The sequence below is a fragment of the Eretmochelys imbricata genome, chromosome 9 (genome assembly GCF_965152235.1).
Source record: "Eretmochelys imbricata isolate rEreImb1 chromosome 9, rEreImb1.hap1, whole genome shotgun sequence".
Classification (NCBI taxonomy): domain Eukaryota; kingdom Metazoa; phylum Chordata; order Testudines; family Cheloniidae; genus Eretmochelys; species Eretmochelys imbricata.
This window is the reverse complement of record NC_135580.1, coordinates 26,924,506-26,996,594: the sequence shown is the minus strand read 5'-3', so window position 1 is coordinate 26,996,594 and position 72,089 is coordinate 26,924,506. Positions and strand designations below refer to the sequence as shown.

At 40.8% G+C, this 72,089-nt stretch overlaps 1 protein-coding gene across 1 annotated transcript; it reads left to right on the top strand.

The window, feature by feature from the left end:
* Positions 1-21,477: 21,477 nt before the first annotated feature.
* LOC144270147 (arylacetamide deacetylase-like) lies at positions 21,478-54,810 on the top strand. The gene is made up of 5 exons (XM_077826404.1): positions 21,478-21,615; positions 43,888-44,110; positions 46,235-46,304; positions 51,424-51,595; positions 52,860-54,810. Exons 1-5 carry the CDS (start codon positions 21,478-21,480, stop codon positions 53,466-53,468), a joined length of 1,212 nt encoding a protein of 403 aa, XP_077682530.1. The 3' UTR covers positions 53,469-54,810.
* Positions 54,811-72,089: the final 17,279 nt, after the last annotated feature.

Here is a 72,089-nt window from a genome sequence, read left to right as displayed (position 1 = left end):
ATATTTTTGCAAGTTGGGTCATTCCATTTCCCCCCAGTACATGCTTCTCTGTCCCGCAGCTATTGATTGTAAACATAGAATAAAAACATGCAACAGGGCTCAATGCCATCAGTCAAATCTTGAGCTTCGAGCCAAAGGTGCTATATTACTAAAATTGGACACAGGGTTTTTTTGTTTTGTTTTTGTTTTTTTGAACGTGTAGAAAAATAGAAAAGCACATGCTGGCTACCTGCAGAGAGAGTGCCTTGAACGTGAACCTTATCTTTCTGTTTTGTATGGGGTACTTTGTGCTATAGTCATATGCAATCTATCACATGTGCAATATGTATGGATCTCTCTGTTAGTATGTATATGTATAAATAGCATGTGTGATGTGCCAGGGGGAAATCACACAAAGAAATGTAATAGACATTTTCCTGTGCCTTTTCCTGTATTGAATATGTCTCTCTCATTTATTTCACTCTATAAAGTTTAAAAATATAGTGAAAGAGTAAGATACAAGAACCATGTCTTACAGTGAGAAACTTAAGGAGATCCTTCTGTTTAATTTATTTAGAGAATATTCAGAGTTGACTTGGTCAGGGTCCATGGGGCTGTTTAATATATCAGACTGAGGCATAAATGTATCTAATGGCTGGAAGCTGAAGCTAGACAAATTAAAAATCAAGTGCACATTTTTAACAGTGAAGGTAATTAACCATTGGAACCTGTTTAGCAAAGGATGTGTTGAAATCTCCATCACTTGAAGTATTAATGTTAAACCCAATCTGTTGTCTTATTTTGCATTCAAAAGATGCCTCCTTGTCAACTAGTTAGAATAGCTACTGCACACTGTACATATTGTACCAAGAACTAGCTATGAAAGATAGATATTACCTTCTTTCAGGCTCCATAGTGTTCTATTTACACTTGTCCTGTGGCTGATCTATTTGCAGACTTCTTCTTGTCTTTTAAGAGCCTGATGTTGCATGTCTTACTCACGTAATCAGTCTGGCTAAGTCAAACTGTACAAGCTGCGTTAGTCCAGGCATTCCTTTTTCACTTCTGCCTGGCTCTTTAACGATTGAGTTTTAACTATATGTGTGGTCCTTGCTTTTCTTGAAACTTTTGAGACAACTGTATCCCTACAACAAACATTTCTTGGCAGCTTTTGAGAACCCTGAAACATGGATTTCAATGGAGAGGAGTGGTTTGGGCTTTTATGATACTGTACTGCCTCTTGGTGGCTTGTTAAGTTATTTCTTATAATATAATAACTTTAAATATGAATCAAACATGTTACATATCACATACTGATGTGAACATTCAATTCTGATATTTTAATGGTTTGTTGGCTAAATAAATCAGATGATGGGACTATCACACTGGTAGCTAAATATTCAATTTACTGAGATTTGACTCTGGAGATGTCAGGTTTTTTGTCATATCTTACGTAGACATTGTGCCTGTGAATTGCATTGAATCAGACAGTGGTTCCAATCTGGTAAGTGCTGTGTACCTGTAACAACTGTTGTTCCAGTTTCTAGTCTCTAGGAGTTCTGCATTTGGAGGGTCAGGCCAGCATAATTTGGAGGCTTGCTGGTTGGTGGATGGTTTATATTTAATCTAGAATATGATTGAATTCTGGTTTGAATTCACTTATAAAATATATACATGATTCCCTCCATGTTTTATTCTGATTGGTTATGAAGCCTCATCATATTATTGGACTACAGTATCTTCTATATAAGGTAACATTTGTTTAAGTATTTCCTCCATTTGCCAAGTCTTTCATTAAAACTTTGATTCCAGCTATTAGCTTTAGGTGCATGTCAGTAGTAAAAGAGCTTAGTGCTCTTACCTAAATTGGTAGGATCTCAGATCCTGACTTTATCCCCTATAATTATGAAGGGTGGATGAGTGGGACAGACAACAAATTAAGAACAGCAACATTCTTAAAGCAATGCCATTATTATTATTTTACATTAACTTAATCTGGTGTATTATTTTGTAACATTAATTGAGGTACTAAGATGTTCCATATAAGATTATTATTCCAACATGAAAGCCTAAAAGACAAGCCTATTAAAATGTTTGCCATGAGTAGTTCACACACCCATGTTTTGCCTCTGTTCAATCAGTTATATTTTGCCTATTTCTTTACAGTTCAATTCCCTAGCCAGTCCATGACTCACGGAGAATAAGCACATTTTATTCCTTTATTCTCACCATACATTGGAATCCTGTTCCTTCCACCCAATCAACGTCCTCTCTGCTGCTTTCAGTTTATCCAGGACTGATGGAAACAATGTGCCCAATTCTGCTTCCACTGAAGGTAATGGTACTTTTGTTATTCCTGTGATTGGGAGCAAGATCAGGCCCAATGTTGGGAAACCACTCTCACACCCCAGAAATACAGAGCTCTCACACCCCAGAAATACTGCCAGGTCTTAACAGCCTGGGACTTGGACACAGTCAAATCAGTTCCCTCTGAAATATAGGAATATAACAATAGCCATACTGGATCAGACTAGTGGCCTGTCTTGGACAGTTGCCAATGCCAGATGCTTCAGAGTTGGGCAAGAGGCAGCTCTGGAACAACCCGCCCGGAAGGAAGATTTTCTTACTCCATTAGTTATTGGTGGGTTCATATCTCTCTCTCTCTCTCTCTCTCTCTCACACACACACACAGAGAGAAAGAGTTTAGGAATGCTTTTTGCAGCCACTAGACTGCCAGGTATCTTTGCAGTTCTAAGCATGTTAATTACTAGCTTATTCCCTTTCTGTTCCTTGAATACTAATGAACATGTTGCTTTTACACTAGCTATGACACACTATGTTATCCCTTTGCTGTTTCACAACCTACGTCAAATGTGTTGGTTGCCAGTGCTGCTATCACAGAAAATCACCTTTTATACCTGATACTCTTCGGCTTGCCCCTGGTTTCACAGAAGTCAGTGGAAAAAAATCCTACTGAATTCAATGGGAGCAGAATCTGTCCTGGGGTCAGAGAGATTAATGGTCGAATCAGCATGGAGACTGAAATGCCTGTTGTATCTAAAGTTAGTCCACCCAAAACAGCACAAATACATTGGCAGGGAAATGTGGAGAAGCTCACATGGTGACTACCTTGGCCCGTTCTGTAGACAGAGGATCTTGCTCTCCACAGCTGTCAATCTGGCACATCTTACAAGGACAATGATAAATTCACTTAATATAAGAAGACCGTAAAGAAATTGGCTCATACCAAAATCAAGTGTCCTTTTCAGTGCAAATTTAATTTTCTTTACAGCAGAGACGTTGCTACAAACCAGAACTTATTCACATTATGCACCACTCTAATGCCTCAAAATAGAGTAGTGAGTGGAGGGACCATGCTGCTCTCCTTCATGCAACCACTGGTCATTTGAGTTGATGGGACAAAGAGGGCCCAGGTATACTTCAAGAGGAATCATTGTACCTTTTTAAGGGACAAGACTTCCTGGAATTCCACAAAGATGGTGGTGGTGTAACAATTGAGCCTACAAATTTACCCTAATTATGAGTGCAAATGTAAAAAGTGACAGCTTAGGTCACAATTTATAAGAATACATCTTGATGGGAAAAGGTATGAAGGGAAGATCAACAAATTGAATTAGTCCACACAAAAAAGGCCTATTGATATAACTCACACTGTGTGAAGATCATGCCTGGTAAGACAAGTGTGGGATCAGAAATCAATGAACCAAAATTAGTGGACAAAATAATGATGGAGTGGGCTATTCCACCCATTACTCCATTTTGGGGTCCTTAAAGACTTTAGGGAGAATAATTGACTACTGAAGTGAGCTTCACCACCACAGCTTCCACCCCCACCATCTCCTGGGCCTTTGTCATCCTATTCCTGAGAGATCCTCATCTTATTATGTTCTGGGGTCTCTCCATATGGTTTCCCTTTGACTTTTTTTCTGCTGAGTGAAAGGTCCCAGTAGGACAGTCTCAGATAAGAAGTTAGTGCAGGAGGCTGATGGCAACAATGCCATTTGAACTTTTAACATCTAATTCATACATTTCTTTGTCTTTCTGTCTCTTCTATAACAATTATCTGTCACTGAAATTAATGTTTTTCTCTTTCAACATGACTCCAAGGAACTGGGATATTATGACACTCAGGACCAGGAGAAATCCTATCATATTAGAAGCTTTTTAAAAAACAGATTTTAGCTCTAAATCCTTCCTTTTGGGAACCCAAATTCTGCTTAGGGCACAAGAGAAGATGAGCTGGGTAGTTTTATTCTCGTCCATCTTCGCTAAAGCAATATCAGTTTGGTATATTTCAGCACAATTGACAATTTCTGATCAGGAGAGACTCTGAAATTAAATAGCAAGAATAGTTTTAAATTGGAATTGAGGTGCATTGGCAAAGCTGTGTGGGAAACAGAATACCTGATGATACCAGGAGGGCACAATATAAAGTTGGGGGTGGGGGATGTGTCCCATGTGTCCCATGTGTCGCCTCTGGGAGGAAGCTTCCAGCCCCATCTCCCTGGGCCAGGGCAGCCAATCCTGCTAGTTCCTGGGGGCAGAAGCAGCAGAAGCACCCTTTCTGGCTCACTGGGCTCCCTTCCCTGGCAGCTGGGCCCAGGCAGGGGTGGAGGGGTGGGCTGCCTCCACCTCCCCAGCCAGGCTTTCCCAGGCAGCCGCCTCGCTACACAGAGGCAGTGACTCAGAATGGCCACCCTCACCTGGCAGGAGAAGTGGCTCTATCCCAAGCCCTCCACTCCCTGCCTGGCGCTCAGCTGCCAGGGAGAGGGGCTGAGCAAGCCTGAAATGTGCTGGGAGGGGGAGGCGCAGCAGAAGGACAGAACCCCCACCCCTGGTGGCAGGCTGAGCAGAGCAAACCCTGCAAGGGCAGCTCAGTGCTTGCAGAAATCAGGGTGGGGCGGGGGGATGTGATCCTACGTGCCCCCCTCCCACCCCCGCATTGCCTCTTCCTATATAGCATCTTCCTGTTCTATAGCTAGCTCTAGCCTGTGATATGATCAGAGGTTCAGCCACATACAAACAGTTGAGGTGGTGAGAACAGCTGTGAAAATGCCTGAGCCCAGAAGCCATAATAAGGGAGAAATAAGCAGGCCGGTAAAAGCTAAGGTGAAGAGAATATGTCCTTTCTGTTCATCCCCACTGGAGGTGCAGATAGTATTGGTCTCACTTTAATGAGAGCCAGGTTCCTATAAAATCCATTGAAGGGGGGAAATCTGATACTATTTTGAAAGTCATGTTAAACTAACCTAAATTTTGCTAATTAAAAATACCATACATCTTACTGGTAAGAAACGCACAGCTTTCCATGGCTACTTTTCCATTTTAATCTTTTTACAGGAAATAAGTCTGATGCAGCAAAACTGGCTATTTCCAGCAAATGTAAACTGAGTTGAGTCACCCAACAGTAGGTGGTGTACGTGAGCTTTTCACAGCTTGGTATAGTTCATGGAAAATCAGAAAGAATTAAGGAAATGTATGCTTTGACGCTTGTTTACATGTTCCTGTAAGTGGCTTGGTGATGTAACAGTAGGACTTTTGATTTGAAGGTACATTAGCAAACACTTTAAAGGTCGGCTGAGCGGAAGGTTGGAGCATTAAGTAGGTAGCTTGTTGTTCTAGCTCTTCCCTCTGCATCTGATTTATAATGTTGTATGCTGGCAATGAGGCTCTCAGATTTGTGCAGCCCCTGGGAACCCTGTTCCCACTGACTCAATGGCATGATATTTTCTATTTGCCTGTCTGCTACCAGCCTGCATCAGACAGTCAATATAATAAAGCTGTATGCTTGCTGCCTTCACTCACTAAAGATAAAGGGTCTTTTTATAAAGATGGAGCTTTGTGTATAAAGGATTTACATACTTAATACCTCTTCAAACTCATTGTACCCCTTTGCTCCCAAATATTAAACTGTGGTAACACAACATGGTTCCCTGATTTCATGGTTCCCTAACTATGCAAAAACTTAGGTTCATTTAGGCAGAATCTGTGATGAAATAACAAATAGAAGGGGCAGAGTATTTTAAAGATAGTAAGGGGGCAAATGAATTCACTCAGTGCAGTTTAGGGCTGGAGTAAAATAGTAATAGGAAAAAATAAAATAAAACTGTAGCTGCAATTAGTTAGGAGTAGTGGGCTTAAGTGTAAGATGTCATAGATGTGCTCCATACTGCATGTGCCTAAGTATTCTAAAGGGAGGAGGGCAAGTGCTAGAAACAAACCTTTCTCCAGGAAGACTAACAGCTCACAGACCAGGTTCACCTCTGAATACTCTTCGAGGCAAATGAGGTGTGGGAATTGTAAACATGCATGTTGGAAACTCCATTGGAAACTGGAAAACTAGAGCAACTAATGTTGATACTTACAGGCTTCCAAATCAGACCATTGACTTGTTGCGGAAGATACAACATTTGACCTGCCTGCCTGCCATCTAGCTGGGATTGCCCTGTTGTGAATCTGCCCAGCCAGCAGGGATTGCATGACAAATGCATGGCAGTCAGCCAGATGGCACCCCTGCCGCCTCTTTTGTTGTTCTTCCTGCCAGATTTGGAGATAAGTCCTGTGACAAATAGGGCAACTGTGTGCAATATCTTTGTGACTGGAGACCATATTGTGCTAAGTGTACGAATGATGTATGTACATTGTGGGCCAAGGACTCTGAACTACATGGAAGGATGGTTACGGCATCTTCTGTGGGAAGGAAAACAGGAGCGGGGATGATTGGCAGTATCACGCAAGTTGTAACACCTCAGAAGAGGTACTCCTTCCTGGAGAGCTTGCAGACTGTGGTTCAAACTGGGTTCTCCAGAGACCAACACATAAAGAAATGACTTTTGGATAAACAGCGCACGCGTAAACTGTTGCAGGGCCTTTGTTCTGGTTCCTGATCTAAAGAGTGATGTGCACTTGTAACTGCAGGGAAAACCCAGTTGTGGGGTTTGGAAGGACTGATGCCTATCAGAGACCTAGGCTGGAGTTGGGGGTGAACTCTGGTAAGCTTTCTAGCATGCATGGAGGCTTTTATTGTGTTTAATATGCGTTCTCTAAGTCTTCTACCTGAAGAATAACTGTGCTTGCTTAGAAGGAGCTGTGGGGTAACTTGTAACTGCTGGCGATACACTGGTCATAGCCCTCGGAGAGAAAGCAAAGCACCAGGGCTGGCCTTTTAGGCAGCCTGGCTTGCTGAGGATATCAGTGTAAGTCAGAGAGCTATGCCGCCTTAAAACCCCTGCTCAGAAGGGAATGAGCTGAAGGTCTCTTCCCAGGAGAGGTGATGAATGGGAGCCAGAAAACTTTAAGCTCTCAAGGGACCACGGAGTGAGAGACATAGGTGCAGTTATCTAGATGCTGACAGGTTCTGTGGCCCATTCTTTGAGGGAATAAATCCCCATCCCCAATGGGATGATGTGGGGAATCACTTTTCTCCCCAGGGTTTTACCAGCTGAGGGGATGATCCAGCCCTGTGTAAAAACAAGAACCCTGGCTTATGATCCCAGACACACTCTATGTCAAAATAGGATGTAAGACTCAGAGCGCATATCTGTAATTTACGGTACAGTAAACTACAGGAATGTTCTAATTATCCCCAAACCAATCCCGATAAACCAAGGAAATCCTGAGTTATGGGCAAATTTAAAAAATCCAAATATGTTCAAGCATGGAAATATATGGTTTGGGCATGCAGACAATCTTAACTCTCCTGCAGTGGCATCATCCAATAACTATATGATTATGATAAAGCAGTTTAGTGTTAGTGGTTCCAGGTTAGATTAAAAGATATTTTTAAAGACACGTTTGGTTTTTTTTTTTCCCCACATGGTTTCACTACAGAGCAGAGCTAAGGTTTTTGGGGTCCCCTACTTGTATATTTCCATACTTGAACATGTTGGGATTTCACAGGCTGCCTTCAGTGAAGATGCCCTTATAAAAATCTTCCATGGAAGTAAAGCCAAGCTGCCCTCTGGGATTGACCCCTCACTGCCACAAGGAGAGAAACACTGACAAACAGGTTAATAGCAACTGACATCCTTACTAAGGGCAGCCTGTGACCTCAGACCCATTGAGAACATTAGGAGATGGCAGACATTTTGGAAGAAGGCAGTTCTTCATGGAATTCTTTGAAATAGAACATTCTTCAGCAGAAACCTTTAGTTAGGAAGAATAACTGGGGAAGGGACTTTTTTTTTTTAATGCCTACACAAGATTTCAATGGGTTTTAAGTATATGGGAGTTTGAAGAGTCACCATTAGTAATGGACAAAAAAAGGTCTGGCTCAAGGTGCTAAATTTTTTAAAGGACTCACTTTAAAATTAATTTTAATGTTTACAAGTAAATCCACTAACTAGTTTTAATTCCCCGAAAGTGCATCCTATACTCAGAGTAAGTACTTTTATTTTGGGAGGACATACTACATTTTATTCATAACAAAGGAATTTTAATCCCTGCTATAGCTGAGCTGAGTTTTGTACTTAACTGGTGGCTCCCTAATTATATCTTGTCTAGTAACTCAAAGAATTTCACAAGGTGCTAGTGTGACATTCCCTAGGGTACAATCTGGACAGTGAACATCTGTGTCCTCTCAATCCACCAACCTGGGTTTCCTTTCACACTGCTTTGCTGTTAACACACCACCTCTAGCTTGTAAATTAACTCCCAGCTAAATGAGTGGTTCTAGCCAGCCACTCCTCAGTTACATTGCAGTGACACCAGCAGATTCCCAGTCTCAGACTTGTCCCCAGAAATGTACATCTTTCTTTCTAGACAATACAAGCTATGCACAAGTCTTGTTTTCTCAAATGGAGCTTCCCAAACACGCTGGCTTAGATAATAATAAAACAAGTTTAGTAACTACATAACCATAGATTTTAAGTGATTACAAGAAATGAGGCATAAAAGTCAGAATTGGTTACAAAGAAATAAAAGGTAAAACACAAACTAATACCTAAGTGAATTCAAAGCAAAGGCTTGTCTCACCGCATGCTTGTACTGCTAAATTCCTTCAGTCAGGACCACTCGCCCAGTTCAGTGGTGCTTCCTTTGTCTTTCAAATGTTGCTGATGCTGTGAGCAGAGAAAAAGGGAAGAGAAAGGTGATTTGGGGCTTCTATTCCTTATTTTTTTCATATTTTCCTCCTCTTTCAGAATTATCTCCAGCTGCGGTGCAGATGACAGCAAGTCTGTTTGGGACAGGAACCCCAAGCTGTTTGTTTGCCAATATGTAATTTTCTCACTTACAGCCTTCTTCCTGACAAAGAGTGGCCACTTAACTCAGTAATAATCTACTTGATTATGTTGACACCACGCCAAGGTGCTAGCTAATCTTTTGTCTCTGAGGAACTGATTTGGGCTGATTTTCTAAATTTAAAGCACATCTCAGCAATGTCATACAATAAAATGTTATAAACAGTGCTTAATTTGTGCTCTGGCACCTCTAGGCTTGGCAGTTCATAGCCCGGCATCTCTGGGCTTGCTACGTCCGTTATGAAGCTAAAACAATTGCTTGAGTCCCAGCACCTTTTCATTACAAATTAAGCACTGGTCATAACTTTACATACAATGTTGCCATACATACTTTACTAGGACAATAATGATCAGTGAATTATGAGTTTTCAAATGATACCCCACAAGGCATACGTTTACAAAAGTGATAAATTTTGGAAAACTGATGAAAATAATGGTACAGTCTGTCACAGCTAGTTACCTTTCTCCTTATAAATCCATAGTCCTTTGTATCATTCTCAAGACAAATTGCTTGAGGACTTTTGCTGCTGCCAGAAAAACATCTGCAAATATTAAATCTGCTGCTGTAAAATAATTCCCATTCCACTTTGTAATCAATAATTAAATGCCATTTGAATGTAATCTATTATGTGTATTATCCTTATGCAGTAATGGAAAACTCAACTTTTAACACACTTTACAGCTAATTTTCAACTAATTTAACATTACCCCTCTGGTGTAGGCAGATTCATAGATTTTTTTACACCCAGAAGGAACCATTACGTTCATCCAGTCTGACGACCTGCATAACACAGGCCAAAGAACCTCATCCAGTTTTTGCAGCAAGCTCTGAATTTATGTTTAAACTATTGTGATATCTCTTTTAGAAAGATATTCAGTCTTGACTCAGTAAGTTATGGAGAATCCACTTCATTTCTAGGCAAGTTGGTCAAATGGTTAATTACAATTGGAACAATGCTGATTTAATTACTATTAATTAAAAATATCTTTTTTCTAGTCTGAATTTGTCTAGCTTCAACTTTCAACCATTGCATGTTGTTATGCCTTTTTCTGCTATACAGAACACCCTTGCGATAACAAACCCCCTCGGGATCCAAGCCAGGGGGTTGTTATAGAAAAAGAGACCTGCCATGGGGGCGGGGGGGGGGTGAGAGATGGGATCCAGGAATCAGGTTCATTATATCCGAAGGTTTGTTATTATGAAGGGCATTATAGTGAGGGTATACTGTATATGAAAGAGCTGTCTAATGTTAGTAACCTCACCCTTACGTATGCAGACCATGATCATCTTTTAAATTTCTCTTGGATAAACTAATTAGACTGAGCTTCTTATGCATATTTGTCAGACCTCAAATCATTCTTGTAGCTCTTCTCTGAATCATTTCCAATTTTTCGACATCCTTTATAATAATAATATCTGGTTCTTCTATAGGACTTTCAGGTTTGGGCACCAGAACTGGACACAGTATTCCCATAATGGTCTCACTAATGCCATAAACAGAAGTGACACAACTTCCCTACATGATATTCCCCTGTTTATGTATCCAAGGATTTTGTTCACCCTCTTAGGTACAGCACCACACTAGGAGCTCATGGTCAATTGCTGATCTACCGTGATGCCTAACTTCTTTTCAATAGCTGCATTGCAGGATATTGTGTCTCACCTTGTTACTATTTACAATCATTCTTACATGTATTGTTGTTCAAACATGTATTTGTTCTTTCTTGCATTTGGCTGTATTAAAATTCATGATGCTCAAATGAGCCCATGTTATCCAGTGATCCATTTCACTCTGTATAACTGACCTGCCCTGACCTTCTTTTACTATTCCACTGATTTTTTTTTGTATCTTCAAATTTTACTAATAATTTTATATTTTCTTCAAGATCACTACTAAAGATATTGAATAACAGGTAAGTAAGCATTATAATCCTGGTAGTGGTGTGGGGGAGAGGAATCAGACACACAAAAAGCTCTAGTGATTTGCCCAAGACCATGCCACAATAGTCTCAGGCTCACAATTCTATTATCTAGTTTTAATGCTATCTTCCTGTTCTATTAAAACCATTTAAACAAGACCTAACTAAAATATTAATATGCTTGATTTATTCTGTGATGCAGTAAGGGGATCTTGTAAGATTGGTGTTCCATTAGTTAAGATTTTGTTCTTGTTTATCATAGGGAGGCAGGTTAAGTTCCAGTTAATATAAAATTCACAGTGCTTGAGGCTTTTCTATCTGCTTCCATTACTGTTATTTCCTAATTCCTTGACTCAAAGTATTTCTCCAATTCCTCCCTCCCTCTCTTTACTAAACACCCTGATTCCCAGTGTATTTGATCTCCCAGAAGACCCACAACAGTGTGGAACTGGCAGGTTAAATTAATCTTCTGTTTATAACACTTAATAATAATATGTAACTAGCTGAGGGACTTCTCTCAGGAAATAGCAAAATCAACAAATCTTTGGATATGCTTCATGTCAAGTTATATTTTTGCATTTCAGTGGCCAGCTTGGTGGTATATGTTTTTTTTACGCTCAATATCCTCATCACCACTATTATTCTGGGCTCACAATAATTCAGAAGAAATCCAGTGCAATCTGTGCCTAAAAGAATTTAATAGGATGAGGGCAGCCTTTTGATAAATGTACCATTTACTGGCTATCTATGGCTTTGCTAAGGAAACTCAATTTAGATGGATTGTATGAAGCGCACAAACTTCTTTCCCAGCAACAAATCTACGTGATCTGTCACTTGTGTGAAATGGTCACCAGATGATTGATGTAATAAAACAAAGACTGCTTTTAAATTAAGTCGTCTCTAGATGTGTAGCATAGCAGATAGGTAAATCTGAGTATTGTTGTGCTCTGTTGTCAAATTGAAATTTCATTTGAACTCATTTGTTCGTACTTTATTGACAATTCTGGACGTTCTGTGTATTCAACACCAAATACAGTTTGTAAACTGTAATACTACTTCAAGACAGAAAATTTTAAGGCCCCTTTAAAAGCTAGATTCCAAAGCAGGCCTGCAGTAAGCAGGTTCCACTCATTAACTTAATTGGACCTGGTTACATCCAGCTTAGATTTGGCCTTAACTCAAATATATGGTATAACTCTGGTTTCAGAGGAAAAAAACCTGACTACAGTATAATTTTGAGATGCTAAGGAAATTAGATATTTTCATGCTAGTTTTGATTTTATTAGGAATGGTACATATGGACACACAAGGACTAGTGTGTTTAGTCATTGAAGACTGTTCAGAGGAAATTAAAGGGATTCATGAGAGAAGATGGGAATATAGTATGCTTGGGCTGATAGTTCACTCATAGTGATACCTGAGATACCACAATTTTTATCCATGGTATATTGGGAAGGTCTACAGTATTTCAGATAGTACTGTATAGATTAACAACATTTCAATAGGTCTTATGTATACATGACCGGTGTACGCCACTATATGTATAAAAGACCAAGCTGCAAGATCTCTACTTATGTAATGAGGAACTAGCTGAGCAGAAACAATATATTAAGGAGCGAAAGGTATTTTTTAAGGAAAGCAATTTGGCATGGAGTAAGCACGATGACTAATGGAGTGCTGCTGGGGTCAATGTGACAAACAATTTTGTTAAGTTCATGCATTAGTGACCTGTAAGAGTGACTGTGCTGTAAGATGAAGAAAGCAGTCAATGTCATAACACTGCAGGAGAGCTGTTAATACAAAGGAAGCGGAGAATAAAATTCAGAATAACTTGAACAAATAGGATGATGGATACACATGAGCATAGTAAAATTGGTGGGGCAGGTTCCCACCTTGGTCTGGAATGGGTTAAGGAACTCATCTGGGCACAATCAGCCTCACCGGTCAGATTCACCTGTAAGGCCTGTTGCACCTAAGAGGGCATCTCCTTAAAGGGAGGATCCAGCCCCTGTGGAGGGTGGCACGCGGAAGGGAGTGGAGGTAGAGAACAGAGCTCCTTAGCCCCACAGAGATGGGGTTGCTTCTTTGGAAAGCACCTGAAGAGCCTTGACCTTCTGCAGAGGTGAAGGGACTATCTTTACTGTTTCATTAGATCTCAGAAGGCTCATCCCCGGCCTCTCACACTCAGGGGATTAGGAACCTAGCCCCCTTCACAGACACTGTTTACCTGTTGCCTCAAAGAACAGTTAGCCCAGACTGTTGTCGGCTGCAGAATTCTTTTGTATGCCTCTTTTCCATGTTAACTTGTGGTCATGCCTTGAAGGACGAGAGCTGCCTCCCTGAGACTTACAGCTCGGAGGCTATATTCTGCACTCCAAACACTCATTACAGCGTCACTTACAGCCTAAGAGGGATGTTGGTGATGAGAGAGGCACTCCCCCTCACTTCCAGGGGGGTGCCCTAGCGGTACAATCTGTGACACAAAATAATAGCCCCAATCCTCCTCTACTCTAGTGGCACAAAGTAGCAGGTGTAACTGTCCACAGAGCTGGCGTACCATCTTTGTACCCCACTTCTAGAGCTGCGCCAAGCACAGTGCTGGCATGTTTCAGGAAAGAGCCTTATATTCTTCTTAGTGTCTATACAACGTGCCTCTAGTGGTACGTGACCAGGATTCCATCACTGTATTTGGTCCATGTAGTGGACCTTCGCTCTCCCACTCGGAAGGAGGCCACCCATTCAGGTTGCCTTTGGGCTTGTCTGGCCAGTCTGAACAGTCTAGGGCCCTTGTCTCCACCCAAGGTGGAGCAAGGCCCCCCAGGCCCTCTAGTTCCCAGCCCCACAATAGAGCTGGGCGCCAGACCTTCATGGCCAGACTTTAGCCTGGGCTTGGGGAGGCTCAAGCTGCCAGCAATTAAACACTGGTTACAGGGGGCTGGCTTCAGCTGGGGCGGGGCTCTGGCCACCAGCAAGGCAATCACAGTCTATGGAGCTGGTGTGGGCCTGGGCTTGAGGAGGCTCAGGCTGCCAGCAATTAAACACTGGCTACGGGGGCTGGCTTTAGCCTGGGGGGGGGGGGGGGGGCTCAGGCAGCCAGCAAAGCAACAGTTTATAAGGAGCTGGTAAGGGAAGCTCCTTCAGAGCAGGAGCTTCCCTGCACAGTGTAGGGGGTTGGCCACCCCGACGTGGGGTGGCAGGGGGACACAGGCCCACCCTACTCCACCGCGTCCCAGCTCAGGGGCCTGGCAGAGGCAGGATTGGCTGCCCCTGTGTAGGCGGGGATCCAGCAACAACATGCTGACTGGGCCATACCTGGCTCCTCAGCCGGTTGCTCCGTGGCTGCCCCTGGGCCACTTTCTGCCTCCCCAGGGTTTGGTACCTCTCGCTTCCAGGGCTCCTTGGGGTACGCTGCGGCCAGTAGTCCAGGCCACTCCTCGTCGGGGTCTCCCACTTCTGCAGCTACGAGACAGCCGGGTGTAGGTTCCCCTCCTGAGTATGTCAGGAGCGTCTCTCTCCTCTAGCGATTCCACCCCAACTGGGCTGCAGGGCCTTCCTCTTATAGTTCTGGCCCTGCCCCAGCACTTCCGGTGAGAGGGGTGGGGAAGGATAGGCTCTACCCACCAAGGGGAGTGTAGTGGACCCTCGCTCTCCCGCTTGGAGGGAGGCCACTCAGCCTCACTATAGTCCGATGGTTGGATCATTAGCTTCCCCGGCTTGGGTCAGGTACTGACTGGAATTGCAACATGAGCACTGAGATATGCCCCCCATAGCCTAATGAATTCCAGGGTAAAATATGAGGTAGGACAATACTCACTGGGGGTCAGATTCTAATAATGAGGGTATCGTTACTGGGCCCTCAATTTGAAAACTCTGCTTGAAAACTCTGATTAGGAGAGAGATATCAGAGGTAGGAGTAGATAAAATCCTAAAACTTACAGGATAGCACTGAAAAAACTCTGAATAAGTAGGGCCAAATTAAGAACATTTATATAGCTCTGGAGAAAACAACCAGGTGCTGTTAGCATCCCCTTGTTAATAAGAATTCTCCCCTCCCCAGGGACCAACTTTGTTGCAACTCATGGATTGATGCCGGCTGCCATCTTCTCTCCCACCATAAACTTTTTTTCTTTCTTCAAAAGGAGAAGGTTGCTTTTCCAGGGCCCCCTGAGAGGAGGGTTGGTATCCAGGGGACAGAGGCAGATCCCGATACTGGCTCATATGGACCCTTCCCATGCTACTAGGTTGGTTTGGATATTCCCATTTCCTCTTCCAGAGTTTGGGTCTGTGACCAAAGGATCAGCTTTACTTGAGACCCAATTGGGAAAATGAAGACCAAAGATCCCAGTAAGCACTGGATGCTACATAGATTTGGTTAAGCTGTTGTGGGGTATACTGTAGGACTAGCTCACAACATTGTTTCCCCTTGAAAGTTTGGGTCTGCCATCTGTTTAATTATTCATCAGAGCGGGATAAGTTAGTGGGGAGCACAAGTTAATATGATGATTCAACATAAGAGAAACCTCTAACTGTTGAAAGCACCAGGTATCGGGTGCAATCCTGCTGCTGCCCAACTTATTCTTGCAATGATGATAGAGAAGTGAAGATAAATCTAAGTGAGATGACAGTCGTAGCTCCTTAGATCTATGTTGTGAGTTACATGTTGTACAATCACCTACAATTTAGGGTGGATGATGGTCATTCATTGGACAGCCCCGCCAATATATTTTCTTCCAGAAGTTTGTTTCCCATTTGGGTTACCTGGCAGGATTTGGAAAGTAAGGATCCAGCAGTTTGCTGATGTACCTGTGGCAGGAAGCCCTTACAGCAGAGGATGACAAGGCATGGATTCCTTTTCCACAATTCTTAACATATTTGGGAACAGAAGTCCCAAGGTCAATGGATAAAAGGCATGGAGGAGTGGTGGAGTATGTCACCATCAGGCACAACTCTATTCCTTGAGAAAACCTGTTCCTCACCATACTGATTTGGTTTGGGAGTTGTAGCTTGGATGTTTTCTGCCTTTAGAATCAAGGGTACGTGGTGGAGTAAATAGTTTCTACAGAAGGGAATTCTGGATGTTGGGCAACAGTGCAGCTTGAGTAATTTTATCTCAATAAAAGTTGCAACCTTGACTTTTAATCCAAATACCAGTGTGCAGCATTTTCTTTCCTCCTCTTCCAGAGTGGCATCAGTGAAAGCATGTTGTAAAAATGCAGAAGGTACAACAGAGGTCACACTGAATGGCTCACAAACTTTTATTATTTTCTAATGCAAACAAACTTAAATTCTCTACTCTTCCTGAACAAATAGAAAGAATAAAACAATGAGAAACTGTACAACGTGAAGGCGGGAATGATGAAGGCAGATGTTAGAAGGATATAAGCAAGTGAAATGCAGGTACAAAAGACATTCAAGAGTAACACAGTGAATGATGAGTATATGGGATAAGTCTACGTGTTAAGATATGTTTATTTTGGCATTGCTTCACCTCTTTCTCGTGATAGATACCTTGTATGTATCATGATTTCACAACTCTAATGTATGTGCCAAATGGTGTCCAGAAGTTTCAACACTGTTTTAAAAAAAATACAATAATATATTTGTGAGTATGCAAATATCTCATTAAATAATTTGCATTAAACTTCACGCATGCAGCCATACAAAGCCATGCATAAACATCCATATGCCTCAAATAAGAGGATTCCTTTACTAGGACTGCCTGAAGTAAAATCTGCAAATGCCCTAAGTGCAGTGATTTTGTTACAATACAATGAAGACCAAAATAACAGCTCCTAACCAGCCTCTAGGGGCATTCCAGTAGAGGGGTATAAAGATAATTGTGTCGTCTGGTAATCTCTATATACTGTCCTGCCTGCCTGCAGTCTGATGCCCCCTGATAGCAACAAGGTGTGTCTCTGCCCAGCTCTTGGCCTTCCTAGCTGCCTACAACCAGCCTTTCTGTCCACAGTCAGCTACCAGGCTCCTGCCTCTAGCCTGCCTCCTCTGCCCTTACACAGCCTCAGTATTTTTCCTTTGCCTGAGCTAGGCTATACTTCACTTTCTTGTACTCTGGGTTTATGGAGGTGGATGAGGAGGGAGTTAAACAATGCCGGGTAATGAGTCAGCTGGCTTCTTGCAATATGTTTCTTTCTTATGTTTATGTAGTTGTGAAGAGATCCAGAAATTTGGGGAGAGATGCTTTAATTCCGAGGCCCACATGGGAGTCACAAAACTGCATTCCCCTTAGTTGATCATTCCATCTTAACAGAAATATGGTAGGTACGTAGGATGTGGTTAACTCGGGAACTGACCATGGCAAAATAGTTCTGTGAAGAAATGGAAAAATAAATATCCATCCACTGAAACAAAGTTATCTGTACTCAATATAATTAGCTGCAGATAATGAGGTGGTATCTATCAACAGATTCAAACACAACCCTTGGACTATACAGATATAGATATCCAGGATACTACAAATTAATAGTTACAGAATGTACACGGTCTCATGCAACTGGCTCAGATAAAAAAAAAAAAATCTAACTATATGACCTGAACACACACTGCTTTGAGATTTAAGAGTTAATTTAACTTAAAACGAATGTGTGACATTCTGTACTTTATTTTGCCCAGGACTGGAACAGAAGTAAAAGCTGTTTAGAGCTATCTTAAGAGCGACATCCCATTTGTGTAAAGAACAACTTCTGCTCTTCTTCCACCCCTACACATTTTCCCCTACACAACAACTGGCTAAGCAGCAGTTCCGCAGAGAAGGACCTGGGGATGAGTCAGCAGTGTGCCCTTTTTGCCAAGAAGGCTAATGGCATATTGGGCTGCATTAGTAGGAACGTTGCCAGCAGATCGAGGGAAGTGATTATTCTCTTCTATTTGGCACTGGTGAGGCCACATCTGGAGTATTGCATCCAGTTTTGGCCCCCCCACCACAGAAAGGATGTGGGCAAAGTGGGGAGAGTCCAGCAGAGGGCAACAAAAATGATCAGGGGGCTGGGGCACATGACTTACGAGGCGAGGCAAGGGACCTGGGCTTGTTTAGTCTGCAGAAGAGAAGAGTGAGGGGGGATTTGATAGCAGCCTTCAACTACCAGAAGTGGTGTTTCAAAAAGGATGGAGCTTGGCTGTTCTCAGTGGTGGCAGATGACAGAACAAGGACCAGTGGTTTCAAGTTGCATTGGGGGAGGTCTAGGTTGGATATTAGGAAAGGGTTGGACTAGATGACTTCCTGAGGTCTCTTCCAACCCTAATCTTCTATGATTCCATGGCAGGATGCTGAGTGGTGAATCCAGTTGTGGATCTATCACTGTAGCTCTATAGATTGTCTTCCCCTGTGGAGAGATGATGCAGCTGGCCTGCAAGCTTCTTTAGCTTCCTGCTAGTAAACCTGGTTGTCAATCCTATACTCACTCCTGACTTAGATCTGAGCTCTGATTTCAAAAGTGCTAAGTGGTATGTAGAATCCCATGCTGTTCCTCTGCACAGAGGTGATTTTCATGGAAGGGGTTTCATTTGGAACACACATTTTCATTTCAGAGCTGTTTTGATCTTGAGCAGACAAGAGTTTATATTTCCCAGTAGGTTTCAGAGTAACAGCCGTGTTAGTCTGTATTCGCAAAAAGAAAAGGAGTACTTGTGGCACCTTAGAGACTAACCAATTTATTTGAGCATGAGCTTTCGTGAGCTACAGCTCACTTCATCGGATGCATACCATGGAAACTGCAGCAGACTTTATATATACACAGAGAATATGAAACAATACCTCCTCCCACCCCACTGTCCTGCTGGTAATAGCTTTTCTAAAGTGATCATCAGGTTAGGCCATTTCCAGCACAAATCCAGGTTTTCTCACCCTCCACCCCCCCACACAAATTCACTCTCCTGCTGGTGATAGCCCATCCAAAGTGACAACTCTTTACACAATGTGCATGATAATCAAGTTGGGCCATTTCCTGCACAAATCCAGGTTCTCTCACTCCCTCACCCCCCTCCAAAAACCCACCCCCATACACACACAAACTCACTCTCCTGCTGGTAATAGCTCATCCAAACTGACCACTCTCCAAGTTTAAATCCAAGTTAAACCAGAACATCTGGGGGGGAGGGGGGGAGGAAAAAACAAGAGGAAATAGGCTACCTTGCATAATGACTTAGCCACTCCCAGTCTCTATTTCCCAATAGTGTCCACATGTGTTCATTGCAACAAGAATCTACTAAATTGAATATCATGGATATTTAAAGTAGCTGAATATTTTTATAAGTAATATCTGTAGCCATGCAACTTTCAAACTAAAATAATCGAGGCAATTAAATCTAATCATGTCAAGGACTAAATTGATTGTCTGCATGAGCCAGGAAGGATTTTATTTCTGCCAAGTAAATTACTGCACAGTTGGCTTGCTGCTTTGTTGTTGTTGTTGTTGTTGTTGTTGGGGGAGGGGTGAGAGAGATGAGGGCATCACCTTCCTTGAAGTCTAAGGTATTGACCACTGTCAGAAAGGGAATACTAGACTAGAAGGATGCATGGTTTGATCTGTTATGGTAAATTCTATTTGAGCATAAGCTTTTGTGGGCTAAAGCCCACTTCATCAGATGCATGCAGTGGAAAATACAGCTGGAAGATACGTATATATATACACACACACACAGAGAACATGAAAAAAATGGGGTTGCCATACCAACTCTTCATGAGACCAATCGATTAAGGTGGGCTATTATCAGCAGGAGAAAAAAAAACTTTTGTAGTGATAATCAGGATGGCCCATTTCAAACAGTTAACAAGAAGGTGTGAGTAACAGTAGGGGGGAAATAGTTTTTAGTTTGTGTAAGGACTCATCCACTCCCAGTCTTTATTCAAGCCTAATTTAATGGTGTCCCGTTTACAGATTAATTCCAGTTCTGCTGTTTCTTATTGGAGTCTGTTTTTGAAGATTTTTTGTTGAATAATTGTGACTTTTAGGTCTGTAGTTGAGTGTCCAGGGAGGCATGCCCCTCTGCCATGTACATTGGTCAAACCAGACAGTCTCTACAAAAAGAATAAATGGACACAAATCAGATGTCAAGAATTATAACATTCAAAAACCAGTTGGAGAACACATCAACCTCCCTGGACACTTAATTACAGACTTAAAAGTTGCAATTATTCAACAAAAAAACTTCAAAAACAGACTCAAACAAGAAATAGCAGAACTGGAATTAATCTGCAAACTGGACACCATTAAATTAGGCTTGAATAAAGACTGAGAGTGGATGAGTCCTTACACTAACTAAATACTATTTCCCCATGCTAATTTTTCCCCTACTGTTACTCACACATTCTTGTCAACTGTTGGAAATGGTTTCAGAGTAACAGCCGTGTTAGTCTGTATTCGCAAAAAGAAAAGGAGTACTTGTGGCACCTTAGAGACTAACCAATTTATTTGAGCGTGAGCTTTCGTGAGCTACAGCTCAATGCATCCGATGAAGTGAGCTGTAGCTCACGAAAGCTCATGCTCAAATAAATTGGTTAGTCTCTAAGGTGCCACAAGTACTCCTTTTCTTGTTGGAAATGGGCCATCCTGATCATCACTACAAAAGTTTTTTTTCCCCCTCCTGCTGATAATAGCCCACCTTAATGGATTGGTCTTGTTGAGAGTTGCTATGGCAACCCCCATTTTTTCATTTTCTCTGTGTACATATATCTTCCTACTGTATTTTCCACTGCATGCATCTGATGAAGTGGGTTTTAGCCCAGGAAAGCTTATGCCCAAATAAATTTGTTAGTCTCTAAGGTGCCACAAGTACTCCTTGTTCTTTCTGCTGATACAGACTAACACGCTACCACTCTGAAACCAGTAAATTCTATAGCTCTACAAGTGGGACAAGCGTTTGCATTTATTTCAAGTTCCCTGCATAGTGATGAAGAACAAACTTATCAGACAGGTGGACCTTCCAGGGGCTTTTTTGCTGCAGCTCTTAATTCATATGCTGCACTCCGTACTTATTTTTGTAACTGCATTTTCCTCTCCATTCTTTCAGAGCTGTGGTTCTTGTTAGAAAAGCCCCTGCGTGATATCCATGTATTTACTTTGATGTTTAATCCTTACATTTAAATATTGGAGCTGAATGCTTTCCGCTTAAACACACGTTTCCCCTCTGTGTAGCAGAACGACCTCTGTTCAGGGTGATCGGATGAGAATTCACCTACTGGGCGTGATCCAAAAATAACGACAGATTAACTTTGCCCTATCAGCGTGTGCTGATTTGCAACTGTTAAGAGTCAGTGAGAACGTGTACTCTGATCAGTCTTGAAAGAAGTGGATAGTAGAACATGGGAACTAAATCCCTGTGCCTTCTTTTGGCGTCTGTTCTGGTAGCATATTATGTTTACACACCAGTTCCAGAGACTATTGAGGAGCGCTGGAAACTGATGCTCATAAATGCTGGCTTTAGAAGTGTAGCACATGTGGTAAGTTTAGAATTTTATTTACTCCAGGTGCTTATGTATGAAATTGAGTTCAAGTAATGTATTAATGTGGAGAAAAGAAAAATACAGATCAAAGAATAATATCAGTGTCTGGTTAAGTAATATCCAAAATTATATCTAAGAATACCTGAAACCAAGCAAGGAACTTTAACCCTGACACTAAATAAACTATTACAGAAAAATCAAATCTACGATCATAAGTATATACAATAACAGAAATATATTAATTTGAATGCAGATGAGGCAGTTCAAACTTGTAGTTGATTTGCAATTTACTCTACAATCCTGTATAGCTAAATTATTGCTGTTTGTTTTTTCTTCCCTCTTGAGCCTAACTAGAAATATTGTGTCAGACTTCGGAGGAAGGAAAGCGAGAGGTGCATTTAATTATGGTACATCATTGGGGATTTAGATAGTCCACGCGCGCAGGGGTGAGGTTATGAATAAACACCAGCTAATTATAGAAGTGCTAATGTAATCAATCACATATAAAGCTCTTAGACTTTCTAATCACTTTCCCTGGGTACTGATGCAAGGTCTAATTGTAATCTTCTGCGATAACGGGAGAGGTGGCTGACTCAGCAGCACAGAACTGTGTACAGCCTTCTAGAAATGATTGGTAGAGCAGTGTGGCTCTAATGGCTACACAGGGCACATTTAAATATGTACACCTATGCGTTTGTCTCTGTTTATTACATTTGGGGCTTCATTTTAGTCATATGCTATGCAGTCATCACTAACCCTTGCCATGTACACCACGTATACTTAACAGGGCTTTTTCTTCCTGTGTGAATAAACAAGGCTGTAGTTTCCAGCTCTGGCTAGTCAACCCTGGAGAAGTATTGTGCGCGGAACGGTTTAAGAAACACACATCTTAAACTTCTGATATACTCAAGCTCCCCCTTGCCTAAAACGCAGCCTGCATTTGCTAATCAGCAGAGGCTGCAGCAATGTTGATCTTTTGTTATGCACTTTTGTCGGAGCTAGCTATGAAGGTGGTGGTTGTTGGAGGGGGGAGGTATTGCTCTGTCTATGGTAAACATGGAGCGGGGGAGGTTACGAACTTAGCTTGAAAGGTGAAACTGAAAGGTTGCTCGGCTGAGGCTGTAAACGCCAGGGCTCATGTTTCAGGAGTGCTCTTATTTCGGGGAGGGCTCGTTGTCTCAACTCTTTGGTGCCCAGCTTGAGATGCTTGAGTATGATTTGCAGAAGTGCCGCGCATCCACCTCTTTCACTGACTTCCCTTGGAGTTGAGGGTGCTTCTCTCTGAAAAGTAAGCCCTGCGTGTCTGGATTTGTTCACCCCAAATCATTGTCCAATTTTGAGCACTTTGGCATGGGAGAATAGGGTTTTGGGGTGGTGGGCGGTCTCCTATTCGTGTTAGTTGGGAAGTGAGTTGTGGGATCTAGGAGGGGGAAAACAATCATTTAGTTAATTTATAAATAAACTGGGCTCTGCTCTTTGATGGGCTTTTGTTTTGGTCTCTGTATCTCATGCATCCTGCACTAGATTGTTGGATCGGTTCCAAATCTCGTCTGTGTGCAGGATAACTCTTGTTTGCCTTATGGACTTTGCAAGCCTGAAAACCTCCATTAGAGAGAGAGACACCCCTCACCCCCTGCAGTAAAAAATCCAGTGTGAGCAGATTTCAAGTTATCCCCCATGCTGGAGGGACTGACTAGGATGGCTGCAAAACTGCAAATTTTAAAGTAGTTGCTATAGTATAATTTCATTATGGGTTTTGTTTGGGGTGACCAGATAGCAAGTGTGAAAAATTGGGACACTTTCCCCCCCCAGGGGATGGGCTGGGCTATAGTTGCCTATATAAGACAAAGCCCCAAATATTGGGACGTCTGATCACCCTACGTTTGTTTGTCATGTGCCAGGTGAGTTTGCGGTCTGATTGGTGAGGGCTAAGAAAGAGCGGGGAAAATTAACATCCAGTCCCCAGACATACTATTGAAAGTATTCTTTGTGTCCAAGTAAAGAAAGAAGTGAGAGGCTACTTAACAGGGCCCATTGTGAAAAGCTAAGACTAAGAGTCTAATTATCTCCTTTAAAACACAGACTGGACATACTGTATTGTCTATTAAGTGAAGTAAGATGCATAGGATGTGATTCTGTGTCTGAGGGAGTTGGTCCTCACCCATTTGGGTAAGATTACTAATATCACAGGGAAACAGTTGTGTCCAGGGTGTGAGTGTGTGAAACAAAGTTTGTGGGCAGAAACACATTATGGTATGAGTTTGTTTCCAGGGCGAGATACTGACATGCTTGATTGTCTCAGTTCAAGATGCTCAAGAGTGGAATGTCAGATAGTGAAAGTCAGGGCAGATGGGCATTAACTAAGCTTTATGGTGAAGTTCGAATAGTGTTTGCAAGTATGTTTGGCTCTTTGCTTTTATAAGTAATGTATTCACTCAATATTTAAAAAGAAATTCTTTCCAGTAGAATGTTCTATAGGTGTGCCCTAAAACTCTGCACAGAGCTCTTTGTAAAGTTGATGATTACACAATGTGACATGGATGATTTCAACAACTCTGCATGGACCCTGAGTGTGAATGAATACTGTGTAATAAAATGAAAAAAGCAGCATGGTCTAGAGTTCTGAGAGTCTGGAGAGCCTGAGTTTTAATCCTGGTTCTGCTGCTGACTCACTAGGTAGCCTTGGGCAAATCATGGGTTAATCTCTCTATGCTTCAGTTCCCCCATCTGTACAATAGGCATCCTATCAGCCTCTCAGGAGCACTGTGGATTAAACAGTTAGTTTGAACAGTACTTAAAATGTAGAGATGTTTATAATGTTGTAACAGAAAAACATACCATGGCTTTTTCAAGTGGAAACAATTTCTCACACACACTAATTGATTTCTATACCATTTCTGACATACAATACATAGCCTAATTATTACTTGTCTAGTCACTTTTGTCAGATGTGCTAGGAAAAATAGAGTGAGAAACAGGATTGTTTTAAAAGTTTATAACTCATGAGACCTCAGCAGGGACAAAGGAAATATATATAATTCTAGATATTAGTGCATAGTTACACATATGTTGCAATATGCAGGCCCAGCTGAAGCAAATCATGATCTGCTTGCAAATTCGTTGGATTGGATGGGCAAAACTTCTTGAGTAACATCATTCACCTCTAACCTATCCCAAACTTGTAGAATATGTGATGATAGGCCATAAGTAATGTGTCTAATACAGATGTGTATGTGGTTTTGAGGGGAATTGAGGGAGTTGTTGGTAAAGGTTTAATGTTAAACCAGAAGAGGAGAAGCCTGCAATATACCCCAGCCCAGGAAATGATAAAAGGGAGAGCTCTTTAAAATGGACTCAAGTTATTATTATGACAGAGTTTTGTCACAGTGAAATGGCGCATACAACACAGTGTGCATTGCTATAACACAGCTATCAAACATCACACTAGTACTTGAACCTGTCTGAGCAGGACACCAAGAACACCCTGCAGCTGTAGAGTTGGCAGCATTGTCTGAACAAGCTCTGGTAATACGTTCTCATTTTTTTGACAAGTACAGTGTTTGACAGCATTACTGGGTCTAGTCTGCAAGAAATTCATGCACATGCGTAACTCCTATTAATCTCTGTGGGAGTTGTGTGCATCCAGTGCATGATCCTACTTCCATTGAACTCTCCTGGACTTTAACAGGGTCGAGCCCCTATAAATCGGAGAGAAGATGCATTTGTTACAACTACAGCAGTGTCTTCTTTTCATTTTTAAAGTGGAATTGGTACTTCTGAAGGATGTTGCATTAACTGCACTTGGGACTGAAGTCTTTTCCCCATAGAATTGGTTCAGTGCTGGCACCAATAGTGCAAATTTCCTCACATCAGTTGGCCAGATTATGATCTCACAAACACAGTGCAAAGCTGGAGGAACTCCTTTGACTCTGATAGTTTCTCTGGATTTATACCAGTATAAATTAGATCTGAAACTGGCCCAAAGTGTCTTAAACCTGTTCTGGATGGGAAACACTAGAAGCCAGATGGTAAGTTATTGTACTCAATCCTTGGCTTTATTGATCAGACTCTCAGCAAGGGTTCCACTTGTGATGGTGGTTTTTGAGATTAGGTCTCCTGTCTACTATGAACTCAAAAATAATCACTTGCTCTGATGAATAATACTCTGTGCTTGGTGTCAAAAGCAGCCTTTAGCACTGTTGTGTTTTGGTTCTCTAGAGATGACCAACAGCAGGATTGGATGCTTTGTACTGGAAGGAATGTCGTATTCCAGTCATTCTGAATAAAGAGGCAATCCATAGAAAAGTCTTTTTTTATGTATTTCTGTTTTTCCTTTAGGGTTAATACCAAAAATCCCCACCAAGATCACTTAGCATGTGCTGCTGAACTGCCATGTGACCAGATGGGAATGATTTAATTATGGGGTCTGAATGTGAAGAGGTGATCTAATTTGAAAGGCTGCATGTCTTTTGAGTCTTCCAATCTCTTGTTTTGATTTAAAAAAAACAAACACAAATTGCATCAAATACCAAGATAAAAGGGCAAATGAAGCTGTGAAACTGCAAACTGAAGTGTTTTCTCTCTTCCTTACAAATATCATGGGGAGTGTTGCCTGTGCTTTCCAAGCCCACCCGCAAAGATTTCCCTGGTTTCAGATTTCAAGGGCCAGATCCTCAGACCATGTAAATTAGCATTGATACACTGAAGTCTATTCCTGAGTGTGGATGCAATATATAGTCAGCTTCACTTTCACCTGGACACGTTGATATGGCATGCTGTTGAGTTTTAAAACCAATACCATTGAGTTCCACTCTCCACTACTTTTGAGTCTGGAAAGGATGCTGCAATGGATACAAGAATTCTGAAGTAAAGGGGCAGGTTTACACTTCCATCTTGTGAGTGGATCCAAACTAGCAGGCACATGTCTGTCCAGAGTCCCACTGATTTCAGTGGGGCTCTCTTTGGTCACAGGGTTCCAACTGTGTGGTGCTGATTACAAGATGATGGACCTTAGTTTGCTCATTTATATGTTAATACCAAGAATAGTCTTCCAGTTCTAAGCTATTTCATAACAGAGCTGGGGTCTGATCTCTGGGAACACACTGGAAAGATGGGGTGTGGTGTATGGCTACACAGGGCTCTGCGAGTGTTTTCTCTCTGTGTAATGAAGTAATTGTATACAAGGGTTAAGTCAATGTGTGTAAGCAGTATAAAGTGTTGTAAAATGTTTCAATAAAGAGGAGTTTCTTTGTTGCCTGAGTCTACACTTTGTCAAACATTTTTCTTGCCTTCAGGACTCTGGATTCCCCCCCCCCTTCCCCCCACGCTGGACATTAGAATGTCCTTTATGCTGAGTTCTCATCAGTCTTTTGGTAAGTTGACTGCTTATTCAGCTACGTGGATTTCATCTTAAAGGGACACCTTGAACTTGAAGTCTTTTCAGTGAGAAAGAACCAGAACAATTAAAAACTCTTTTGGGCAGTGCACATGGCAATTTTAGGTGTTTTATAATCAGAGTTCCCTGTTTTTAAAAATATTTTTCTCTTCCCTGTTGCTGTGTGGAAAAACCCACACCAAAAGAGGAAAATCAATTTACTATTCATGGCAAATTGCGAAAGTAACTATACAGAAAGTGCTGTCAAATGGACAAAGTAAACAAACTGCAAAAATGGAGGAAATTTTTTCTTATCTGCCAGTTATAGAAATCTCTGGTGTTATAATAGTAGTAGGGATAGAAGTGACATTTTAAACTGATGTCTCTTGAAACCTGAGGAAGTGGATTGACAATTAAAATTCAGTAAAAAGGTTGAACACTTCTTGGGATTTAAAAAAACATCAACAAGGAACAGAAAGTTCCCAGCCCTGAACCTAAGAAAAATTCTCAAGAACATATGATAGGCCAGATTTTTAGTACATTAATAGAGTTACACCAGTGATCAATTTGGCCAACTGTATTTAGTTTTAGGGAGAGTAATAAAAGGGTGGAGTATTCATATAAACTGTGTAATTTGTATGACTATACAATGTAGGGGTGGGTGGGTAAGATTCTGTGTATATATACATCAGGGCTGTCGATTAATCAGAGTTAACTCACACAATTAACTCAATATATTAACTGCAATTAAAAAAATTAATCACGATTAATTGCACTGTTAAACAATAGAACACCAGTTGACATTTATTCAATATTTTTGGATTTTTTTCTACATTTTCAAATATATTGATTTCTATTACAACACAGAATACAAAGTGTACAGTGCTCACTTTATATTATTATTTTTATTACACATATATTTGCACTGTAAAAATGATAAGCAAAAGAAATAGTATTTTTCAGTTCACCTCATAAAAGTACTGTAGTGCAATCTCTTTATTGTGAAAGTGTAACTTACAAATGTAGATTTTTTTTGTTACATAACTGCACTCAAAAACAAAACAATGTAAAACTTTAACGCCTCCAAGTCCACTCAGTCCTACTTCTTGTTCAGCCAATTGCTAAGACAAACAAGTTTGTTTATATTTAAGGGAGATACTGCTGCCTGCTTCTCATTTACAGTGTCCCCAGAAAGTGAGACAGGCATTCAAATGGCACTTTTATAGGCAGCATTGCAAGGTATTTATGTGCCAGATATGTTAAACATTCGTATGCCTCTTCATGCTTTGGCCACCATTCCAGAGGACATGCTTCCATGCTGATGACGCTCATTAAAAAAATAATGTGTTAATTAAATTTGTGACTGAACTCCTTGGGTGAGTATTGTATGTCTTCTGCTCTGTGTTTTACCCGCATTCTGCCATATATTTCATGTTATAGCAGTCTCGGATGATAACCCAGCATATTGTTGGTTTTAAGAACACTTTCACTGCAGATTTGACAAAACACAGAGGAGGTACCAATGTGAGATTTCTACGGATAAATACAGCACTCGACCCAAGGTTTAAGAATCTGAAGTGCCTTCCAAAATTTGAGAGGGATGAGGTGTGGAGAATGCTTTCAGGTTTCTTAAAAGAGCAACACTTTGATGCAGAAACTACAGAACCCGAACCACCAAAAAAGAAAATCAACCTTTTGCTGGTGGCATCTGACTCAGATGATAATGAACATGTATCGGTCCGCTCTGCTTTGGATCATTATCTAGCAGAACCCATCATCAGCCTGGACGCATGTCCTCTGGAATGGTGGTTGAAACATGAAGGGACATATGAATCTTTAGCACATCTGGCATGTAAATATCTTGCAATGCCGACTACAACAGTGCCATGTGAATGCCTGTTCTCACTTTCAGGTGACACTGTAAGCAAGAAGTGGGCAGCATTATCTCCTGCAAATTGTAACCAAACTTGTTTGTCTGAGTGATTGGCTGAAATAGGACTGAGTTGTAGGTTCTGAAGTTTTACGTTTTATTTTTGAATGCAGTTATTTTTTGTACATAATTCTACATTTGTAAATTCAACTTTCATGATACAGAGATTGCACTACAGTACTTGTATTAGGTGAATTGAAATATACTATTTCTTTTGTTGTTTACAGGGCAAACACTTGTAATCAAAAATAAATATAAAGTGAGGACTGCACACTTTGTATTCTGTGTAGTAATTGAAATCAATATATTTGAAAATGTAGAAAACTGCCAAAAATATTTAAATAAATGGTATTCTATTATTGTTTAACAGTGCTGCAATTAGTTTTTTTAATCACTTGACAGCCCTAATATACATTCAACTTACGTAGAAATACACAAGATAGAAAATATAAATTATTCTGCATATACCCACAACCACTTGCAACAGCAGTCACAGATACATTCTCTTATTCTCAGTTACCTCTTATTGTTTGGGTAGTTTGGATATGAAGTATTTAGATCTTTATTTCTGAAACAGATTTTCAGATCTTGAGTTGTTTTGTGTTTTGGGGAGCTTGGATATTACTACATTCCAGATTGACTTTCATGCTCACTCCTTCCTCAGTTTAGTATGGTACTTGCCTATCCTGAGCTGGTGCTGCAGTGATTCATCTGCTACGTTCTTTGATGGAAAATGCTATAGAAGTGCTCAACATTATTGTTACTGTAATAAAGTATTTGACAAGCTGAAAAAAAACAACAGAAGTCGGCACCTCGAGGTCTCTGGTTGGAAGCTGAAGCTAGAGAAATTCAGACTAGTGATACGGCAGTATTTTGAAAAATTCTTAACCATTGGAACAACTTACCTAGGGACTGTCACAAAGTCTTTAAATCACTACTGGCTATCTGACTAAAATGATATGCTATAGCTCAGAAGTTATGGGCCTGATGCAGAACTTACTGGGTAAGGTTCTCTGGCCTGCGTTGTGCAGGAGATCAGCCTAGATGATGATAATGGTCCCTTCTGGCATTCCAAATCTATTGGTCTGTGAATGCTCATCTCCACTTCCCTCTCACCACCTCCACTAAATGGACAAGTGTCAGAGGTGAGAACGGAAGCAGGTACATTTTAAGCTAAAAGTGCTGCTTGATGTTTAGAGCTGGGGGAGATATTTTTCCATTGTGACATACAAGTTCTTCCCATTAACATGACATGCCTGCCAGGAGAATGTTTCTTTCACATTTGGAGCATCAGAGAGAAGTCAGCTTTAAATTTTCAGACTGAACATTTCTCCCATGAAGTTAGCGATGGATTGATAATGCTTCCGAAAATTCTGCTATGGTGTCACCATTATTCAAACACTAATAAATGAACTTTGTGTACATAGTTCTACCATTCTGCTTAATCAAATATATCTTTATGTTCCCATTCACATGCCTTTGGCTTTGTAAGGCATATCTTCAAATCACTGTGCACGGTTTTGTTGTAGGTTTCCCACTGTCAACCGTTTTGATGCTTTCCACAGAATGTGTTTTAGCATTCCTTGGACAGTTTCACTATATGTGCATTTAGATGCAGGGCCTGATTTGTAAAGGCCTTTAGACACCGAAAGATGCATATATGCACCTAGGGGGATTTTCAAAAGCATCTAACTCCTAGAGTTAGGTGTTCACCCGCCTCGTTAAATTTTCAAAAGCACCTAATCACCTTGAGTAAAACTGGCTTGTAGTAATTTAACACCTCTTTCAGGGCTTATGTTGAGTTACACGATTATTTCTAGAAATTAAATGGAAGTTAGTAATTATGTTTGGTTGTAAATTCATTAAAGTATTAAACAAATGTTCAGAAACAGGAGATTGCTTAAGCGTCTAATGCAGAACCAATTTAAATAAACCTACCAGGTTTAAAGGTAAATGCAGTGTAAAGGATTTAGCAGATAATGCTTGATGCTTTTTTTAAAAGAAAAAATCCTATAGATGCTAAAGCTCAATGTGCCTTCTTGAATTTATGGCAGATTTTCAAACTTGGGTGCATGAACTTAAGCACCTAGCTTTAGTTGTGGCAGAGCAGGTTGTCTGGTGGACCAGGAATTTGTCCATTACTGTCTGTTTACAGTTTTTTGGGACAGGGACTATTTTCCACTATATGTTTGTACAGCACCTAGCACTATATGGCCCTAGTGCTGATGGGACGTTGGGATATGACTGAAATATAAATGTTAAATAATATGGTGTTAAATGGGTAGTCTGGGGAACAGAAATAGGAAGTACAGGGAGTGTGAGAGAAAACACACAGTGGTTAAATAATTTTAATTAACCAGTTACCTCTACTAGGTTCCCCATTGTTCTTTGGATCTTTAGCTTAAGTAATGATCCAGGCAGGATCATTATTATTTTTATTTGATTAGACAAAATAGCTTTTAAAGCAAACAAGAAATTACCTACAGCCAAATAAGAATGGTTAGATAACAGTTTAGTGTCAAAACCTGAACTCAACATGGGATGTTATGTCTTTTAGTGATAATAAATCAGTTTAATTCATTCAGCACCTTATCACAATCTTCTTACAAAGGCAAGCTTCCATGTGACTTCAGTACCAGTCTGAGCAGGTGATTTGTTGGTACTAACATGGAACTGTGGATCCTTTCTTAATTCCTATCAGGTTTATCTATCAATGGAATGATGGCATGGCTCATGTCAGTTCAACCAAACAGTTCTACAGTCGAATCTAGAACTTTAAACAAGCTACTTAATTATCAAAGAATGTTAATTCAGTTCAAAATTACCTTGCGAAGGAGATACTCGCAGCCAAGCATTGTCACTTGTGCATGTGCACGACTATCACACATTAAACAAAAACAAAATATGCAGGTAATAAAACAGAAAAGCATCAAAATTCTCTAGAATGTGTCCCATACTGCCAGCTCTTATACCACTTTACCCCAAAGATTCAAATTGTGATAAATATCTAGCTCGCAAGCCAATTGAAAGCTCCTTCCCTCTTTGAAGCTGTTAGTTCTTTTGACCAAAATCAGCCTCAAAAATCCCACAGAAAGACTCAAGGTTTCTTGCAGTAACTCTTGCTGCAGGGAAGCACAACTTTCTCTGCTAAATAGTACTAGATTTAATTAGTGTAATGAGTTTCCCCAGCTTCAGTGCTCCGTTACTTTTGATATAGCATAATTTCTAGACAATAACAAGACTAGTTGTTAACAGAAGGGTCAGTCTCACTGGCCAGGCAATAACAGATCTATTCAATCTCTCTCATCCAGATGTTTGGGCTTCAGGGCACGATGTATTGAACAACACAGAATTTTGTACATTTTTCTGCTGGGTCCTCTTTTTGGCAAAGCTGATGTGGACTAATCAGAAACTGACCCATGGTTCTGATAAAGATTTGAAATGTCCAGCCAGAATCTGATGTGTCCTTTCTCAACATCCAGTGAGAAAACAGGGTGTCTCCTTTATGGCTTCTTGCAACTTGCAAATTCCAGTGTCTTTGTGCAAAAATCTCATGTCGTAGCAGTTTTTGTAAGATATGTTGAACCATATGCTGAAAACCTGCTCGTTTAGCTGCAGTCAGTAAATCTCTCATACAAGTTACTTTCTGTGGGCCCATTTGCAGTGTGATCTTTTGGCCAAATTTGCATGACTCCATCCTCTTTCCCTCACCCACTTTTGAACTTTGAACAGAATCTTTATGTAAAGTCTCATCACACTCCTTGATGGTTTTGTCCATGTTTAGTAGCTCACCCTGCACCAATATAAAGTCATTTGACCCATTTGTTGTTGTTTGTATTACTGTAGCGCTAGGACCCCTAATTATGGACCAGGACACGTTATGCTAGGTGTTGTGCTTGGTCAAACCCTAAAAGGAAATAACAATGAAAGAAGTCAAAACAGCTGTACACACTTCTGCAATACTACAGTCCCTGAACTTCAGTGGCAAGGTGAGGGAGTCCTGCCTATGAAATGATTCTAGTCTGCATGACATACCAAACATATGGTTGATCAGGGCTTATAAAACTTTCAGTGATTCAGCTCAAAGATTTACACCTCACATTGTCTTCTCTAACATGCCATTTGAATGTCTCAGTTTGTTTCATGCAAAATAAATACCCCATTAGATATTATCATTACATATTTTTTTATATAGTGTGACAAAGTTCCTCCTCTGCCTTGGTGGGTCCTGCGCTTATTGGCGGATTTGCTCGCCTCAGAGGTTCACGGCAGCCCTCAGTTTGCATTTATACACAAAAGCAAGAAGCCTGGGAAACAAGCAGGGAGAACTGGAAGTCCTGGCACAGTCAAGGAATTATGATGTGATTGGAATAACAGAGACTTGGTGGGATAACTCACATGACTGGAGTACTGTCATGGATGGATATAAACTGTTCAGGAAGGACAGGCAGGGCAGAAAAGGTGGGGGAGTTGCACTGTATGTAAGAGAGCAGTATGACTGCTCGAAGCTCCGGTATGAAACTGCAGAAAAACCTGAGAGTCTCTGGATTAAGTTTAGAAGTGTGAGCAACAAGGGTGATGTTGTGGTGGGAGTCTGCTATAGACCACTGGGCCAGGGGGATGAGGTGGACGGGCTTTCTTCCGGCAACTCACGGAAGTTACTAGATCTCAGGCCCTGGTTCTCATGGGAAACTTCAATCACCCTGATATCTGCTGGGAGAGCAATACAGCTGTGTACAGACAATCCAGGAAGTTTTTGGAAAGTGTAGGGGACAATTTCCTGGTGCAAGTGCTGGAGGAACCAACTAGGGGCAGAGCTCTTCTTGACCTGCTGCTCACAAACCGGGAAGAATTAGCTGGGGAAGCAAAAGTGGATGGGAACCTGGGAGGCAGTGACCATGAGATGGTCGAGTTCAGGATCCTGACACAAGGAAGAAATGAGAGCAGCAGAATATGGACCCTGGACTTCAGAAAAGCAGACTTTGACTCCCTCAGGGAACTGATGGGCAGGATCCCCTGGGAGAATAACATGAGGGGGAAAGGAGTCCAGGAGAGCTGGCTGTATTTTAAAGAATCCTTATTGAGGTTACAGGGACAAACCATCTCAATGTGTAGAAAAAATAGTAAATATGGCAGGCGACCAGCTTGGCTTAACAGTGAAATCCTTGCTGATCTTAAACTCAAAAAAGAAGCTTACAAGAAGTGGAAGATTGGACAAATGACCAGGAAGAGTATAAAAATATTGCTCGGGCATGCAGGAGTGAAATCAGGAAGGCCAAATCACACTTGGAGTTGCAGCTAGCAAGAGATGTTAAGAGTAACAAGAAGGGAGGCAGCCTAGTGACAGAGGATGTGGAAAAAGCTAATGTACTGAATGCTTTTTTTGCCTCTGTCTTCACAAACAAGGTCAGCTCCCAGACTACTGCACTGGGCAGCACAGCATGGGGAGGAGGTGACCAGCCCTCTGTGGACAAAGAAGTGGTTTGGGACTATTTAGAAAAGCTGGAGAAGCACAGGTCCATGGGGCCAGATGCTCTGCATCCGAGAGTGCTAAAGGAGTTGGCGAATGTGATTCCAGAGCAATTGGCCATTATCTTTGAAAACTCACGGCAATCGGGGGAGGTCCCGGACGACTGGAAAAAGGCTAATGTAGTGCCCATCTTTAAAAAAGGGAAGAAGGAGGATCTGGGGAACTACGGGTCAGTCAGCCTCACCTCATTCCCTGGAAAAATCATGGAGCAGGTCCTCAAGGAATCAATTCTGAAGCACTTAGAGGAGAGGAAAGTGATCAGGAACAGTCAGCATGGATTCACCAAGGGCAAATCATGCCTGACTAATCTAATTGCCTTTTATGATGAGATAACTGACTCTGTGGATGAGGGGAAAGCAGTGGATGTGTTATTCCTTGACTTTAGCAAAACTTTTGACACAGTCTCCCACAGCATTCTTGCCAGCAAGTTAAAGAAGTATGGGCTGGATGAATGGACTATAAGGTGGATAGAACGCTGGCTAGATTGTCGGGCTCAACGGGTAGTGATCAATGGCTCCATGTCTAGTTGGCAGCTGGTATCAAGTGGAGTGCCCCAAGGGTCGGTCCTGGAGCCGGTTTTGTTCAATATCTTCATTAATGATCTGGAGGATGGCGTGGATTGCACTCTCAGCAAGTTTGCAGATGACACTAAACTGGGAGGAGTGGTAGATACGCTGGAGGGTAGGGATAGGATACAGAGGGCCCTAGACAAATTAGAGGATTGGGCCAAAAGAAATCTGATGAGGTTCAACAAGAACAAGGGCAGAGTCCTGCACTTAGGACAGAAGAATCCCATGCACCGCTACAGATTAGGGACAACTGGCTAGGCAGCAGTTCTGCAGAAAAGGACCTAAGGGTTACAGTGGACAAGAAGCTGGATATGAGTCAACAGTGTGCCCTTGTTGCCAAGAAGGCCAATGGCATTTTGGGATGTATAAGTAGGGGCATTGCCAGCAGATCGAGGGACGTGATCGTCACAATAGGTATAGATCACATTTCTATTTAAAATTGACAGCATGGTCCAGACTGCTGGCGTACTTCTATGGTTGCCTAGGCCACAAACTGAAATGAAGCGTCCTCAAATTGAAGAGCTCTATTAAGAATACTTCGATAGCTTTAATCTTTTGATACAGTTTTTTAAATCTTAATTGTCATCTTTCAGGATTATATCTTGTGAAACTGTAACAAATATAATAATGTGATCTACTCTGTTACTAATTTAGTCTGTTGCTAATGTAAAGTATACAAAATAGGAAAAAGGGTAACAGAAGAAGTTACATCATAATTTTGCAAAAGTTTGTGGTTGACTAGCTAATTAGCTGCTGGCATTACTCAATCTCCTGGGTGTGAAAAATAGAAGCAGAATGTGCTGTTTGATTATCTTTTTTTAAAAACTCTGACACCTGTTTTATGCCAAAAATTCTGGGCTATGCATGAATTTATATAACATCTTTGTTATTAATAAGCTCCATATTTGCTGTGTTGCAACTGCAAAAGTATATCCACAGTTTGGTTTTTAATTGCATTAGTGGAATCTGGGCCTACTTGTTGACGAAGGCCCTTGGCAAATGTTGTGCTATCTTTATCACTCATTCTGTGTTCCTTTCTGATATAGCTTTTACTGCAACATATTTATTCCGATTTGCAATTGCATTTAAGAAATTACACTTCAGACCTATACCTTGCCAATGAGAAATTTAGCTGAAACACATTTTTGAAGTTTGCTCAAGAAATTAAGGTATTAATTTCAATTAAATGGAATTAATACATTTAACTGGTTACACCCATTAGAGAATTCTCAAAGCTGATACTTGAGTCGTGGAGACTTTTGTTTGAAACTTCAGTTAGGTTTAAACATCCTCAGATAGTGATAAGAATAAAGCAATCAAGTTTTGGTGAGCCACATTTGAGGTTTTGTTTTGGATCCATCACTCTTAATTACACCTTTAGCTTTTAGTACAGGGAGGAAAAATGTAAAGGCACACACTACCCTCTCCCTGGTGATAGAACCCATGGGAGAAGAGAGAGCTCCAGAAACTCCATTTGGCTCACCTTGCGGAGATCTTGATGCATGCTCTCAACAATGGGAGAGATTTGAGAATGGGAGAGAGAGAAGGTTTAGCCTCTTAATCCTGCAGATCCTCTGGACCAAATGGAAAAGGAAGCTGGAAACCTGCAGAGTACCAGCTGTTCTGTTGTGTTGCTCAACCTCCTCAGAATTTCTGGCAGCGTAGCTCCCTCAGAGGAAATGCACTCATTGCCTCTACTTGATTGGCATGTTCAACTGCCCATCTTGAGAGAATAGCAGATGCTTAGGGGACAGCATAAGCTTCAGAGAGGAGGAAAATGCCACAAAGAGACCATTGCCCAGTTTCTGCTCAGACCTCTCTCAGAAACCCTCCAGAGGCCCTGCAGTACGGAGTTGTTTGGCATAGGTGTACTTCTGTGGGTCACAGTGAGTGAAGCAGTATGAAGTTAAGGAACCACTATTTCTCCTCTGCTACTGTTCTGGTGTTTTTTATCCATTTTAATGTTATTTGCTCCAGTGGAATGAAGCAAAGAGCTCTTAAATATGAAGTCTGTGGGCAGATTTAAAAAATAAACTGACTATAACCTGAGACGCATATGATCTTTCTGAATTCTACTCTAAATACAATTCACAACAAGGCCTTGCATTTCTATACAGCTTTCTCCATCAGCTTTAATTCTGCATTTTAACTAATTCTTTATAATTCTGGGGTTTAACATAGCATCAAATAAACTTCTACCTTTTTAAAAAGGTGTCACTGGAGAACACTCTTTTGAAAATTAAAGTTTATTAAAAATCCAACAAAGGTACCTCTTCATGTGTATTTTACCACTGGCAGAATCCTAGAAATTAAAGACAGAAAAGTCCTGTTATGTGATCTTATTCAATCCATCTGCCAACACGGTATTGCTTTCTTCAATACTCCTGAGCTTTGTTAAATGATTTGGATTAAACCCATCCAATTATTGAAAACCATATCTTACTATTAAATCAGAATATGTGATGGTGGATCGTTGGGTCTATTTAGTAACATTAAAATGTGAATCTAAAATAGCTCCACAAACATCAGTGAAGCTGCATGGATTTATGTTTGTAGTAATTGAGATCAAACTCTGGCTTGCTGGGCTAAATTCAGCAGTGACTTAAATAGTGATGCAAAAGTTGCATGTGTGGTATAAATTGATTGTAAATGTGTAAGTGGCAAAAGTGTCACTTGCACAAAATGCCAGATCTGTGTACGTGTAAAATGAGTAACTTACATTTGAGGATGTGGAAGTTGCTGTGTAGCAGGAAAAGTAACAACCTGAGGGTATAACAACATTGGAGAGGCCTTCATTCTGCCAGAGGGATGCTTTTTCTGTGACACTTCTCTTCAGTCCCCTTTGCACGTAAGTTACTCATTTTGCACATCCAAGTTAGTATAAATGACACTATTTTATTGCTTACACCCAAATTTTGTATGTCACTGCCAAATGTGGCCTGTTACCTACTTGCAGGTTACTTGGGTATCATCAGTAATTGGTGTCTAGTTTTCCTAATACTAGAACTATGGTGATGTGGTTGATACCAAACTTCCCTTGGGGCCAAGGTCAATGAAGCACTTGTCATTCCTGTGAAACAGGTCATGGAAGGCAGTTCCATTTTCAGGAGATGCAGAGAGCCAGGAGGGTTCATGGTCTCCAAAATTGTAGCCCACCTACTCCCCCTAAAATGATGATGTTGCAAGTAACATTTGCAGTAGGAAACTCTTGGAGTTTCTTCTCTTCTCCAGCCCCTTCTTGTGGGCATTTCTCATAATATGGAAAATCTGATCCAGATTACATAGACTAAATTATATAAAGTAGTGCTACCTACCAAAAGGATAGTCAGTTATTAAAATATAAATCCAATAAGTGAGAGGAGAGAACAAAGTGAAAGAGAATAAGGAAAAGTACTGACAAACTGCACTTTTGGTCACACAACTGCACAACCACCACCCCTGGGTCAATGAAAACAAGATGGAGGAAGGGAACCTCTATATAATTCTTAGCATGAGTTCTGCTTTCCAGATCATATATTAAACTTTCACAATAAACTGCAAATTCTGCTACTTGCATGTAGCATGATTATGGGGGACACCATTTTCCAAAGTTTAGTAATGAAGGAGACAGTTAACTCACAACTAAGTTATTGCTAGCTGTCTCAGTGGCAATTAGAACTACACTGTAATGGCCACAAATCATTAATAATACTCACTTTACGGTCCAGACTATATTCGGGTCCTTCAGCTGAGAGAAAATACCAATAACTCATTGCCAAAATGTGCTACAATTTCAGGGAGCTGGCACATGATATGGAGACAGCATAATAATCACTCCACATAACTGAGATCAGAATCTGGCCCAATGTCTCTCCCTCAGCCGCCCCCTCAGAATCACTTGTGATAAGCCTTGTATGATAATGCTTAGATAGTGTCTAATTCTAAAAGAGGCTGACTTTAATTTCAGAAGCTGAATCCCTGATTTGCTTGCCAACCACTGTGGCATTGCTCTGTTATTCCATTGGTCATGTTTCATAATCTCATCATGTTCTTGCTAAACATTTTAAAGCAACATAAGAACTAGGTTTCAATATTTTTAAAACCCAGAGTTCCACTGGAAGGGGGGGTAGGGAGGAAAAGCAAGTGGAAGAAGAAACAAGCCAGAGAAAACACAAGACAGATTTTTTAAATAAACTTATATCCTCTCTGTTTACACTGTGCATTCAGAAACAGCACAGAGGAAACTTTACATCTGCTGTACCTGAATGTTTGATTTTGGAGAGATTAGTTGTAGGATGTGTGTGTCAAACACAATGAAGAGTAAATAGGAATGCTATAGCTGTGACTGACATAAATACTTTGACAATTTATTTGTGAAAACCCTGGCTTCTGAACTGAGATGTTAGACTGGTAGTGAGCAAAGAATGTGAAATATCCTGTGCTTACCACTGACCACTTCAGCTGGAGAAACCTGTTTGTTTTTTCAAAAGACGTGTGACATAACTGAGCTACTGCAGAAAATTCAGAATGTTTACATTTATATTCATGTGGTATGGCAGAGAAAGGGAAACATCATGACTGTGGCCTTTCCCCAACTGTTACACCAGTGCTGTTACACCCTTATCAGTCCCAGCCTTAGATGAGCTGGATAAATTTCATTCCCTCTGTCCATCTGGGATGGCAGTTCTGCTGGCACTTTTCAGCAGGATAAGGAATAACTCTGGTGTCTAGATATTTCTATCAAAATCTACTGAACTGGCTTATAAAAATGGAAAGTAAATTGTCTTACCCTTCTGAGGAATGGAATAGAATACAAAGTAGCTGATGCATTCATTATCCCAGACAGAATTGGAAAAGTGACAGAATAATGGGGAAAGGGCACACAGGGGCACTGTGATGTATATTAGAGATGTTTCGGATCTTATTATTCATGCCCTGTGGTTGGCAGACTACTTAAATCAGGCAAAGAGAGCATTACACTAAAGGCAACATTGAATCAGCACCACAGGTAGCGTTCAGTCAGTGGTTCTCTGCAGGACTGGGGAGAAAAAATCCTGTGTATAACACATGATTGGCAAGGCAGAAATAGAATGCTGAAACAGAGTCAGCCTGGCTGTCATGAACTTTGTCCCAGCATATAACCTTACAGGAGTTACACATGGAAACATAGTGAAGAATCACATAATTCTTTGCAGTACTAACGATATATATATTTCTAAAATCAACTTCTAAAGGCTTTTCAAATGTTCTAGAAACATTACCATACACATACTTTAACTCTCTGAACTAGCAGCAAGAATGCTGTGACCTAAACTTGCATTTCATCACTAGATTCAACCACCTCTTTCAGAAGATTAGATATAACATCTAAAGAACAGCAAGGGCATACATAATACTGTGTACACTTTTCTAAAAGTGTACACAGGGAGAATTTTAGGGTTGTTCTCCGTCAAAGGTTGGGTCTCCAAAATCCTCCCGGCTTTTGAAGCCATTTAACTGAATGTGAAAGAAATAATGTATTGTCTAAGATTGAGAGAGGACATACACCAATCCCATAACTAGATACCCACAGACCTTCAAAGCAATGATAAAGGTGATGTGTGCTGAAAAGTATGTAGTTCACCTGCTGGGTTTAACAATCCTTGCACCAAAATGAAGAGAGTGTTTTCAGATAAAACATTTTATCAACAAATGCCAATTTGTGAAACCCAAAACTTTTTGTGGAAATGGAAAGGTTTTGGCAAAAAAAAAAAAAAAAAAAATTGGGAAGGTTTATCAGATCCAGGATGTAATTTCTGGTCAAAACAGGAAGGAGAGAGAGTGACCCCTAGGTACCCAATAATCCAGTGGTAAGGTTGTTCCCGTGAGATATGGAAGAGACAGGGTCAAGTCCCTATTCTGCCTCATTTGGAGCAGGGACTTGAATGTATGTGTCTCACACAGAGAGTTTTGTTCTGCACCAAAACAAAAACAAAAGAAACCTCCCAATTTTTCATGCAATGAAATCCTTGTTTTCCTAGTTAGGAGTAAACTTTAGTCCTTCATATCTGCTTTCCAAGACCATGCGGAATAGCTCTGTATATTCACAGAAGATGTGTTCCAACTGGAAAGCCACCAAAACTCACAGGAAGTACACTGTGAAGGCAGACTGCTCCTCAGCACCTCTATGCCACAGTGATTGTGCTACGGACGTTTTGTGGGAACCCCCAGAGAGGGGGTGAACTACAGAAGAAGCAGTGAAATTAGCCCAACTTTCCCTTGAACTGGTGGCAGAATTTTAACAAGACATTCCTATAAGACCCCAAGTGTCTCTTCTAGCATGTTGCCGCTCTCCCTACCTCCACCTGTGTAGGAAAACATCTATACAGAGAAGCTTCAGTGGTGTCTGGTAACAAGGGGAGCATAATTATATGGCTCCCAATACCGTAATATCTGAACTCCCCACAGTCTAATCTATTTATCCTCACAACACCCTGGGGAGTTAGGGAACTTCTTTATTCCCCTTTTCACAGACTGGGAACTGAGGCACAGAGACACTAAGCATCACAAGAAGACTGGTGGAGCAAGAAGTTAAACTTGGTACTCCTGAGTCCTAGGGTAGTGCCCTAAGCACTGGAGCATCCTGCCTCCCTGCTTTTCCCAGCTAAGAACAACATGCCTTCCCTTTTGGCAAACATTGGTATCCACCAAACCAGAGGCATATCCACCATCATGAAGTCCTTCATTCTTAATTTCCTCCTGTTGTGGGGAACAGAGACTATTTCAAACATTTGGCAGTTACTGATTTATTGTTAACCAATTAACCAAAAAGCGTCATAGATTTTAAGATGATTGTGATCAACTAGTTAGTACTGCACTATATCCTGGTCTTCTACTTGCTCCTGCAATGGAACCTCAGGGGCAGCCCCCTCAGCAACAGCCGCTAGTACTCCTATTACTCCTAAGGCCCCCAGTGGCACAGATCCATTAATTAGCAGTTTGACTTTAAGCAAGGTTGATATAGTTTCTAATTATTAGATCCATATAATCAGCGGAGGATGAAGTCCATTGCTGACCACTGTCAGCTGTACCATTAAAACAAAAAACAAACAAAAAAAAGCCCCAAACCAAGACCATAATAGCATGTTGCCTGCTTTCAGATATCTGGAAGCTATGGATATTTTTAGATCCAATGCCAGTTCTGTTTGGTTTGTATTGTTAAGTTACTCTTTTGCTGTGTCATTGTCCATAAAGTTTTTGTGTTTGCATGTAATAAAAAAGACAGTGCTGGTTCTGGGCAGTTAAGTAAGTCAGAGAGATTTATGGTTCGGAATTTCATTTTAAACACTCCTGGGGGTTGAAACTGTCCTAACAGATAAGCTTCCAAGAGCTATTTAAAATCTATTTACAGAATGTTTGGAGGGAGAAAGAATGTGGGCTGATATGTTTCAGGCACTGTGGGATGCTGGTAGTGAAAGGTTATCTACTGGATCTTCTGTTTCTTTTCATCTGCATTCCTAATAACAGCAGTAGTGTTCCCTCTCCCCTAATATGAATCTACAAAGCATGGAATGTTCCCACACGGGTAAGATCCAAAGGCAGCAGCTCCTTTATGACGATTGCTGCAGAATACTGTATGTATTAATAAGGAAGGGCTACTTTTGATGGAGCGATTGAGTGAACTAGCCTCTTTGTCTCTCCAACCCAGAGGGAATTTCTTCTCCTGTCAGAGAAGGTATGGCTTCATTTAAAATTCCTATGCCTTTTGGGTATGGAGGAGAGAGCCACCAAAAGTCTCCCTATAAATTTCCTGCTGCTACCTCAGGAAGGAGAAAAGGCTTCCACTGGCCACATCTTCCCTCTTATCCTGTTGGCATAGAAGGCCCATCTCACTTGTAATTTGTTTGTTTTTGTATTGATTCATGTGGTATTTTTGTGCATTGCTACAGAAATGAAGGTATAAAACATGTAATACATGTAGACAAAATAAAATAAATATGCAGGACCATATTGTACCATCATTTTTTAAGCAGAACTACAATGAAATCAGTAAAGAGTTTGCCTTCATAACTGATGGTATAAAATGTCCCATGCTAATTAATATTCAAATGAAAGATTTGAGTTCAGTTTATTGTACATCCATTTTTGCCATTACAAGACACCATGAAAAGACAAACCATTTAAAATCAATATTTAAAAACAGAAAGGCTGCTTTGGTAGGGGTGTGTGTGTGGTGGTTGTTTTTGTTTGTTTTTTTAAAATTATCTAATTCTTAGGACAGTGATTTCCAGCCAGTGCCTAACAGTACTTGTCCTTCCATGTTTTGGGAGTAGGTGTCTGATCCTGGGGTCTCAAAAGGGCACAAATGAATACCAGACATCAGTCCAGTTCCAAGATCAACTCAAATCGTTGCTTTGTTTCGGGGCTGCAACAGCGCCAAACAGGCTGTTCCAGCAGACCAGGCTGCCGGGAGCACATCAGCATTCTAGCCACACCACCTTCACCCTAAAAGTCCAGCTCCTGCTCTCTGTCTTAATGGTAATATGCTTGTGCGCTGAGTGCTGGGGTTCTCTCTCTGCCCACCTTCCATTCAGTTATGAGTTTTGGAAGAGCCTAAGTTCCAATACAGATGACAGCTCAAAAAAGAGATGGGGGAAATAGTGGGCAGTGGGTGGTGCACCTGGGGACCTAGTATGGCAAACTGATACAGTGGCTCAAAAAAGTTGGCAACCACTAGTTTAGAGAATGAATTCAGTGGGAGAAGGATTAATGGCAAAACTCCTATTGACTTAAATAAAGCAAAGGACGGCCCTTATTGTACATAGCCTGTACTGTACAGGTAGGATTCAGTCTATACTTGATGTACTGATGTTAAAACTTACTTTGTTTTCATTTCCTTTGACTTTAGGCTGAGTTTGCTGAGTGGCTGGGTCTGGTGCACTACATGGAAGTTCTGATGATGATCACAAGTATAGAGTATACTGCACCAATATCAGATGAAAATGTGACTGTCACTGACACAAAATTTAACAATGTTCCAGTCCGTTTGTATGTACCCAGGAAGCAATCCAGTGGGCTGAAAAGGGCAGTGATTTACATTCATGGTGGAGGCTGGTGTGTAGGAGGCTCAGGTAAGTCCAAGGACCTCTTCTTTTCACTAACAAGAGTCTTGTACAAAAGGTCTCACCTACTGTTGTAAGGTGTTAGTTTTTTGTATACGATATTGCCTTCTAGTCACTGGCCCACAAAAATGATAAGGGACCTGCTACTAATCACAGTTGTAATAGCTCGCTTGTAGCTCAGGTGACACAGGTCAATGTCTTCTGAGGAGAAGAATAAAGGTTCTAGTTCCACATTCCTGTGTATATGATCACATAAATCTTATCTGCAGCACATGGATTTGTTACACAAAAAAACAGGAGAAAGGAGCAAGAACGGGAATAGCCAGGCCCCTCATAAGGGAGAAGAGCATCTAAATGGGGAAGTCAGGTGCCTCCCAAAGGAGGAAATCCCTATGAAAGGCTGACCCACAGATGGGACAGTGTTCATGGTGGAGCCTCATGGGGAGGGAGAAGTGTCCATCACAAGGGAGGGACTGAGTTTCTCTTGGGTTAACTGTGAGTGATGGGTGAGTGTTCAGGGGAATGGGCTGAGTGCAGAGGAGAGAAGTGTCCTGGAGTCATCGGGATCTCACAGGGGAAAGCGCAGAGACAACACAAGGGAAAGGAATGGGAGGTAGAGAGGAGCTCTGGCTACCAGATGCTTCTCCACATGATTCTGCTGTCTCCAGAGGAGGAGAGGGAAAGCAACCACCATCCTCTCTGACAACCTAGAGGGCAATCTGGTATCTTTTGCCACCTAAAGTGTATTTTGATTGGCCCAGATCCTAAGATTCCCCATGCCTTTTAAGAATGACCATAGAGAGAAAATGGGAAGAAATCAAATGGTGCAATGCAGAGGTTGTTAGGCCCTTATGATTACTTTACATCATCTGATAGAAGGTACATATTCAGAATGCCAGAATTAGGAAGCATACCTAACAAGTGAATGTGTAGTATATATTGGAGGGTCCCCTTTTCCTCACGAGAAGACAGAGTTATGCATTAACTTATATGTTACGTTTCTTTCACCACTGAGGGTGATTTTAGTACTCTGCGTGTAGGAAAGGCCTGAATTAAGAGATCATTTTCAGAAATTAGAGCAAGAGCCCTGTCTGTCTTGTGTTTTCACTGGCAGGGAAAATGTGTTACAGAAAAAAGAGAAAAAAAGTTGTTACTGCACTCGCTTCTTCAGGTACCACTGCATTAATTGTATTTCTTCATGTCCGTCATGGTTCCCCTGGGGTGCTATGTTATATAAATAAGTCCAAACCACATGTGTAATTTAAAAGGGTCTCTTCCATTTAGGGAAATCTTTTCCTATCAGTTCGGCATTTCTGATGCTGTGCATTCTCCTGGAAGAAGGAAAAGTAGATCTCTTTTGTTTCAGTTAGCTATTGGAGACTATCTCCCTGCTTGTTTTTGCTTAGTCTTCTTCCACATTACTTCCAACAAGGCATTTTAAAATGTTTTAATTTTTTGTGCTGTGCGTTTGCTAGTATTATTTAATTGGAATGATTTCTCTTGTCTCTCACACTCACACCCAGTCATGTTTTCCCTCATCGCAAACATTGTCTGCTTCTTCTTAATGTACTTTATAATCATTTATTACAGTCATTAAATTACCATTTTAGGATGAGCAGCCAAACTGGCATCACAAACAAAAGCATCTATGGCTTAAATTCCTAATGATCACTAAATAGCTTACCTTGCATTGCTCCCTATGTACTAGGGAGGGTGGTTGCTAGTCTGCCAGAGACTTAGACAAATTTCTCATCTCTAACACACATGCAACCCCTTTAATTTCAGCATGGTTGCACACATGTGACTGAGAGATAAATCTGCTCCTCCTCGGTGTAATTTTCATTCCTTTTTTGTCTGTCATAAAATCCAAGCTTTCATGAGTTTAAATAATACATTGCTCTTTCATGGATGTCTTCTTGGATAGTGTTCAAGCAACAGTTGAATCATTTGTTTACTTTGTGCTTCTCGATAAAGTTGATTGTACAACAGTTGAATTGCATTGCTGTGAAGGCACTGAACTGTGGAGATTTTGGAAATGGACCAGAGGACTTCTGCCAAGAGAAATGTGGAGCTGTTTACGTATTTGTGTATAAGTGCAATCAAATATGCTTTAAGTGACTTATTTCATTTCAGCCATGGAGCCCTATGACCTCCTGTCAAGATGGACGGCAAACGAGCTAAATGCTGTTGTCATATCAGTCGAGTAAGAGCGATTCTGTTTCTAGACTGAATTAGGGGTTGGGATAAATGATCCTTTGTTTACTATATATTTGTGTTTTGGGGGTGTGTTTTATGTGGTTAACGATAATTACTTGTAAACAAAAACTGCAAAGATTTTAAGAGTGAACACTCTCCTGGTGGTGGTGCGTCGGTATTCTTTTGTGAGGGGGGTGGGTAGCTAAACTTCTGCTCTGTACCCTGTGCAAGGATAATCTCTACTTCTCCAGATGTGCCCAGCCCATAGTTATAGGCACTTTCTATTTAGGACAAATCTTCCCTGCAAAAAAGTGAACAGACAAGAGCCAAGTCCTGCAGATCCCTTTCCAAGGAATAGGTGAGGAAGGAAAAGAGCAGCACCTTTCCTGAATGCTTTCCCTTCTCCTTCCAGAGGGTCTGATCCAAAGCAGCTCATTCAAATAGCTGGAAAGGCTTGCATGGAATCCACACCTTTATAATATGGATTTGTGCAGGAAATGGCCTAACTTGATTATCATGCACATTGTGTAAAGAGTTGTCACTTTGGATGGGCTATCACCAGCAGGAGAGTGAATTTGTGTGGGGGGGTGGAGGGTGAGAAAACCTGGATTTGTGCTGGAAATGGCCTAACCTGTTGCTCACTTTAGATAAGCTATTACCAGCAGGACAGTGGGGTGGGAGGAGGTATTGTTTCATATTCTCTGTGTATATATAAAGTCTGCTGCAGTTTCCACGGTATGCATCTGATGAAGTGAGCTGTAGCTCACGAAAGCTCATGCTCAAATAAATTGGTTAGTCTCTAAGGTGCCACAAGGACTCCTTTTCTTTTTACACCTTTATAATGCCATTACAAAGTGAAATTAAATTATGTTGGCTTGTGCAGGGGGGAGGTAGGGTTGCCAATTTGGTAATATTTAAAAACTGGACACTCTCCGGCCCCACCTCTTCCACCCCAGGCCCTGCCCCAGTCCACTCCTCTTTTCCCTTCCCCCTCATCGCTTGCTGCTTTTCCCCCTCCTTCCTGCATGCCCCACTCTCCTCCTGGGTCAGGAGAGACACCCCTGCAGAGCCAGGGCTCGGAGCTGCAGCTGCCCAATCCACATAGGAGGCAGTCCCGGCTGAGCAGGGGCAGGTGCGGGTGATGACCCAGTGCCTCCCCACCTCCCTCTCCCACAGTAACCAGACTTTGGGTGTCTGGTCAGTGGAGCTGACTAGACGCTGTCAGGTTCCCTTTTCGACCAGACATTCTGGTTGAAAACTGGGCACCTGGCCACCCTAGGGTGATGATGGGATAAGCTGATTTTCAATTAGCTCAGTATTTTATTTAGTTGTGTCTTTGTCTATTAAAAAGAATGGGTCCATGTTCAACAGGCATATACAATATGGGGGAAAATCAGCTAAAGTTTGGAAGCCATTTTTTGCACCTTTTAAAAGGCATTTGAAGCTGCTCTGTTTCTCCTTTTTCATTTTTATAACTTTGAAATATACAGTTTGATTTTATTTAGAAAATTGCGACTCTCCATTTTAACCAAGTTCACACCAGGAATAGATTTTTTTATAGCTGAATTCTATATCCTTGAAGCAAGAGATTTATCACAGGAACTCCATTACTAGGGTGTTGGGCATAGTAGAAAAGCCTACACCCAGATCACTCATTTCTGCAGAAAAGTCCATGGGAAGTATTGCAGAGGAAGGAAGTTTCCATGATCTGCTTACTGAGTCTCTCCCCACTACACTTGCCAGGCTGGTGCAGGGGAGTGCAACATGGCATTTCCCTCCCCAAAAAAAGACTGCAATGGCAACCCCAAACTTGATTAAACCCCCATGTATTCATGTGAATCTCTAGAAATCTGCAAGCGGCCAGTGCTATCTGTGTGGAGGCCCTGTGCTCTGTAATAGGTCTGACCCAGGCAGTACCCCACCCCTGTTCTTGGCAGTGCACATCCATTATATTTAATGGTATAAGTAAAGCATAAGAATGGACATACCAGATCAGATCAATAATCCATCTAGCTCATTATCCTATCTTCAGACACTGGTCAGTACCAGAGACTTCAGATGGAATGAACAGAACCGGGCAATTATCACATGATCCATCCCCTGTTGTCCAGTCCCAGCATCTGACAGTCAGAAGCTTAGGGACACCCAGAGCTTGGGTTTCCATCCCTGACCATTTTGGCCAATAGCCATTGATGGATCTATCCTCCATTAACTCATCTAATTCTTTATTGATCCCAGTTGTACTTTTGGCCTTCACAACATTCCCAGCAATGAGTTCCACAGGTTGACTGTCAGTTGTGAAGCAGTACTTCCTTTTGTTTTAAACCTGCTGCCTGTTAATTTCATTGAGTGACTTCTGGTTCTTGTGTGCTGTGAAGGGGTAAATAACACTTTCACTTTCTCCACACCATTCATGACTTTATAAATCTCTTTCATTTCCCTCCTTAGTCCTCTTTTCCAAGCTGAAAAGTCCCAGTCTTTTTAAACTTTCCTCATATGGAAACTAATCGATACCCCTACTAGTTTTTGTTGTCGTTCTCTGTACTCTTTCCAATTCTAATATATCTTTGTTGAGCTGGAGTTACCAGAACTGCATGCAGTATTCAATGTGTGGGTGTATCATGGCTTTGTATAATGGCCTTATGATATTTTCTGTCCTATTGTCGATCCCGGTCCGAATGGTTCCAAACATTTTGTTTGCTTTTTTGACTGCCTCTGCACATTGAGCAGATGTTTGCAGAGAATTTTCCACAATGACTCCAAGATCTTTCTTGACTGGTAATAGCTAATTCAGACTCCATCATTTTGTATGTATAGTGGGGATTATATTTTCCAATGTGCCTTACTTTGCATTTATCAACATTGAATTTCATCTGTCATTTTGTTTCCCAGTCACCCAGTTTTGTGGGATCCTTTTGTAACTCTTCACCATCTGTTTTGGACATAGGCTGTCATATGTAATTACTTGAGATAGTTATGTAACTATACAATACCAATGCACCCACAGAACCCAAGGCCTGTGCATCTTTTTGAAAAAGATTGCCCATAGGAAATTCATTATTAATTGTCAAACATGGATTTTATTTTCAGATCACCATCCAAATGTTACTATCAGAGAGCCATTTGTAATGCTGAGCAAACCACTGATGACCATGGATGGCCTAATTACAGAAAACCTGCAGTACTGTGTATTAAGCACACAATAATGCAATCAATTGAAGACTACTTCTAGGATTGCCATTGTTTCCATACCCACCTCTTTGCAACAGGAAATTGGCTTGGCACACCAGACTCCACTGTAGTAATTACATTGTCTTGTAAAACTAACATTAAATTAACAGGCACTCCATTAGATTGTTAAAACTCATGTTAATCGCCTTATACTGTGAATCAAGGTTTCCCAGGCACCAACCCCAACTGTCAGCCATGGTGATGTGGCTGTTCATCAACCAAGGGATTAAGTTTTCCTCCACAAATACCCTATTTTTCTTTTAAAATACTCTGGATAAGAAATGAAGGGCTGGGACATTAAATTTGAAAGAGAGCAGGAGTAGGGAGAACAACAGCTCTGCTCTGATAGGACAGCATTTTACCCTGTGTTCCTGGATGCACTCCAGGGAAAGGATGCAAAGAGGCTCTTTGCTTTTTGCACACCTCTGCAGGCAGGTGAGCAGGATTAGAGGAAGCAATAGGAAGGAATGCATCCACCAATGATCTGTCACCCCAAGAGCCACAGCCAGGCAGCTTGAAGGTTTCCACTGCACATATGCTGCAGGCACTGACAACATTGTTTGTGCTGACTGTCTCTTTTAAGATCTGGACTAAGACTCAGTACACAGCCCATTCGACCAGGGCTCTTCTGAGCCATACTATCAATAGGCTGTCTCAGGGACTCACCATGGCACCAGCACCATTCATTCCCCGCCCCCCACCTAATTTCTAAAACGTCTTTAAAAATGTAAAATACTTTGAACAGTGACAATGGAAAATGGTGCCTTCTTACACAACAAATCTGTTCCCTGTGTGTATGTTCAGAGCCCCATCTGCTAACTTTAGTGACTGAAATAAATTTTTTGCTGATTTATTTTTTTTTTGCCTTCTGAGCCACAGTCTGGAAATAAATACAGTCTCCCCACCCAACAACTTGAACATAATGCATCCCTGCCCAGGACCTAGCCTGTCCTTCTGGTGTCTTCAGTGATGGACGAGTAGAGTGTTTCACAGTATTTTATGCATTTGGCTAGTTGTCTACTTGGGACAGAGTTGTGCTTTAACTCCCAATAGTGGCTTCATCATTCATGAACTTTGTTTAAATCAGTAATCACCCAGAGGTGATGGGATTTTTCTCCATGTTTTCTGTAGCAGCACAATTATTGTAATGAGTGATATATGCTGATATGCAATTATTTTCATTACACAGATCTGTAGAACAGTAACAATGCAATGAATACATTTACATAGCATTAGAATGTTCTCAAAATATGCGGGGGGGGAGGGGAATTTCTTTAATCACAATAACACCAAACCAATCATATTTAGTAGTACTTCTTACCACAACCCCTGGAACAGAGAGAGCATGATCGAAGTGAAACAAATCATTGTATATATTGTAGTCAGCTGGTAATTGCATAACAATGGAAGTTCATGGCTAATTTTGAATACATTAGGGCAATAACTACCAGGACCAGGATTTGTTTATATCTTCAGTGGAATGGAAGGAGAGAAAAACCCCACTGGCAAAATATTGCCATTTCAACTAACTCTGATGAAAACTTCATAGATTCATAGAATCTCAGGGTTGGAAGGGACCTCGGGAGGTCATCTAGTCCAACCCCCTGCTCAAAGCAGGACCAATCCCCAATTTTTGCCCCAGATCCCTCAATGGCCCCCCTGAACTCACAACCCTGGGTTTAGCAGGCCAATGCTCAAACCACTGAGCTCTACACGTGACCCCCAACGAACAAATTTCAACCTTTTAGTGTCAGGTTGAAAAAAAAAAATAGGTGGAAATGGTAAAATTTTGCTACTGGAATAATTGTGTGAATTTTCATGAAGATTAGCATCTTTAAAACGTGTTTGTTTTGCCAAGCAGCTCCAGCTAACCCATTTGTTTTTCTTCCCCAAAGGTACAGATTAGCACCTCTGCATCATTTTCCGGTTCAGTTCGAAGACGTGTACGCTGTCGTGAAGTTCTTCCTCCAAACCAGCGTTCTCGCACGCTATGGGGTGGACCCAAATCGGGTCTGTGTTTCAGGAGACAGTGCAGGAGGCAACTTAGCTGCAGCAGTGGCACAGCAGGTAGGTTGTTTATATTTTACAGATCTAGAGAGTCGTTCCGCTCATTTTCCTTACCGGGGTAATTGAGCAAAATAGCTCCTAAATCTAAACATCTTAAGTATCTCTGTTCATTAAAGAAAAATATGCCTCCCCGTTAGTTTTCATCTCTATTTACGGTGGTGTCGGTGAGAGCTGAATCAGACATAAGTGGGTAGATAGAAAACATCAGTTCTCAGGTTGGTGACTGTGGTTTTTGTATCTCAGATTGAACAACCTGCCTCAGCGCAATTTACGTGAGTTGCTCTTACTAGTGCTGCCACTTGATAACACTGTAGCAGTTACAGATAAACGCTGTAGCTGATGTCACAACGTGCTTGGGGGGCGCCTTCCAGATCTGCATACCCCCGGAGAAAAAAGCTCTACTTAATAATATAATAATTAGTCTCATCTCAAATCGTGCAGCCCTTATTCAGGTGAAACCCCATGTAATGGAGACTTTTTAAAAAAAAATTGCAGAATTTGGTCCATTTTGATTAAAGTGCTGCTGCAAAAGGTGATTAAATGTTTGTAACTGGTCAGTATAGTACAGGCTTGTAAGCAGGTTGTTCTGTTTAGTTAAGATATTCTGAACTGAAGTGAAGATGTTACTGCCCTGAGAAGAAATTATTTATATTTTGTAATGTTGCTGCTTTGCTAATCTTCCAAGTTCCTGGTGGTCAGTACAGCCGGGAGAAGGCTAGGATGACATTTAAACAACCATGATGTTGAATTCATTTCATATATTTTCATTTTGTTCTCCATGTGTTAAGGATGCATGAAAGCTCAATTATTAGAGCCCTAAATCTCTCCTCAGATTTAATAAGACAGAGTGGCTAAAGCTTATGTGGTGCAAAATAATTAATGAAGTCTCAAAAGTCTGTGCTTCATAAATCATGGATAGCATTTTTTTACTAGTTAGAAATGCACCAGTGACTTCTAATTAATGCCCTTTAAAGAAGAACATTTTCAGATGTATTATTTTCATTCAGCGCAAGAAAGAATATAGAACTATTTCTTTAATTAGCACTTTACATAGGAAAACCATTAATGTCATTCAAGATATTCTCAGAGCTTTTATACAACAGTGTAGTCTTGGGTGACCTTCCTATGAACTTATGCTTTTTATTAATCTGTTTTATTTTGCTTATACTGTAAAATAAACATATTCCGTTTCTTATAGGATCTTCAGTCACTGTCAGGGAACTGAAACTTTTAATTGATTGTGTAAACATTTTAATTTTTACAGCTGCTAGATGACCTGGAAGTTAAAGCTAAACTTAAGATCCAAGCTTTACTTTACCCTGCTCTTCAGACCCTTGATCTGGATTTGCCCTCCTATAAAGAAAATGAGAACAAGCCGATTCTGCCCAAGTCATTGATGGTCAGATTCTGGAGTGAATACTTTACTACTGATGTCTCTCTTAAAGAAGCTATGGCTTCCAATAGACATGTTCCTGCAGAATCAAGCCATTTGTTTAGGTTTGTAAACTGGAGCAATTTGCTGCCTGAAAAGTTTAAAAAGGATCATGTTTATGCCAGCCCCATTTATGGAAGTTCCAGGCTTGGAAAAAAATATCCAGGATTTCTGGATCCAAGGGCAGCACCACTCTTGGCTGATGATACCAAGTTATTTGGCTTACCTGTGACATATATCCTCACGTGTCAACATGATGTCTTGAGGGATGATGGAATCATGTATGTCTCACGACTTAGGAAAGTAGGCATTGAAGTAATACATGACCACATTGAGGATGCAATTCATGGGGCTCTAATGTTTATTACAAGTCCAACTGATTTAGCTCTAGGACATAGAGTAGCAAATAAATATATTGAGTGGTTAAATATGAACTTATAAAGTAAAAGAGGGTATTTAATGCATTTGGCTCTTATTCACTGGGTCTGTATTTGGGAAGAAAAGGGTCCCTGTTGAACATTGTGGATGTGAAAATGCCATACTGAAACTATACATTTCTCTACAATGTTTGGGTTCAGGTTGGCTTCTTGCCTACTCTGGCAGGTGACTTAGGCTGTCTCTAATCTAAGTGCTCTTTCATCACTGGGATAAAAAATCCAAGTACACTCGCCCTTACTGCCATCAGTTACTAGCCTTGAATTTCTCTACACAAGAATACAAGTTCCCCTGCCCCAGATCTTTTTTACATCTAACTACCACTCCCCACTCTGCCCTCTTCCTTCCTCTTTCCATTCTATAGGTTCTGCTGTTGACTTATCACAGCAAATCATACTCCCCGAAGTGTCTTTATCTTTCAATACTTCTCTATTACAATCCATGCCTCATAAGCCTGCATGTGTGCTGGCCCATCTTAGTGTCCTTCCCCCAGCCCTTGAATGGATATCAGTGGGATCACTTAACAATAGAATGTTTGTTGTAGCCTATTTAATCTCATCAGTGGTGGTCAGTTCCCATAGTCATCAGTGAGAAACGAGTCTGAGGTACAAGGGAAGGGTGGAGACAAATGGCAGTTCAGGGACCAAATTCCATGGCTGAGGTAAGGAAACAATTTTGTCTAAGCCTGAGAAGCTTTTGTGGCTGGCACTTGTGTGGGTATGTTTCTCCTCTAGGCAGCATTCAAGGAAGCAGTTGAAAACATAACTGAATTTGAATGGCTGTGAATATGACAGCTGTTATAAATATGTAATTAGGTTTTGGTGCCGTTATTAGACTTTGTCTAATCACATTCATTAACTTTTTTGTTTACTGCAAAAATAAAGTGTAATTTAACCGCATTGGATACTGTATCATCAAAACAAATAAAACGCTGAAGATTACAACCTTGCAATAACACCATTTTATGGCTTGTGTTTCTCTTATTACTCATTATATGGTAAGCCTTATGATTTTAAGTTAGCTGAACTTATTCCATTTGTATAGCACATTTTAAAATCTAGGCTTAGACATGATATGGACTCAAACAAGACACAAATCTCAGTCAGTCTATATTGCATGAATAGGCTTTAACACAAACATAAATATTTTGTACATTAAAAATAGTGTACTAAAGGTTTTGGAATCATGAAAAGTCACAACCCTGAGTTTTTGTTTGTTTGTACATGTGGCATCCATTTGAATATTTATTGATTTTGATGTGCTGGTAACATGCTGTATTTTCTCCCTAAGAAAAACACACGATCTTCAAGAAGTCGACATTTTTACAGCTATGTATAAAAACAGAATGTGTGTGCAATGATTATCATATTTTTCCTTAATTTTTCATTATTGTTATCAAAATTAAACTTGCCTTTGAATCCACCATGATGTACTGTACGTCTTTCAAACTTTGCATTTACAGAAGATTATAAAGAAGCTCACTTTGCATATATAAAAATAATCAATATAACCAGTTTGGGACAAATCCTATTAGATGATGGACCTCCAGTACTGATTTCAATAGAGTTGTGGTGCTCAGCACCAGGGCTTTGGAGCTGTGCTCCGGCTCCGCTCCCACTCCAGGCAAAAACCTGCAGCTCCACTGCTCTGGAGCTGCTCCATGCTCCAAAGCCCTGCTCAGCACCTCTTAACCATCATGACTCTTGAGGACGCTTATCTCTTCTGAAAGAAAAGTGGTTAAGAAGATTTCCTTTTATCAACAACAAAAAGAAAGTGCTGGGAGCCTGGGATTAAATATGAATTATACTAGGTTCAGAGCTGGAACCCTGCCTGTATTTGGAGAAATGTTCCTGACAAAGCTTTGTACAATGTTGACAACCAGGCATAGCCACAAGCAAAAGAAGTGGGGTTCCTCTTCTCCAACAGCAAGAGGATGGATGGAACTGAAGAATTCTCTTGCTCTCTGTCACTGGAAATTAGTCTATTAAGTTTCGATGTTTTTCCAAAGAATTATCTTGCTAACGCTCACCTACATCTTCAGGCTGACCTTTTTTATTGTGATATAATCATTTGTAGTGGAGTTGCCTATACTTTGGTTTTGGAGTAGAATATTGTCATGGACACATCTAAAAATACTAAGGCGTGCTCTGAATAGGCCATATTTTATCCCCATTCGATTATCCTTGCTCAAAATCATATACAACAGAAATTGGCCTTTTCTCTAGTTTCAGCAATAGAAAAAGCTGGTTTCAAAGTGAGACTGTAGATATCATTTTTATGGATATTAGCTCAGGGAAGAAGGAAGAGGTGCACAACTAACCACAAACATGGAGAACAGGGAGACACTGAATTTTATGGCCATTGTTACTTATTATTTTTAATTGTTTTCATCCACAAGGCACTGCTGATAAAAATGACATTATTCTGACTGAAACTGTTTAGAAAAGGTCACTCCTCATTCAGTCTGTTAGAAGAAATCAAATAACAAACAGAAGAGTGGTTGTTCCCCCGCAGGGACTGAGACTAGGGTACATACTGATTTACAAGGTGCTAATGTCTTAAAGCACAGCTGGTTTTGCACATGTGATCCGCTCTGACCTAGATAAAAAAGACTGCATTGTCCCTGCTTTTTGGTTCTTGAGAGTCTGGAAAATATAGAATTTGGCTTTAGCTGGAAAACAACCATTAGTTAATTTTAAGCCTTAAATATTTCGTTGGATTTGGAGAGAAAAAACAAACTTCCCAACACAACACATATTAGAACTCATTTGTCCCTTCATTGTGTAAAGGTGTCTAGAGTTAGGCCTTCGGTGTGAAAGGAACAAAGAATGAAAAATTGGAGTTAGGCAGAAGGTTGGCCTTACCGACATTTCTAATCTATGTGTCACTGAATACTGGAGTTAAATTGTTTAGGATTGTATCGTTAACCTTAGAAGGTGACTTCCATAGTTTTTAATGTTTTTTTTTAATTGACATACTAGTAGTAGTTAGAGTTGCATACCGTAACTACAGCGTAGCTGGGTTTCTGTAGCTTTTCTTAGCTACTAAAAGTGCATAGAAGGTAGCAAGAAGCGTTATATAGGTGGGCAATGGGTTGGTGACATGAGGTATGGTATTTCAGGGTGGGAAATAGAGGAGTGAGGGAGGAGCATAGGGAAGCAGTAAGGGCAGAGTGATTGAAGGATGGCTTCAGTGGGTGGTTAGATCAGAATTGAGGCCAGAGAGAGGTGGTAGGGCAGTGAGGATGTTGCCTGGGGGAAAGGGAAGTGGGTAAGAGGGCATGAAAGGAGATCCTGTTCTGCTCCTTCCTGGGAAAAAGGACCTTGGTGTAGCTTTGTGCTGAGTCATCTGTAAAGAGGGACAAGGCTGTGGGTAAGTGGGCTTGTTTGCTCTGGTGCTGAAGTTCATTCAGCCCTGAGGAGAGAGGATGTAGGACTCTGGAGCCAAAAGTATAAGACTCTTGGGTTATCACTCTTCTCTCCTTTCCCCCTCCCGCATCCTTTCTATAAAGGAAGATCTGGATTTTTTTATTCCACCCTGCTCAGAAGGGTGCTTTTCATGCTTATTTTTCCTACCAAAAAGGAGGCTCAGAATTACACTGTTTTTAGACCCTGCTAAAAGAAAACCCATTACAAGGGAAAACTAGCTCTGTTTATTTGGCTCATGCTGAAGAGAGAATTGTGAACCTGCCAGTTTCCCTGCTAAGCAAGGCAGCTATTATGAACTGTTCCCTGCCTTATAAAAAGAAAAGATTTTGCATATTAAGACATTTTATTTGTCCCCTTTCATTGTAATTGACCCCTTGCTGTAGGCAGCAGCCTATTAACGCCTAGGCCTAGGGCAGCAAATTTGCAGGGGCAGCAAATTTATAATAGCATCCCTGGCACCGGTTTGCGCCCTCTGCCCCTGGCCCTGCCCCAACTCCACCCTTTCCCTTACCCCATTCCCCGCCCCATCGCTGCCCCTATTGTTCCCCTTCCCCAAATCCCTGTCCTGGCCCCACCTCCTCTCCTGAGCGCGCTGCGTTCCCCCCTCTTTCCCCCTCCTTCGCAAAGCTGTTTCGCGCGCAAGCACTGGCAGGGAGAAGCAGGACCTGGCGGTGTGCTCAGGGGAGGAGGCAGAGGCAGAGGCGGAGTGGAGGTGAGCTGCGGCGGGGGGGCTGGGAGCTGCTGTGGGGTGGCAATTATTTCAGGGTCTAGGGGCAGCAAAATCATTAATCCACCACTGGCTGTAGGAGGTGTGGTGATCGCCTTTATGAACAATAGTGTGACTTGAAGATGGCCAGATTTGACTCTTCTTCCATTAGTATGTTTGCTTATTTGTTTGTTATGTTTAGCTACAAGGTAAGGGAAGGACTATAACTATGTGTGTATATATTAGGGCTGCCAATTAATCGCAGTTGACTCAAGCGATTAACTAAAAAAAAAATTCATTTTTTTAATCTCAATTCATCATGATTAATTGCAGTTTTAATCAAACTGTTAAACAATAGAATACCAATAGAAATTTATTAAATATTTTGGATGTTTTTCTACATTTTCATATATATTGACTTCAATTACAACAGAGAATACAAAATGTACACTTTATATTATTTTTATTATAAATATTTGCCCTGTAAAAATGACAAAAGAAATAGTATTTTTCAATTTACCTCATACAAGTACCTTAGTGCAATTTCTTTATCATGAAAGCACAACTTACAAATGTAGATTTTTTTTTTACATAAGTGCACTCAAAACCAAAACAATTTAAAACTGTAGAGCCTACAGTCCACTCAGTCCTACTTCTTGTTCAGCCAATCACTAAGAGAAACAAGTTTGTTTACCTTTACGGGAGATAATGCTGCCCACTTCTTATTTACAATGTCACCTGAAAGTGAAAACAGACACTCACATGGCACTTTTGTAGCCAGCATTGCATGGTATTTACGTGCCAAATATGTTAAACATTCGTATGCCCCTTCATGCTTTGGCCACCGTTCCAGAGGACATGCTTCCATGCTGATGACACTTGTTAGAAAAATAATGTTTTAATTAAATTTCTGACTGAACTCCTTGGGGGAGAACTGTATGTCTCCTGCTCTGTGATTTACCCGCATTCTGCCATATTTTTCATGTTATAGCAGTCTCGGATGATAACCCAGCATATTGTTGGTTTTAAGAACACTTTCACTGCAGATTTGACAAAACGCAAAGAATGTACCAGTGTGAGATCTGTAAAGATAGCTACAGCACTTGACCTCGATATGAATCTTTAGACCATCTGGCATTTAAATATCTTGCAACGCCGGCTACAACAGTGCCATGCAAAGGCCTGTTCTCACTTTCAGGTGACATTATAAGCAAGAAGCGGGCAGCATTATCTCCTGCAAATGTAAACAAACTTGCTTGTCTGAGCAAATGGCTGAACAAGAAGTAAGTCTGAGTGGACTTGTAGATTCTAAAGTTTGACATTGTTTTATTTTTGAATGCAGATATTTTTTGTACATAATTCTACATGTGTAAGTTCAACTTTCATCATAAAGAGATTGCACTACAACACTTGTATTGTGAATTGAAAAATACTAATTCTTATTTTTATAGTGCAAATATTTGTAATAAAAATAAATATAAAGTGAGCACTGTACACTTTGTATTCTGTGTTGTAATTGAAATCAATATATTTGAAAATGTGCTAAACATCCAAAAATATTTATATAAGTATTATTTATATAATATTTTTATAAATGTTTAACAGTGCAACTAATCGCAATTCATTTTTTTAATCACTTGACAGCCCGTGGGGGGTGTGTGTGTGTATGTACAGTCATAATGAGCTCTGTACAAGTGTATAGAAAAGAAAAACTGAATGAGGCTTAAAAGAACCTAAGTAAAATTAGTATAACCAACAGCAGTAAGTTATATATGTATTAAAAGTTTAGTCACATTGTAAGTTTATAAAAATTTTCTTGACTAGAATGTTTCCAGATTGGAAATACTTAGTAAGCTGAGCAGTGAAACAGTCACATCTCTAGCCTGACATGTTTGTGGAAACTCTTCTAGCAATCATTGCCGCTAGTCATGTTCCAGAAGAGTCTCAACGCACCGTAGCCACTGCAATGAGGAGGGCACAAGCACTGTAATTAACACCCCACTTAGGGGGTTAAAAAGAGATTTGCCTGCTGTACTGTCCCAGGGTGCATGAACACTGACAGCCAGTCCCATCCACGTAGGGTGGAAACCAGCCCTCAGGGGAACGCTTGCATCCTGTGTGTAGGCAGGAGGGGAAAAATGCCGGAGGCTGTTTCTGCTGACAGCCCTCAGGCGCTCCCTGTGAGTCAGCTGGTGAGCTGATGGCCAGAGCAGGAAGCAGATGCTGCAAGTGTGCCCATCTGCCGCTAGGGACCGTTCTATTGCCCTGCTGTGCAGACTGCTTGCTGGGGCCACAGCTGACTCACCCCCACCAGGAACCCTGAGTGCAGGGCAGACAGAGTGATTGGGTGGCTGCAAGGGGTTTAGGAACAAGGCAGGGCAGAGTGAGAAGGAGGCTTGGAGGGAGTAGGCAGAGCTGACAAGGTTGGGGCAGCTCCAAGTGTGGCGTTATGTAAATTACAGCATGAGCTGATTTGCATAGTCACAACTAATTTGCATATCACCATAAACTTCATCTTATGGAAAACTGTGCAGTATCAGGGCTGGTGCCTAAATCCTGCTGTGTATCTGCAGGGCAAGCTTCCCACCCACACGCTACACTGGAGCGTGAGTTCAGGCTGCATAACCCAGGCAGTTCTTAGCCTCTCTAAGCAATTGTCAGACAACTGGGGCCAGTCGTGGGGATAAATTATGACATACAGGTAAAAGGATTTGTAGCTGACTAGCAAATGCATTGGTGCATCCCAGCCCCCAGTAGATGCTAAGTCAGAAGCTCACACCCTGAGAATTCTTATATTACACTTAAAAATCCCCCCTGGAAGAACTTTGAGGTTGCAAAGTCAATCACCCAAAAATTAGAAAATGCTAGTACTAATGTGGACCATGCAAACCTAATTCTACGTGCTTGTATACGTTAGGACACAAGCCTAAATTACATCACATAACAGGATTTGAACCTGGGACCTTCCCATCTTCTAAAAGTCACGGAGACTTGTACTGCTAAGGCATTTGGGTGCTTTTGAAAACCCTATACAAAAAGGGAAGCCTCTACTGTGGCCTAGTAGGTTAGCTGGCTAAGGGAATTGTTCCAGTATGTATCATAAATGAACACATCTGACATTCAAGCTGGCAGAGACAATGGTACCTTCTGACTTAACTGATACTGTACAACCATCAGCTCAGAACTGACCCTGCTTCAAGTGGAAGTTACTGAGCGCAGTGCTATATTTAATGTCCAATCCTTTCATCAAAGCATTATTTATACAATGGTGGTTGTATGTGGAGGAAAGCAAACTAGTCTGTACTTGCAAAGGGGGGGGGAATAAAATATCCCCTCAAATTCTTTTTCTTTAATTATAAAACTGCTGTTATATTACTTAATGTATGGCCTAAGCACTGTACATACTGTAAATATAGCTCTAAAACCCATTGACAGAGTATTCATCTGTGAAAACAATTTTTTGCATGTACAAAAAGAAGTCCAGTCAAATGAGCTATGCGTACCATAAAGGCTTCAGAAAAATGTTCATTAGTGTACATCAAATTTAAGCATAAGCACTGGAGCTTGACTGGCTCAGGAAATGAGAACTTTTAACTCAAAAGCCACACAGTTACTGCATTTAATAATGGAGAAAGGCATGAGGCCACATTGACATGAAAAATAGAGTGGCCATAGTCCATATAGGTTTGAAAATGGATTAAAAAACGTCCATGGGAAATTTCTGTTTGTGTTTATTCTTGGAACTGTTAATGCAGCTGTTAATATCCAGTTAGAAGTTACATGTTATTGCCTAATCTTTTGGGTACAAGTATAGTAACCAATTATCTCTCCAGTTTGCTTTGGTATGATTTCTGTGTTCCCTGTCACATGTTATTTGCATGGCTGTGTTTAGCTCATTCTTTCTTACTCAACTTTAGGTAGGATTCTCAGGTGGTGTAAATCAGCAAATCTCTGATTTACTGATATTTATTATTTCTATTCTTGTAGTAACTAAAGGTCCTGATCAGGACCATTATTCTAGGCACTGAATAGACATAGAGTGGAAAGATGGTCCCAGCACAGTTTACCTAAGTATATGTAAATTTCAGCATGCGTGCTTTCATCAAGTGTTCTGAAAGCCGGGTATATACAGTGTTTGGAAAATGAGAACCTTACAGCTTTGAGACTTTCTGCATGCTGACACTTACTACCAGATGGCATGTTTACTGCACGTTGAGTTCTGTGGGACTACTTGCAGCTGTAAATATTATGCTAGTACGAAGAGTTTGCAGGATTGGGGTTTTCTATAAAGACAACCAAGATGTCATTCAAAGTGAGAAATAACCATTCAAGTTGTATTTTCAATAACTTTAGACATAAACCTAGTGCTGAAAAAACAGCCAATAGAGGACAGTATACCACAAAAGTATATGACAAATGAGTATTGCTGTGATACATTAAATTTGTTTATCTGCTATAATACATGAGTATTGTAATATGAAATGTTTTCCTGAAAAGGAGAGTAAATTAATACATTGGCAGCCTGGAGAAAATTGAAGATTATATCTGAGCCTAAAACCAGGCCCAGGACTTGCACCAGTCTTAACAACAACAACAACAAAGCGATATAAATTTATGGGAAAATACGCCACTGTAGCCATAAACAGTTTTGGGAAATTTTCATGTATATAACACCAAAACTAAAAATCACGAAGAAGCTGTGAGTAAACATGCATAGTGTACTAATAATGAGAGCAAAATGTCTTGGAATGCTTTACACATTACACATAGGCTGAACGCTAAAGTGTGTGACCAAGTATTTTAGGAATAGTCATATAAGAACAGACTGTTGGCCCATCAGGTTTAGTATATCTGCTTGTAGCAGTGGCTTTCATGTGACATTTCAGAGGAGGCTGTGTGCATCTGGAAGGACATCCTTTTAGATCCCAGCTGGCAATTGGGTCATACCTTGAAATATAAGGACCGGTATCCTTTGTGACTCTAAAATCTACAGAAGCTTGTGTAATTACACATATTATTTCTTTTGATATAACTATGTCTAAACCTTTTTTTTTATACACAGATTGGCTAAAGAATTTGCCTCACAGTAATTAGGGCTGGGGAAACATCTGTTCGGCTGTTGTTATACATTATTTGTATTACTGTAGGGCCTAGAAGCCTTAGCCATAGACAAGCATCCCACTGTGCTAGCTGCTGTAGAACGCACATCTTCGCACAGAATTTGAATTCAGCCTAGTCGTTTTTAGATGTTTGGTTAACTTGTTTTTTTTCTTTAATTTCTTTAAAATGTTTGTGCATCTGTGCACACATGTTGGTATGTGCTGAAATGAGAAATGAAGTACTGCAAGACTAGCAGCTATTCCTTTCTCGTGGCATTTCTTATCAAACGGAAATGATGAATGCTTAGAAATCTTCCAAGGCAGCCCTGTTTTCACAAGAACTCCAGATCAGTTTTCAAACCAATTCTAGAGACTTTTGAAAACGTGCAGATAAGCTTTGGAGGTTATTATCCTTCGCATTATTCATATTATGGTAGCACCTGCAGGCCCCAATTGCTGCTGTGCTGTACAAACACTAACTCTTACAAACTTGTAAGAAGCAGTAACTGTCCCAGGGAACTTACAGTCCAAAGGCTCGATCCTGTAAGCTGCTAGGTTCCTAGTTGAGAGTTTCTTACATGATTGAACCCTAACTGCACAAAACCGACAAAAGGGTGTGAAAGGAAACGAGGTGAACTGACTTGTCCCACATCACACACAGCAAATCAGTTGCAGCGTGGAACTAGATTAATCTCTCCTGAGTTTAAACTACTGCCCTATCAACTAGACCAGTAGTTCTCAACCAGGGGTACTCATACACTGGGAGTATGCAGAGGTCTTCCAGGGGGTACATCAATTCATCTAGATATTTGCCTAGTTTTACAACAGGCAACATAAAAAGCACTAGCAAAGTCAATACAAACTAAAATTTCATACCAACAATGACTTGTTGATACTGCTCTATACACTATATACTGAAGTGTAAGTACAATATTTGTATTCCAATTGATTTATAATTCTATGGTAAAAATGAGAAAGTAAGCAATTGTGCGGTAATAGTGTGCTGTGTCACTTTTGTATTTTTATGACTGATTTTGTAAGCACGTAATTTTTAAGTGAGTTGTAACTTGGGGGTATGCAAGACAAATTAGACTTCTGAAAGGAGTACAGTAGTCTGGAAAGGTTGAGAACGATTGAACTAGACGATGCTGTTCTTCCATTTCTCTCAGCAGTATCCTGCAACTCTGAAGTCCACAGGATAAGTACACTGTGGGAGATGGGGAATATTTTTTTCATTTAATAGTGTGTATGGACCACATTGTATTGGTATTTTCTGCCAATAAAGATCACAAAAGAAGGCAACGAAAGAATTACAGGTACTGTTACTAAATTTGCTAACATTGGACAGTAGCAGCTATTGTTTTATTTGTATAATTGGATGGCCTAGAAGCTCCTACCGAGATTAGGGCCTTATTGTGCTAGATGCTGTACAAACATGTAGTAACAGACAGTCGCTATCTCAAAGAGCTTACTAATTAAATAGACAAGACAGATAAATGCTGGGAGGCAAAAAAAGCCCATAGAGAAGGGAAGTGACTTGCTTAAGGATTTTAGAAAGATATTTACATTTTGATATAAACTAAAAGTAACCCGTGATGTTCTAGAGTATCATGGAATTGTGCAAACAATTCTTGGTTTGGAAAAGCTTTATTATAACTGAAATTTAGCTAAGGTTATTTTTAATTGGGCAATATGGTATATTACTATTCCCTGACTGGATTAGAACAACTGCTTAGATTTAGATAAAACTGGACCAGCTTCTGTGGGTTGAACTAGCTGGTACCTTTCTTTAGTGGCTGAATTTTGTGCTCCGGAGTCTGAGATTTCCTTTTTAACAAAAAAATGTTTTTAGTTATTTTGGATACAAAAATCAAAAAGCAAGCAGTATATGAATCAACATGGTAATGTTGGCCCACAGTTGAAAACAATAGATCTAGGGCATATTTACATTGGAATACTCAGAAATACTCAGAAAAGTTAAGACCAATGAAAGAAAAGTGTGAAGTTAAAGCTCATTAAACCCCAGTTCTTATTCACAAGCAAAGTGGCTTTAGTTTGCTTTACTTTAATTTTAACGGATTAAGGAGATTAAGCCCCTAAAGTAGTGTAAGCTCTGCCCCTTTTTCTGTTAGATGAGTGATTATGCTAAGCCTATGGAAATGTCCACATTAACTATTTCGTTGCTGATCACAGCACACAAAGTAAAGGTATCAGAGTAACAGCCGTGTTAGTCTGTATTCGCAAGAAGAAAAGGAGTACTTGTGGCACCTTAGAGACTAACCAATTTATTTGAGCATGAGCTTTCGTGAGCTACAGCTCACTTCATCAGATGCATACCGTGGAAACTGCAGCAGACTTTATATATACACAGAGAATATGAAACAATACCTCCTCCCACCCCACTGTCCTGCTGGTAATAGCTTATCTAAAGTAATCGTCAGGTTAGGCCATTTCCAGCACAAATCCAGGTTTTCTCACCCTCCACCCCCCCACACAAATTCACTCTCCTGCTGGTGATAGCCCATCCAAAGTGACAACTCTTTACACAATGTGCATGATAATGAAGTTAGGCCATTTCCTGCACAAATCCAGGTTCTCTCACTCCCTCACCCCCCTCCAAAAACCCACCCCCATACACACACAGACTCACTCTCCTGCTGGTAATAGCTCATCCAAACTGACCACTCTCCAAGTTTAAATCCAAGTTAAACCAGAACATCGCGGGGGGGGGGGGGTAGGAAAAAACAAGAGGAAATAGGCTACCTTGCATAATGTAAGTAAAGGTAGTCAGGTGTTATGAAGTTCTTCTCAATTAAGTAAAAGAAAAGGAGGACTTGTGGCACCTTAGAGACTAGCAAATGTATTTGAGCATAAGCTTCCGTGAGCTACAGCTCACTTCATTGGATGCATTTGATGAAGTGAGCTGTAGCTCACAAAAGCTTATGCTCAAATAAATTTGTTAGTCTCTAAGGTGCCACAAGTCCTCCTTTTCTTTTTGCGGATACAGACTAACACGGCTGCTACTCTGAAACCTCTCAATTAAGTGTTATTTTGGTCTTTTGAGTCTGAGTTGTGGCTGGAGTTTGGGAGAATGTCAGAATATTATTTTGTCCAATCTGACCATTTTATAATCTGTTTTCTGGTGCCAATACCAGCATTTATTGCTTCAATATTTGTTTTCCACAGATATTCTCCAATATTTGCTGAAAACACACTGAGTTGGGGAACATTTTTCAACTAATTTGTCTGCTAGAATATCTGTAGAAAGTGAATGCAAAGGGAAACAAACATGAAGGGAATTCATTTAAAAACTCAAATATTTGCAGGGTTGGGGAGGGGGGGAGAGTTTGGTGCTGTTTTGTTTTGCAGTATTTTCCTATCTCCAGTCAGAAATTATTTTACAGCCACCAGAATCACTGACTTAGAAGTACTTCTGGTAATCAAAAATCCATAAACCTCAAGCCCCCATCAATCTATTGCCTTTGTAAACAGGGCTCAGTCTTTCAAAGAAGGAAATAAGATATCCTTGCAGGTTTCTGAAACAAGTACTTTGAAAACTGGTTGGTGATTTATGAATGCTGAAATACAAATGCGTCCCGGAGGAAGAAAGTTTCAGACTAGATAAACATTTTTTTCTGACTGTCATGGGGATAATATAATTTTGCATCACAGAGTCACTCTGAACAGGTTGGTCTGCATCCTCCTCCTGACATTGCTACCGCTCTTGTACCACTAAGGCTGCTCAAATGAATGTGTCTTGCAATAATACAGTGCCTGGGGCTGAGCCAGCACATTGTAATAGAGGCATTGTTCCCCACTGGCTTGGGCATCACATCAAAGCAACTCTTTTGAAACTGTCTGAAGGCATTTGGTTACCATAACGATGGGTGTGCTATAAAACCCCAGGTGGCTTAAAAACTGTCCCCCCACAAATTTAAACTTAAACTCAGTCAGACAAGATCTGCTGAGTGGTTTCAGCCTGTCAGGAAACACCATAAGTGTCAAATGAGTCTCTTACTGATCTAGAGGTCATGATTCCATTGAAAATCACATCACGGTTCTTGGAAAGGGCCATTACTTACGCCCATGAAAGAGCTGACATTTAGGACTCAGTGTGGTTGGGGAGCTGTTTTGATGGCTGACTGACTCCCTTGGGTTGCGAACCAGCCAAATGGAATGTTTCTGGGATGGGACAGTGGGCTACTTTTGCTGCAGGAGGAGAGTGAGAGTCAGGGATTTGTCATAAGGCGCGTGAAGGAGACTCTCGGAATCCAGCCTGAGGGAAAGGAATCCTGGGTGAACTTTGCAGAAGGGGCACCTTTCATTTTTTTATGAAGGGAGAATACAAAATCAGCTTCTGAGAAGTGACCAATAGAAATGTCTCTGTTTGATTCAGTTAAGAACAAATGGTTTAAGGAGCCATTTTGGCTAAGTGAGCCCAAGGAGGGCAGCTTCACTCAATAAAACTTTTGTCATCATATTATACTTCTGGCGATAGGTGCCACTTCTAGCCAGTTTGACATGAGTAAGGGGAGCTTGGTCAGCCTGTGGCCTCTTCGCTTCAGAGCACCAGCACCCTGTTGCATGTTCTCATGTGTAGTGGGCTCTATGCAGTTCATAGGAGGAAAGTCTGGACTGCAGGCTCAAAATTTGATGATGATGATAACGGAAGGAGACACTCCTCTGAATTATAAATATTTAAAGTAAAACAATAATAATAAAAAGGCCCCTTACCTTAGCTGTGAATAAAAACAAAACAAAAATAAAACCAAAAAATGAAATAGACAAATATGTCGCTGGTGTGGACCTCATACCGGGAATAATACATCTAGCCCAGTGTTTTGTCCCACCCTGCTGTTTCTGTGTGTCCAGTTAATTGACAAACTCTATTAGCTATTCTGACATCAGCCAAAGATGCTGGTGAACAAACAAAGACATTTTGGTATAGAAAAGCTGCAAATAACTAAAGTTCCTCTTTTCTTTTTTTTTAGAAATCTGCTTCATTTTAGTTCCATTCAAAGCATAAAAGAGAACTGATGTTTGCAAAAGGAAATGGACAAAATGATTTTACATACCAACAGCCAGTATGAAGATACAAAATCAAAATAGAACAATTACTTTCAACTTTCTGAGAGAGTGATGACTAAGCAATACTTAGCCCTGACCTGCCTAGTGGCTCTACTAATTTACCACAGTGGTAACCAATACCTTCACTCAGCCAACGTTCCTAGCCTGTATCATCTACCAGTAAGCTTCTGCCTCAAATGGCTCTTGCACTTTCTCCTGAACCACCTTGTATACATGGTGAAGACTCCCTGAAAAAATCTTTACTGTCATTCCCTTAAGCTCCTTAAGGCTCATTTGTGCTGTGATGCCTATAAACTCTACCTGCTGATCATAGCTAGACAGCTGATGAGATGTCATTTCCCGCATTTCCCCCTTTCTTCTATTTTTACCTTCTCCCTTGCCCTTACTGAGTGCCCCTTTCCTGCCATTTTCCTTCACCCTGTGTTTACCCTAATTAAGAAATAAACAAACAAACCTACCCAGCAACACCAAAACTTTGCCTGATGTGTACATGCCAAGGATGTGAACATGCATATGCAAAGGCACATTTTAATAGATGTATGTGCATTTTCAAATGTGCAGGTTCATTTCTAAAAAGAATGTTGTTTTGTTGTCATTTCTTTGGCTTGAAGATATAAACATTTTATTAAAGCTAATGTTAAAAAAATTATATAGTACACAGGTTATGAAAAGAATGTCTGTACATTATTACTACATAGAAGAAAAGTGCTGATTTATTCAGGCCTCACTCTACCTGGTTGCCTGAAGTAGCAAAATATTTAGCAGCTGTTTAATATGTGAGTGACTAGGTAATGGGAGTACCCTTTATAGTTTGTCTGCTATAGCAGTAATCAATAAGTCAGACTTAACCTTACAAAAGAAATGCTATCAAATCATGATTATATGTGAATACTTTTGTATAGTTTACATAAATCCATTCATCTAAACGAATGAAGAAAATATTTAGCAGATGTGTAAGTAACTTTTCAAAAGCATATTGCTTTTAAATTTTAGCTGAGCTAATGGGTTTGTCTCTCCAGAGAAAAGATAAAATATACTTTTATACCCCACAGAGATAACCTATTTACCAATAACTTAAATGCAAATCACTTAAAAGGAGATGTGACTTGAAAGCAAAATTAAAAAGCCACTTTTGAACCTGTTCATGCTAACTGACAGCAATAGTTACAATCTACAAATTGGGAGTAATAAAATACATTTTATTTTTCTCATTCCTGCGGTGGTAATATTTAGACACTGCTTGTGTGTGTGTGTGTAATTATGTATAAGTTTTTGATCTTTCTTTTAACAGCCACTCCAAGTGTTTCTGCTTTATGTTTCTTCTACTTTCAAGGCCCCATGCTTCATTCAACATCCTTTCCATTAAGATGTACTGCTGCTCCTTGGGACCAGTCACTATCATTCTTCATTTAGAGGATTTGCTGTTGAATGACATAAGGCACTACATTAAGAGAACTCCCAGCTATGACCCAGATACATACCAAGAGCCTGGAACCAAAGATGAATGTAAGTAAATGATGTGGTAGGAGAAAGCACAGCACTGTCATAAGGCAAATGAGCCAGTCCTCACCATGGTATTTTTAGTTTTGTTTTAAGTAGATGGACTGTGCATGGAGACTGCCTTATCTAAAGCTGATAAAAATTTGAATCTTTGCATACATTATATAGTATCTTCCTAGCTCTTTGGCTTAATTTACAAAATGTTTCATAATATGGGAGTTTTATTGTCTGCAATTTATGTAAGAAAATTGTAAGAAGTAGTCAAAATAAGTTTCAATAGATTCTGTGTAGTGTCTCCCACCCAGTTTGGCTGAAAATTAATGTCTCTCTGCTATGCTCCAATTGGATATCATTTTAATTGATATTATGCGGTGTCTTTCTTTACAGAGGGATCTCAAAGCCTTGTATGTCAATGGGATTTGATGATGAAAGAAGTGTTCATTTCTAGGGCTACCTGTTATCTGGAGTTACATGTTGTTTCTGCCACCTAGTGGATGCTGGGACACTAACAACTCTTGTAACCTTGAGCCCTGAGTAGGGTTCTACCAAATTCACAGGTTTCAGAGTAACAGCCGTGTTAGTCTGTATTCGCAAAAAGAAAAGGAGTACTTGTGGCACCTTAGAGACTAACCAATTTATTTGAGCATGAGCTTTCGTGAGCTACAGCTCACTTCATCAGATGCATACCGTGGAAACTGCAGCAGACGGTATGCATCTGATGAAGTGAGCTGTAGCTCACGAAAGCTCATGCTCAAATAAATTGGTTAGTCTCTAAGGTGCCACAAGTACTCCTTTTCTTTTTACCAAATTCACAGTCCATTTTGGTCAATTTTATGGTCAGAGGATTTTAAAAATAATAAATTTCATGATATCAGCTATTTAAATCTGAAATTTCATGGTGTTGAAATTGTAGGAGTTCTGACCCAAAAAGGAGTTGTTTGTGTGTGTGTTTGGGGGGGGGGTTGCAAGGTTATTGCAGTGGGGGTTACAGTACTCAACCCTTACTTCTGTGCTGCTGCTGTTGGCGGCACTGCCTTAAGAGCTGGACAGCTGGAGAGCTGTGGCTGCTGGCCAGGAGCCCAGCTCTGAGGGCAGAGCCGCTGCCAGCAGCAGAGCAGAAGTAAGGATGGCACAGTACGGTATGGCCACCCTTACTTCTGTGCTGCTGCCTGCAGAGCTGGGCCCTCAATCAGCAGCTGCTCCTCTCTGGCTGCCCAGCCCTGAGGGCAGCAGCACAGAAGTAAGGGTGGCATGGTATGGTATTGCCACCCTTCTGCGCTGCTGCTGGCAGGGAGCTGCCTTCAGCGCTAGGTGCCTGGCCAACAGCTGCTGCTCTCCAGTCCCCCTGCTCTGAAGGCAGAGCAGAAATAAGGGTGGCAATAAAGCAGCCCCCCCCTAAAATAACCTTGTGACCCCCTGAAACTCCCTTTTGGGTCAGGACCCCTAATTTGAGAAACATTGGTCTCCCCTGTGAAATCTGTATAGTACAGGGTAAAAGTACACAAGAGACCAGATTTCATGGGGAAGAGACCAGATGTCACTGTCTGTGAGGCATTTTTCATGGCCACTAATTTGGTAGGGCCCTAGCCATGCCCCTCAAGAGGAATAAGAGTCCTCCTGAGTAGAATCCTTCTCTGGTAACAAGTGAGACGTCCAGTTAAGTTTAGAACCCGAAGTAGGCAGTCTAGTTCCTGCCATCAAGACACACCTTATAAATGAAAAAGGAGACTCTGCTAGATCCCAAACATTTTAAAAGCATGTTTCATATTAGTTACATTGTATGACTTAGTTACTGTTAAAAGTTAGTCTTAACGGTCTAATATAAAATAAAATTACATGTAAATTATATCACATTTACAAAGATGTTGCTGAAAGGCCCCAGCTGGACTTACTTTCTCTTTATAATTGTTTGCAAAGTCCAAATAATTATTTTCAAATATTCAGTGCTCTTTATTCCATGTACACTGAAAAGAGGTCGGAGCTGAGGTGATTGGCAATAGGATCTGATATCTGTAGATCCGTGCCCACAGTCAGGCGCTCAATAGCAACCCCTAAGTAACAGATCATTATGCTCACGCAGTGCAGGAGAAAGCAGATCTACATCTCAAACTTCTAAGCTGTTGTTGTAAGGGGGAGAAAAATGATCCTGAAAATGATAAATTATGAGTAAGTCTTTTAACAAATGTTTAGCAACATTGTACCGATGTCTCAATCTTGAACAAGTGAGCAAAGCCTGGCAAAAATGTCTTCCTTGTGAGGAACTGAGAGAGATCTGAGGGGAGGAAATATCACAGAATGGAAGGCTCAGGAAAATCCATGTAGGCAAATTCTGTCTACTTAATGCTGTGCATGGATGGGAGAGGTGGATATGGCCTTTCAGTTCCATTGCTGAGTGTTTTGACTCTGGTGAATTCTTATTAACATATCCACTGGCTGTGCCACTAGTATACCCACTTTCACATATTGTGTATTGGCCATTACTGTCCTGTCACAGAGGTCTCATCCCTGTTATGCATGAAATGCAGAGGTCCACATTGCAACATATCTGGCATTCAGGGTTGAGCTTAAACATATATGTATATCTTGGCAATCAAGAGGTTTCCCATGGGAGATAGGATGGCTTAGGTGACTGATGATAGGAGATAAAGCCTTTCCTCTCGACTGCTTTGAAGTCAGTCCAGGGTCACTAGTGACCAAAATTTGTTACAATTGTGTAGGTGTTTGCTACCCTTTTAAAAAATGTGTGAGGTCTCAGTCTAGAGAGGATAAATCCTGAAAAGACATGAAAGGTTGTTTACTGTTTTCT

Bases quoted from the DNA above. Each gene is read 5' to 3' on its own strand.
- LOC144270147 (XM_077826404.1), top strand. From the start codon at position 21,478: ATGGGAACTAAATCCCTGTGCCTTCTTTTGGCGTCTGTTCTGGTAGCA. The intron at 21,616-43,887 runs GTAAGTTTAGAA...CTTTGACTTTAG, and splicing joins TTAGAAGTGTAGCACATGTG to GCTGAGTTTGCTGAGTGGCT. The intron at 44,111-46,234 runs GTAAGTCCAAGG...ATTTCATTTCAG, and splicing joins CTGGTGTGTAGGAGGCTCAG to CCATGGAGCCCTATGACCTC.